At 40.2% G+C, this 72,089-nt stretch overlaps 1 long non-coding RNA gene across 1 annotated transcript; it reads left to right on the forward strand.

The window, feature by feature from the left end:
- Positions 1-24,398: 24,398 nt before the first annotated feature.
- Positions 24,399-45,557, forward strand: LOC138819612 (uncharacterized). Its single transcript, XR_011369519.1, has 4 exons — positions 24,399-24,527; positions 44,081-44,287; positions 44,711-44,817; positions 45,536-45,557. It is a non-coding gene; the product is annotated as an uncharacterized lncRNA (long non-coding RNA).
- Positions 45,558-72,089: the final 26,532 nt, after the last annotated feature.

Below are 72,089 nucleotides of genomic sequence, written 5' to 3' on the forward strand. Positions count from 1 at the left end.
ATCAAACTGGGGTGAGGTGGAATCTCAATTTTGCTTTGATTTGCATTTCTTTTATGGCCAGAAATGTTGCATATTTTTCATGTATCTATTGGCCATTCATATTTCTTCTTCAGAGAGGTCTCTCCTTAAATCTTAAGCCCACTTATATTATGAGGGTTGTTGTTTCTATGAGGATTTGTTTTTTTGGGGGGTTAACTTTTGGAGCTCTAAGAATATTTGAGATTGAGGTCATTGTATGTTGCAGAGCAACTAAAGACCTTCTCCCAATCTGTGTGTTTTTACTTATCTTTCTATCTATATAAGGTCTCTTTTAAGTCAGATTTGGTAAGGGTCTGTCAAGTCTGTTAATTTATTGAAAGGACCAGCTCTGTTTTGTTGATCTTTCTATGTTTTATTTTGTCTTTATTTAGTTATTTCTGACTTAATTTTTTCATTTGTTTCCGCCCACTTAGGTTTGGACATGTTCCTCTCTTCAAAGAGCTTTAGGTACATAACAAAAATACTGATTTGAGATTTCCCCAATTGCTTGATGTAGGCATTCAAATCTATAAATTTTTCTGTAAGTACTGCATTTAATATGTCCCAGAGGAGCTGGTATTTTGTGTGTTCATTTTTGTTAAATTCCAGAAACTTTCAGATTTCTATGCTAATCTCTTCAGTGTCCTACTGGTCATTCAGCAATATGTTGTTCAGTCTTCATGGGTTTGACAATTATTTTTGCTTTAGCTGTTTAATTGTAAGTTTATTCTGCTGTGGTCTGACAAGGTATGGGAATTCAATTAATTTTTCTTTCAATTTGGACAGAATTTCTGTGTGACATAGGATAGGTTGTATTTTGGAGAATCTTCCATGACCTGCTGCAAAGAATGTATATACTGACACTGAGTGTATATTCTGTAGATGTCTCTTAGGGCTAGGTGGTCAATGCAATTATTTAGGTCTTCAGTTTCTTGGTTGAGTTTCTCTTGAATAACCAATCCATGCATGACAATGATGGGTTGAGATGTGTTTAAAGGTTATGTAGTATTTGGTTGATGATGTGGGCTGCTCCAGGATTCAGGGCAATGATATTAAACTTGATATATCCTCCTAATGGAGAGCTGCCTTTATCAATATGTAATGTCTCTTCCTGCTAATTTTAATTTGAATTCTATATTATTTTATGTTAGTAATTCTACTGTGGCCTGTTTATGCTGTCCATTTGCTTGAAAATTTTCCTTCCAGCCTTTCAGTTTGAGTATGTGTTTGTTTTTGTCAATGAAATGTATCTCTAGTGGAAACTGGATGGATGTGTCTTGTTTTTTGAAACTACTATCTAATCTGTGTTTTCTTTTTTTTGGGGGGGGGAGTCCAGTTGTGGGGCCTGAACTCTGGGCCTGGGCGCTGTCCCTCAGCTCTTCAGTTCAAGGCTAGTGCTCTACCACTTGAGCCACAGCACCACTTCTGACTTTTTTTCTTCTGCTTATGTGGTGTTGGGGAATCGAACCCAGGGCCTCAGGCATGCAAGGCAAGCACTCTACCATTGAGCCACCTTCCCAGCCCCTAATCTGTGTTTTCTAATTGGAAATTTATGTCCATTGATATTGAGAGTTGAGGCTGGGAAATATCTAATAATTCCTGCTATTTCATACACCTGCTGTTAGGAGCTGTGCCTCATCTATTCTTATTATATTTACTTTTTTCTCTGGTAGGGAGCATTTTATATAACCAGTTGCTGTTCTTCTTGACCTTCTCTATGTAGGATATATTTGATTAATTTCAATCTTGCCGATTTGGTGGAGATAAATTGTTTCAAGTTCTCTTTGTCATGAAATATTTTTTATATATCCTTTAAATGTAAAGGAGAGATTTGCTTGGGACAATATTCACGGTTGGTAGTTGTTTGCCTTTAACGTTTGCCATATATCATGCCAGGCTCTCCTTTTTATCATATCGGCTAAGAAATCATTATTTATTCTGAATGTATATCCTTTATAAATAATCAGTCTTTTCTCCTGGCAGCTTTAAGAATCCTTTCCTTGATCTCTTATGATCCTCTAATGGATTATGATGTGGTGGTGGGTTGTTCTGTTCTGGTATTCTCTGGTTTTCTAAAGGCTTCTCTTCTCTGAATGAGCCTATCTCTTTGGATGTTTGGCATGTTCTCTGCTTGAATTCTGTAATATGTTTCCCATCCATTTTGTTTCCTGCTCTTCTCCTTCTTGATACCTATCTCCCCCAAGTTTGATCTTCTAACTGAATCTGGAACTTCCAGCAAGACCGTTTCTTGTTTCTTGGATTTGTTCTAAATGATTATCTCCTCTTTTCTATTAGACCTAGTCTGTCTTTGACGCCCAACATTATCTTCTATGTCATCTTTTCGCTGTAGAGACTTTCTATTTTGTTTTGGATTTCTCTGTCTCCTAATTGGTCATTTTTAGGGCTTCTATCTTTATTAAAGCTTTGTTTTAGGTCTTGTGTGGACTTTGTTTACATCTTTTCTTTGGGTAGGGGCACTGTATCTTCTCTCATACCTTTTAACTAGGTATGTATTTTTTTCCTTGGACTCCTTTGCCTTCTCAGAATTTATTTATCTTTCTGTTTGTAGTCTACATGAATTATTTTGCTAATCTTTGGTTGGTCTCATCTTGTTCACAAATTTCCTTGTGGAGGTTTTGTATCTTTTCGTTAATCACATTTTTCAGCATTACTTTTAATGTATTTTGAATACTATCTTCTAGGTCCTTAACTGTCTGTTCTAATGTCTGGTCATTTCCTGTGTGAAGTATACTACCTTGGCATCAGTTTTCTTGTATTTTTCTGATTTATTTTGTCCATTTGGAGGATTTATTGGCTTTCATTTGGGGGATCTATGATCTTAACAGGTGACTCTCTATGTTCTTGGTTGATTTGCCAGGTGTTGGTTTGGTCTTCTGTTGTGATTTGTTTTTCTAGACTTAGGTTTTTGTCTAGACCGTTAAGTATAGGATTAGAGATCATTTGTGGTGAAATGTTGTCATGTTAATACTTGTGGTTCCAAAGACAGTTCGAACTGTACAGTGGTAAGGTGAATTGTGTCTGTGTTTGGATGTGGCTGTCTCTGTTCCTGCTTTTTTCCCATGTGGCCCTTTTATTTCCACAGTGCAGCTGTGCTTTTTTTTCACAGCAGTCACCTGCCTGGCTAGGTAACTTATCATAGATTTCTGTTTCCTTGTGAAAACAGTATAAAAATCTTCTTTTGAATTATATATCTATATATAATTATACCTGACTTGGTTTGACCTGCTAGAAGTGGAGTACCTGCTAGGACTCTAAATCTCTGTTTCATTAGCTAGAGCTAGGGTAATTTTCTGTTGTTATTCTGCCATTGTTTTTCCACTTCCTCAGGTTTATTTTTGATATTGTGGCTTTTTTCACATAATTTAGGATTTGTGATGGTTGTATCCGGTTATTTTTGTGTTTCTGTTTGTATTACTTTGAAATAGTGATTTCAGGCTTCTATGAAGAGACAGTAATATTATGAAATGTATGTTATTACATTGAAAGAAAGAGAGCAGACATTTTAACCTTTTGCTACAAGTAAATTAATATTAAGCAAAACTAAGGAAAATAATTACTTATTTACTCTTTAGAGGATGAGTATAGTACTCTTGGATATCTTGGAGGAAAAGATTTTAGACTCATTACAACTGATTCCTTACATTGAAATTATAGGCTAACCATTCTTTTTCAGAAGACAAAAGCTTCAGTTATTTCATATTAGTATTATAAAATCATAATACCTGCATATTGGTTTGTTTTCATCTGCAATTTTCAATTCCATTCTTAATCGATTAGGTATCTAGGGCTTTCAATGACCAATTCCTTAAAATACATATATTTCTTATATTGTGATGTAAATCTCAGTAATATAAATATGAATTCATCTCTCCGTCGCATCTTGAGCAACATTCATATGTAATTTACGCAGTCTCAAGCATGAAACATATTTTACTCTTTTCTTTTTTTTTTCATTTAATTTTATTTTATTTGAGAACATACTGTACAGAGGGGCTACAATTACACGGGCAGGATAATGTATACATTTCTTACCAAGCATTGCAGCCTCCTCCTTTGTTTACCCTTCACCTCAATTCCCCGCCTCCCCCCTCCCCCCACCCAATTATACCTCCCTCCCCCCCCACACCGACATTGTAAAGCTGGTTTTGACATGACATTTTGTACTTCTCATTGTTGCAACAGGTCCACCTGAATCTTTAAACGACTTGTTTGTCCCCATCTCCTCCACATGTTATAATGACATCAAATATAGTGAAAGCGGGGGTTACACTGTGGGGGAGGGACATACAAAGCAACAAAGAAATAATCTTATAAATGCGTTAGAAACACATGCATGAAAAAAACGAAAACATTAAAATACATATTTAAGGGTTCATTTTCCTAACATCACATTATCTGACCTTTTCCGCTTGACTCATACCTATACTAGATATTGCAAATAAGGGAAACCATGGGACCTATGCTTCTTTGGGTCTGGCTTACTTCACTTAATATAATTTTTGCCAAACCTTTCCATTTCCTAACAAATGGGGCAATGTCATTCTTTGTGATGGAGGCATAGAATTCCATTGTGTATATATACCACATTTTCTTGATCCATTCATCTACTGAGGGGCATCTGGGTTGGTTCCATATCTTAGCTATGGTAAATAATGCTGCAATAAACATAGTTGTGCTGGTAGCTTTAGTGTGGTCTTCTTTGTAAACATTTGGGTAAATGCCCAAAAGTGGGATTGCTGGATCATAGGGGAGATCTATGTGAAGTCTTTTGAGGAACCTCCATACTGCTTTCCAAAGTGGTTGAACAAGTTTACATTCCCACCAACAATGAAGTAAGGTTCCTTTCTGTCCACATCCCCTCCAGCATCTGTTGTTGTTAGAGTTCTTGATTTTTGCTGTTCTAACTGGAGTGAGGTGATATCTCAATGTTGTTTTGATTTGAATTTCTTTTATGGCTAGGGATGTTGAACATTTCTTCATGTGTCTATTGGCCATCCTTCTTTCTTCTTCAGAGAAGCTTCTCTTTAAGTCTTTCGCCCACTTATTTATTGGGCAGTTGTTTCTTTGAGGATTTGTTGTTGGGGGGTTTAATTTTTTGAGTTCCAAGTATATTTTATTTTTTTTCCAAGTATATTTTAGATATGAGACCCTTGTCCGTTGTATGGCTAGTAAAGATCTTCTCCCAGTCTGTGGGCTTTCTATTGATCTTGACAGCTATGTCCTTTGCCCTGCAGAAGCTCTGCAATCTTATGCAATCCCATTTGTCCAACCTTTCTTTGATTTGTTGTGCTTCCGGGTCTCTATTCAGAAAATTTCGGCCTGAGCCAAGGACACCTAGGGTTTCTCCTATTCCATCCTGTAATGTTTTCAGAGTGTCTGCTTTGAGTTCAAGGTCTTTGATCCATTTGGAGTTGATTCTGGTGCAGGGTGATATATAAGGATCTAGCTTTAGTTTTCTACATGTAGTTAACCAATTTTGCCAGCACCATTTACTGAAGAGGCTGTCTTTCTTCCATTTTATTGTTTTGGCTTCCTTATCGAAGATTAGATGGCTATAGGTCTGTAGGTTCATTTCTGGGTTTTCAATTTTATTCCATTGGTCCTGAGGTCTGTTCTTATGCCAATACCAAGCTGTTTTGATTACTATGGCTTTATAGTAGAGTTTGAAATTTGGTATTGATATTCCTCCAGCAGTGTTCTTTCCGTTGAGGAGCGTTTTTGCTATTCGGGGTCTTTTATTGTTCCATATGAATTTTTGGATTGCCTCTTCTATTTCCTTGAAGAATGAGGGTGGAATTTTGATAGGTATCGCGTTGAATTTGTAGATAGCCTTGGGAAGTATTGCCATTTTCACGATGTTAATCTTGCCAATCCAGGAGCATGGGAGGTTTTGCCATTTTTTAAGTTCTGTGTTGATTTCCTTTTTCAAGATCTTAAAGTTTTCATCATAGAGGTCCTTCACTTCTTTGGTTAAGTTAATTCCTAGGTATTTTATTTTTTGTGGGGCTATTACAAATGGAGTTGCTTTCCTAATTTCAGCCACACTTTTCTCATTGTTGGCATATAGAAAAGCCATTGATTTTGGGGGGTTAATTTTATAACCTGCTACTTTGCCAAAGTTTTGAATCAGCTTGAGTAATTTGGGAGTGGAGTCTATGGGATTCTTTAAATACAAGATCATGTCATCTGCAAAGAGGGAGAGTTTTATTTCTTTTTTCCTATTTGGATCCCCTTTATGTCTGCATCTTGTCTTATTGCTGTAGCTAGGCATTCTAATACTAGATTGAAGAGAAGTGGAGAGAGTGGGCATCCTTGTCTTGTTCCTGAGTTAAGAGGAAATGGCTTTAGTTTTTCACCATTGAGTATAATGCTGGCTGTAGGTTTGTCATATACAGCCTTTATTGTATTGAGGAATGTTCCATGGATTCCTAATTTTTCCAGAACCTTCATCATAAAGGGGTGTTGGATATTGTCAAATGCTTTTTCTGCATCTATTGAGATAACCATGTGGTTCTTATTCTTGCTCCTGTTGATGTGATGAATAATATTAATTGATTTGCGTATATTGAACCAGCTTTGCATCCCTGAAATGAATCCTGTTGGCTCATGGTGTATGATTTTTTGGATGAATTGTTGAAGTCGATTGGCCAAAATTTTGTTGAGAAGTTTTGCATCAATGTTCATCAAAGAAATGGGTCTATAGTTCTCTTTCTTTGATGAGTCCCTGCCTGGTTTTGGGATGAGGGTTATGATGGCTTCATAGAATGTATTCGGTAGTGAGCTTTCTCTTTCAATTTCATTGAAGAGTTGGAGGAGTATTGGTGTGAGCTCTGCTTTGAAGGCCTTGTAAAATTCCGCTGTAAAACCATCTGGTCCTGGACTTTTCTTAGCTGGGAGGTCTCTTATTGCTGTTTCTATTTCAATGCTTGATATAGGCCTATTAAGCTGGTTTAACTCATCTTGGTTTAGTTTTGGCATGTCAATATTTGCTAGGAAAAGGTCCATTTCTGTCAAGTTCTCAAACTTATTAGCATAAAGTTTTGAGAAGTATTCCCTTATAATGTTCTGAATCTTGGTTGTTTCCGTGGTGATGTTTCCATTCTCATCTCTGAGTTTATTAATTTGGGTGTGTTCTCTCTTTTTTCTGATAAGGTTTGCTAAGAGTCTGTAAATTTTGTTAAGTTTTTCGAAGAACCAACTCTTTGTTTTGTTGATTCTTTCTATAGTTTTTTTGGATTCTAATTCATTTAATTCTGATTTAATTTTGATTATTTCTTTCCGTCTACTGGATTGGGGTTTATCTTGCTGCTCTTTTTCAAGGAGGTTTAGATGTGTCATTAAATTGTTAGTTTCAGATCTCTCGGATTTGTTGATGTAGGAGCAAAGAGCCATAAACTTGCCTCTGAGTACTGCCTTTGCTGTGTCCCAGAGGAGCTGGTAATTTGTGTGTTCATTTTTGTTGAATAGCATGAACATTTGAGTTTCCTTTCTAATCTCTTCCATGACACACTCATGATTCAGCAGTGTGTTGTTCAGCCTCCTTGTGATACCAGACTTTCTTTGGTGGCTTTTGGTGTTGAGTTCTAATTTTATTCCCTTGTGGTCAGAGAGAATGCAAGGTATAACTTCAATGTTTCTGAATTTAGACAAGTTTGCTTTGTGGCCTAAAATGTGGTCTATTTTAGAAAACGTTCCATGTGCTGCTGAGAATAATGTGTATTCTGATGCTGCTGGGTGAAATGTTCGGTAAATGTCTGTTAAGTCTAGTTGATCTATGCAGCTGTTTAGATCTGCGGTTTCTCTGTTGAGTTTTTGCCCAGTTGATCTGTCTAGTGGGGAGAGTGGTGTGTTAAAATCCCCAACAATTAATGTCTTTGGATCTATATGGGATTTGAGGGAAAGTAGTGTTTCTTTGATAAATTTGGGTGCTCCATTGTTTGGCGAATAGATATTTAGAATTGTAATATCCTCCTGAAGGAGAGATCCTTTAATTGGTATGTAGCGACCATCTTTATCTCTTCTCACGAATTTTAATTTGAAGTCTATTTTATCTGCTATTAGGATTGCAACTCCCGCCTGTTTATGAGGGCCGTTTGCTTGGTAGATTTTGTTCCAGCCTTTAACATTGAAAATGTGTTTCTTTTTAAGGGCAAGATGTGACTCCTGCAGGCAGCAGATAGAAGGGTCTTGTTTTTTAATCCAACTAGCCAGTCTATGTCGCTTAATTGGAGAGTTCAGTTCGTTAACGTTAAGAGATAGGACTGAGAGGTATTTGGGAGTTCCTGCCATGTTATCCACCTTCTTGGGGGCTGCGAAAACTGGGTTCTTCCTATGGTTCTTGGATTCTCAGTTTGGGTGCAGTTTCTTGGCCTTTGTTGCGGTCTTGTTGGTTTTCTATGTGTAGGACATCTTTAAGAACCTTTTGTAGGGCTGGTTTGGTGGAGATGTATTGTTTCCATTTTTCTTTGCTATGGAAGGTTTTTATTTGGCCTTCAGTTATGAAGGAGAGTTTAGCTGGGTACAGTATTCTTGGTTGATAGTTGTTTGTTTTTAGGGCATGGCATACATCATTCCAGGCTCTTCTTGCTTTGATTATCTCTGCTGAGAAATCTGAGGTGATTCTAATTGGTTTCCCTTTATAGGTGATTAACCTTTTCTCCTTGACAGCTTTAAGGATCTTTTCCTTGGTCTGGGTTGATCCTGTGTGGATTATAATGTGACGGTGGGATGTCCTATTCTGGTCTGGTCTATTTGGGGTTCTAAAAGCTTCTTGTATCTGAATAGGCCTATCTTTTTGTATGTTTGGGAAGTTCTCTGCTAGGATCCTGTTAAACAAATTTCCTAGACCATTAACTTCTGTTTCTAGGTGCTCCTCTACACCCATTATCCTTAGATTGGGCCTTCTGATGGTGTCTTCCAGGTGTTGGATAGACCTATCATATTTCTTGGACTTGTCTTGGATGGTTGTATGTTCTTTCTCTATGATATCTAGGCTGTCTTCAATCCCTGAGATTCGATCTTCTGCATGGTCTAACCTGCTGTCAAGACTCTCTACTTTGTTTTTAATCTCTTTTCCTTCTAATTGGTCAGCTTTGATGGCTTCAAGTTCTTTGTTGAAGCTCTGTTTTAGGTCTTGTATGAATTTCTTTACTTCCTTAATTTGGTGTTCAGTGTTTGTTCTCAAATCACTTAGTTGATTGGTTATGGTTTCTTTGGACTCCCATTCCTTCTGTTGGGTTCCATTCAGCATTCCCTTTGTGGTCTCCCTGACTTCCTTCAGCTCTTTGTTAATGGATTCCATGAATGCCTTTAGTGATCTTTGTGTATTCTCTACCTGGTCTCTCAATTCCTGAATTACTCTTTGATTAGCTTCCTCCCGTCTGTGGGATTCCTGCAGTTCTCTTTCTTCCCGTTCGTGGGATTCCTGCAGTTCTCTTTGAGTGTTCTCTGCCTGCTCACGCCATTCCTCCCTTTCTCTTTGAATATTCTCAAGTTGTTCACGCAAATCCTGTATCAGTTTTTGAGTAGCTTCCTCACGCTTATGATATTCCTGTATAAACTTCTGGGATGCCTCCTCTCTCTCCCTATGAAGCTCATACAGAGTCCTTTGTACATCGTCAAACTTCTCATTTATCATGTTTGCTATTAGTGTTTGTAGAGCTATTTGGGAACTCTCCTCTGGATTATTCTTTATCTGTTCTAATCCCTGATTATCAAGATTGGGAATTGAGATACCCGAATTTGCCATCTTTCTTGTGTTTTTCCGGCTTACTCGGCCCATTTGAGATGAAGATTGCACCAGTTTTGTGCTAGAACACTATCTTAAAGCAACCATCAACCAAAGTTTGCATTTGTACAGTCAATAGTCTACAGATACAATCTAGTTCAACAGATACATCTATTCAACATCAAACAACTATATGTTAAAGGATTTCGAACCGCAGAAAAAAATTTGGAAAACCAGAAATTATTAGGATTAGGGAGAGATGTGGGTAAAAAATAGGAATAGATTGGTGTGGGGAGGCACAGGGAGAGTTAACTATGTCCTAATCACAATGCAGGAAATGGGTTGTGTAGGATGCAAGTAGAGAGAGAGAGAAAAAAAAGAGACGGAAAGGGGAATAAAGAGAGACCAGAAAAAAATAGAAACGTAAAAATTAATGTTATTATAGAGGTTAAAAGACCGTCTATTTAGAGAAGAATGTGAATATGTTCAGAGAAGGGGAGGGACATAGAGGAGATGTGAAAAACTTTAAGGATGGGAAAGGGAGAAGAAAAAATCAGAAGTTCAGTAGAGCTAGATAAAAAACAAAAAGATAATTAAGAAAGAAAGAAAAAGAGAAAGAAGACAAGAAAAGAAAGGAAAACGCTCATTCACTTATTCCTAAAATAAAAATTATAAGATGAGGAAAAAAAAAAGTTACTGGAAAACGATTATTTTTTCAGAAGAGGAAAAAATTAAAGATTAATAAAAGTTTTAGAAGGGAAAAATTTACATATATATATATATATATATATATATGGTAACAAAAAACAAAAAACAAGCAAAAAAAAGAAAAGAAGAAGAAAGAAAAAAGAAAAAAAAGTCTTTTGATTTTTTTGGGGGGGGGGGAGGAGTGGGAAGAATCCTGTATCTCCCTTTTGTCTGTAACCAGTCTCTTGTTGGAGTCTCTGGTCAGCTTGAGGTCCTGTGGCTTGATTGGTTTCTTAAGTGGGTTGGTTGGAAGAGGCAGAAAAATGCTCTGCTTTACCCAAGATTTTGAGATCCCCCTCCCAGGTTAGTTTTCTGGGAGGGTGATCTGCTTTGAGAATCACAAAAGAGGGGGATGTGGTGGTGAGGCTAGGTTCTGGGTAGAGTTGAGGCCTTTCAACAAACAGTAGCTTTTCCCTGGGTCTGTTTTGTGATAAAGCTCACAGAGCCCAGCCTGGAGCCATTCTCAGGGTTTCTGTTTTTCAATTGATTGTGGTGGCTGCTAGAGGGAGGGGCAGCCTCTGGCTCTGGTTACCCAGTGAGGGAAGCCACTCCAATGGCTGGCGCCTGAGCTGGGTGACTTTTCCCTGGATGGAGCTGAGTCTGGCAGGTCACTTCGCTGTTAAGTTCTTGTGACCTGGTAAATGACTCGTTTTATTCCAAGGCCTGAGCTGGAGCTCGCAGCTCCTCCGAGCTTTGTCGGTATCCAAGATGGAGATCACCAGTGCTGGGGGGGGAGGGGTGGCCTTCCCTCTTCTGCTCCCTGAGGAGTGAGGACATCGGGCTTGTACTCACGCCGAGTCTTGGATCCTGGGTCGTCTGGTCTGCAAACTGCAGGATGAAGATGTCTGCTCCTTGTCGGTTCTTGTTGGTGTTGAGTAGAATCTGCTCGTCCGCTGCGTCTGGCTCCTTCGTCACCGACTCTCTGTGTCTCAGGTATGACCCCGCGGCGGTGGTCGCCGCCGCGACCCTGCCGCCGCAGCGGCAGCTGTTGCGTTTCCTTGGCTTCCCCTCTCTTGTCTAACTCTCTGTCCTGTGATGGCACACTTGGTGTGATTCTCTGGCTTAGGACTGTTCACTGGAAGTCTAAAACTGCTTTCTTGGCGAGAGCTTGTTCAGATTCCAGCTTCTCCTCCGCCATCTTCCCGGAACTCCTCCTATTTTACTCTTTTCTATGTTTTAATCAATATATCCCTTCTCTTTAGAAATATGTTCTCATATTTTTCTAGAAATATGTCTCTCATCTTTCTCATGTTTCTCATCATATTGCTCCAGTGAACATCATGTGTTTTCAGTACTTTAATTGAAATAAATATAAAGTTTTGAACATGAAGACACCCTCCCATTATCACTTTAAAGTAAAACTTTGGGGACTATTATATATATAAAAATTAAAAAGTACAATGCAAATGTTTGCACATGAATGATCCAATGATTAAGTCAATTAGAACCAAGAGGTACCAGAACATCGTCTCAATTTATTTAAAGGCACCAAAATATTAGTGCTCATGAATATCACTCATTGTTAGAAAATGGCTAGTCATAACAAAGTTTATATTATATTTGAAATTTAAAAAATGAAAATTACACCCAGATTTGCTGTCAGTATCCTGTTTCCAGGGATACATTTTTTTCAGCAAACAGGGAAGCAAAAAATAAGGAAAGATATAAAATCAGACTGTCTTTCCTTAAGATGATAAGTACACGCAAATTGTGTGATTTATTCAAAGATATGATAAACATTCATAAGAGGATATGTGATCAGAAGTGATATGTAAGCAAAATAACTGGAAAATTGTATATGTAAATTTTGCTTCCAATATAAGATTACAAGTTTTCAATTCATGAGCCTATTGAACAAGATTTTGTATCTGTAATACAGATCCTGTATTCTACATTTTAGACGTAGTCCAATTTCTCTTACCTCAGGTCCTTATCAATATTCTTCTACTTGCATGATGTCAATTGCTACTAAAGTAACAAGTTATGTCTTTTTTTCATTTCTAGATCCAATAAATTTTAGTATTTTGGAATAGTAGTATAAATTCATGGAATTTGCTTTGATGTCAAGTTTGAGGATCCTGTATTCAGGGTATTGTGATTTGGCCTGAAGCAGCCAGGAACATATTATGAATATACAGACAGAGTATACTAAGATCTAGGTACTTGATCTCAGAGAAAGATAAAGGTCCAGGCAAGATTTTGAAGCCAAGATAAAGCAATGGAGCAAACATCAATCAACTATTATTACAAATGAATGGAACTGATCTCTGATGTGTCTGGTGGCAGTTCTGTGTGTGTGTGTGTTTGTGTGTGTGTGTGTGTGTAGAGAGAGAGAGAATTTTAGTGTATCTTCCATATTTACAGTCCATAGAGCATTACTTGCTATGGAGAAGGTGCTCATATCAGGCTCTGATACCACTGTCATCACTTTTAACTGCTAAAAGCACTTGCTTAATCTCTAATTAAAAAGAAAAAAATAAACTAACATCTTACAGGATTGTTTTGGTAATTAATTGGTATATTGAAGGCCAAAGGGAGGTATTGGAGATTATTATAATCTTTTTCCTCTCTTCTGATTATTACACAGCAATAGTTGTGATTTTCAGGACTCTCTTTCAATGTACTCACAGCTGAATTACTAATATGCTTAATAATATGAAAGATATGATACAGAAATAGATCAGCCAGCAAGCACAAAGAACTAGTGAAAAGATCAAACTTTTGAGCAGGGTTGCCACATCATTTAGGAATGCAATTCCTTCATATGAACTTCAGATTTTGTGGCTTTCCTTATGTGATTAAAAGGTAAGAAAGTAGAAGCAAGAATTCCTTTTCAGCCAAGTAGAAAATGCTCATGATTCCATTCTCATGTTGCAAATTTCCATTCCATAAAGACTCTTCATTAGAGTGCTTTCATTTAATATACTTCAGCACATCATCCTTCCCTGTTGGAAACAGGCAAAAAGATAATTTTGTTTGAATATTATCTTATGTAAAATAGTGTGTATAGGCATGATTTGTATAATTACAGATGTTTGTAATAAATGTAAGTAGGAATCATGTCACAACTAAAAATATACATAAAATCACATAACAAGACTAGAAGTCACAGCATTTTGTGCATAAATACATACATTAGATTAGTGCAAAATTTCTATTTTGAGAAAAACTTCATATTAAAGTATAATGCACTTTACTAAGGGTTGAAACATTTTATTGAAAAATATATTTCTTAGAGATATTTTTGCTTCATAATTTTAAGAAGAAAAATGATCCCAAAGTAATTATTTTTTTACTGTTTTCCTGTTTCCATGTGTTTAAACTTCAAATTAGAAATCCAGGTATATGATTTAATTTAACCAAAAATATTTATTGAGTATAAAGTCCTTCTACTCTCTTCATTTTTCACACTAAGATCACCAAATATGATGAGTCTGAAATAATTAGTGTATTTTTACCTATGTTAATATTATTTACAATGTGAGTGAAATGTTTGAAAAGTAGTATTTATTTTAGCTTAATTGCTCTGAAGAGACAATAAATGATATAATCAAAGGCTTAAAATGATTAGATTTAAAATTTAGAATTCAGGAAATGGTTTTGACCACTCTGGTTACTGGAGCCTTCACTACAACCTCATGAAACAATTTATATTGATGAAGCAAAAATCTGAGTTTAGCCATTTATGAATAAAAAGTCATGTAGTTCTGAATATGTAGAGTTACATATCAAACATAGAAAATTTAGCTTTTAAATACTTGAATATGCTAGTATATTTAATTGCAGGGTAAGTACTTGTTCTGAAAGGAGATAAAATTGCATTTATTTTGAAATGTAAACCTAAGTATTCATTTGAATAAAAGACAATGTTTAAAATATCACTCATTCAAGAAAGAAGATGTACAGTTAGTTGTTTTTCATGCCAATTATGTTCTCTAAATTTACTATAAATACTAGATTAGTAAACCTAATTCATTACTTTCTGGGAAATAGAAATTCAATTTCCTAAAACTCATGACTATAACTTTTTCTCAAACAATTGCTAAGTAATTGTTTTATATTTTTTGTCATGGGATATTATTTGATATATTTTTATTCATTAAGTTAAATAATTGGCCAATAACAATATAAATTATGCATGAACAAAGTTTATCTAACACAAGTATTTCTTTCACAAGACATATCATGGCTCTCTTAAGGAACACGAGAAAGCAGTGTGCTCTTTATTAATTTTTAGTTATTTTCTTAATAGTTATTAATTGTCAGAAGTGGCAATTCTATAATATATTTAAAGCATTTGATTATATTTCCTTTTCATTGCTCCTTTCTCCAAAGATCTTCTGCTTTTCACATAAAATTACATCTTCATATACGTGCATATAAACTAATTTGGAATATTTAAGCTAAACTGCAACTTAATTCAAGATCTACAGTGGATTAATAGGATGAATAAAAACTTCAATATTTTTTGTTAACTTCTGACTTGAGTTATCAATATTATTATGGTTAGGGTTAGGATCCCAGACAGAATTAGAATTAGAATTAGAGAAATAGAAAATTTAGGTTCAACACAGGATGACCCATTGCAACAATGATATGCACAAGACACTATGTTGAAAATGAACTTTACACCCTGGGGAGGGAGGAGTAAGGGAAGTGGGGAGGGATGGGATAGTGGGAGAACAAGACAGAAGGGGGTAACAATGCTCAACAAGAAATGTACTCCTTATGTTACAAGTGTACTTAATCCCTCTTTAAAGCATCTTTACAACAAAATAAATTTTTTAAAAGAATAATGAAAAATAAAACCTGCCAGTACATAGGAAAACACTTAAAAATTTTAGGTTCAAAATGCAATTAAAATTTAGACCTACATGCTGAGCAAGAGTTAGAATAAATGTGAAAAGGCTTCTTCTTAACATGATGATTCAGATATGTGTAGGCTTAGAATTAGGCAAGGTGTTCCAGTTAGAGTTGGGTTAGGATGAGAAAAAAGATATAAGATATTGTGTAAAACTGCCACATATTTTAAGAAGAATGAAGGGCATCAAAGTTAGAATGAATGAAAACCAGTGTTACTTTAAACATTCAGATATAATTTGGTTTAAAGTGTGAGATACTTTGTTTGTTCTAGCTAGGGATAGGGAAGGATAAGCTTTACTGTCAATTTTACTTTTACACTAAGAAGTAGAAGCAAAAAATGTGTGATTAAATAGAATCTAGACAATTTTCCTTACATTAACCATTTGGTGTTAAATCAGACGGTGATTAAGATTAGGTTTCTGGTTAACCGGGGTTGAGGATAGAGTAAAGAAATGGGGTAAATTAGTGGCTTGCACCTATTATCCTAGCTACTCAGGAAGCTGATTTCTGAGGATCACAGTTCAAAGCTAGCCCGGGCAGGAAAGTACGTGTACTTATCTCCAATTAACCACCAGAAAACCCAAAAGTGGTGCTGTGGCTCAAGTGGTAAAGCACACACCTTGAGCTAAACAACTCAGGGATTGTGCCCCGGCCCAGAGTTCAAGCCCTACGACCGACAAAAAAAAAAAAAAAAGAAATGTGTTAAATGATGAGTAAAGCTGAACTTATTTTAGGTTCTAGGAATTCAGGAAATACTGGGATAATGGAAGTACAATTTATTTCATAATATCAGGAATTGAGATCAATGGGTATAATGATTCCTGTTATGGAACAAGATATATTCCGAATTAAGAGTGAGAAAATCTGTAGGGTTTACAGAAAACCTGAAATTTATTTCAAGAATTATAAGTGGAATTTCAGTTAGGATTGCAGAAAACGAGCATTTTTCATAAATTTTAGAATTGGGATACTATTAGTATCAAGGTTATGGTTAGGATTCGAGCCATGGTTAGCGTTAGAGTGAAGGAGAAGAAAATGAGGCTCAAACTGAAGGTAAATTTTAGAATAAGCCTGGTAATTAGAATGAATGTGAACTAGAGTATTGCTATTAATATTAGAATCTACTTACAATTAGGCTTATGGTTATTGTCAATGTTCCAGTTAAGATTAAGTTAGGGTTAGAAAATGACTAAGATATTCGAAAAAATGAAATCCATTTTTGGAAGGCTTATTTGAATCAAGTTAGGATGAGTGAAAACTAGTGTACTTGTGTTAGTGTTAGTATTGTCATACAATTAGGATTAAGATTAAGGTCAGTATTTTGGTCTGATTATGATGACTGTTATGAATAAGAAAGTTTTTAGTATAAAATTCAGTCCTCACTAACAAGTAGAAGCAAAAATATGAGACTGAATAGTAACTAGAGCATTATCATTATATTTATTTCTCAGTGATCATTCTTGTAATGATTAATGAGAGTTTTCCAGCCAGGTTTAGGTTGAGAGTTAGCATTAAGTAATGGACTAGAGGGTAAGTAAATCTGAAACTGTTTTAGGGTACAGGGTTTGTGGAAAAGGTAGGATGAATGGAAACTACAAAATTTTTCCTGATAAGACCTGTTGCAACAATGAGAAGTACAAAATGTCATGTCAAAACCAGCTTTACAATGTCGGTGTGGGGGGGGGTATAATTGGGTGGGGGGAGGGGGGAGGCTGGGAAGGGAGGTGAAGGGTAAACAAAGGAGGAGGCTGCAATGCTTGGTAAGAAATGTATGCATTAAGAAATGGATGCATTTTTAGAGAAATACAAGTTGCCCAAACTGAGCAAAGAAGAAGTTAACCAATTAAATAAGCCAATATCCTATAATGAGATACAGGAAGCTATCAAAAGTCTTCCAACAAAAAAAAGCCCAGGACCAGATGGATTCACAGCAGAATTCTATAAGACCTTCAAACAAGAACTAATACCCATACTCCTCAAGCTCTTCAGAGAAACAGAGAAGGAAGGAGCTATCCCAAACACATTCTACGAAGCCAATATCACACTCATCCCCAAACCAGGCAAAGACCCAACCAAAAAGGAGAATTACAGGCCAATCTCCTTGATGAACACAGATGCAAAGATCCTTAACAAGATTCTAGCTAACAGAATCCAGAAACACATAAAAAAAATAATTCACTATGACCAGGTAGGCTTCATCCCAGAGACACAGGGATGGTTTAACATACGTAAGTCAATAAATGTAATCCAACATATCAACAGAGCCAAGGTCAAGAATCACATGATTATCGCTACAGATGCAGAAAAGGCCTTTGACAAAATTCAACATTCATTCATGCTAAAAGCTCTGGAGAAAATAGGAATAGAAGGAACATTTCTAAAAACAATAAAAGCCATTTATGACAGACCAATAGCCAATATTATACTTAATGGGGAAAAGCTACAACCAATTCTCCTAAAATCAGGAACAAGGCAAGGATGCCCACTGTCTCCACTCCTCTTCAATATAGTCCTAGAACCCTTAGCCAGGGCAATAAGGCAAGAAAAAGACATTAAAGGGATCCGCATAGGAAAAGAAGAAGTTAAACTATCCCTTTTTGCAGACGACATGATACTATACCTCCAAGATCCCAAAAACTCCATCCCCAAACTCTTAGAAATCATAAATCACTTTGGCAAAATAGCAGGATACAAAATAAACCCACAAAAATCAGTTGCCTTCCTATACACTGATAATGTACAGGAAGAGAGGGAAATAAAGGGAGCAACCCCATTCACAATAACCTCCCGAAAAATAAAATATTTAGGAATTAACCTAACCAAAGATGTAAAAGAACTATTTAATGAGAACTATAAAAAGTTAAAGAAAGAAATTGCAGAAGACACTAGGAAATGGAAAGACCTCCCATGCTCCTGGATAGGCCGACTTAATATAGTAAAGATGGTAATACTTCCAAAACTAATATACAAATTCAACGCAATTCCTATTAAAATCCCAATGACGTACATCTCTGAAATACAGAAAACAGTCCAAAAATTCATATGGAACAACAAAAGACCTAGAATAGCCAAAACAATTCTAGGGGATAAAGACAATATGGGAGGGCTATCCATGCCGAACTTCAAACTCTACTACAGAGCTATAATAACAAAGACAGCATGGTACTGGCACAAAAACAGACCCGAAGACCAATGGAACAGAATAGAAGATCCAGAAATAAATCCACAGGCCTACAGCCAGCTGATATTCGACAAAGGAGCCAAAGACATACAATGGAAGAAACACAGCCTCTTCAACCGCTGGTGCTGGGAAAACTGGGCAGCCACATGCAGAAAACTAAAAGTGGACCCCAGCCTATCACCATGCACCAACATCAACTCAAAATGGATTAAAGACCTTAACATTAAACCTGAATCTCTGAAACTACTGCAGGACAGAGTAGGAGAGACACTTGAACTAATAGGCACAGGAAGGAACTTCCTGAACAGAGTCCCAGGGTCACAACAAATTGGAGAGAGACTCGACAAATGGGACTACCTTAAAATAAAAAGCTTCTGCACAGATAAAGCTATCGCAACCAAGCTAGAAAGACAACCAACTAATTGGGAAAAAATATTTACCAGCAATATATCAGACAAGGGGTTAACATCCTGTATATACAGGGAACTCAAGAAACTAATCCCTCCCAAACCTAACAAACCAATTACTAAATGGGCAAGGGAACTAAAGAGGGACTTCTCAAATGAAGAAATAAAAATGGCAAAGAAACACATGAGGAAATGTTCATCATCCCTGGTGGTGAAGGAAATGCAAATAAAGACAACCCTGAGATACCACCTTACCCCAGTCAGAATGTCCCACATCCACAAATCAGCCAACGACAAATGCTGGAGGGGATGTGGAGAACGAGGAACGCTATTACACTGCTGGTGGGAATGTACACTCATACAACCACTTTGGAAAGCAGTCTGGAGGGTCCTTAGAAAGCTAAAGATTGACCTCCCTTACGACCCAGTCATACCACTTCTAGGCATCTACCCTGAACAACAGGAACCAATATACAAGGACACGTGCACCTCCATGTTTATTGCAGCACTGTTCACAATAGCTAGGATATGGAAACAACCTAGATGCCCCACCACAGATGAATGGATCCAAAAATTGTGGTATCTATACACAATGGAATATTATGCCGCCATTAGAAATGACAAAATAATGGCATTTGCAGGGAAATGGATGGAGCTAGAAGGAATCATGTTGAGCGAGGTAAGCCAAGAACGAAGAGACAAACAGTACATGGTCTCCCTGATAAGCGGATGATAAATCCAAAATGTTAGGTGATATGACAAAACTAACAGGACTTAAGAAACAAAGAACTCCCACTCATCTGGTTGAACCACTACTAAATATCCCCATGCTGCTGATCACATATATGGTATATAACATATGAGCACCGTTATATATTACAGACTGTGATAGACAATTTGCTCCAGGAAAGTTAGAATGAACCTGTGACTTTAAATGAGCATCATTATTCCACAATACTGTGAATTTCCGGAAATTAAGTAATCACTTAATCACAATCAAAAAAAAAAAAAAAAAAAAAAAAGAACCTTGGGGAAGGGAGGGAGGGAGGGGATGGTAGGGAGAAAACAATGGAGGGGGTAACAATGTTCAAGAGGAAGTGTACTCATTACCCCACTCATGTAACTGTAACCCTCTGTATAGAATCTTTACAATAAAAAAATTAAAAAAAAAAAAAAAAGAATGTTCTTATTACAAATAAAACACAATGCTGATGGGAAATAGTCAATGCAGAAAAATGCAAAATAAATATTTATCCATTTAAAAAAAAAAAAGAAATGTATGCATTATCCTGCCCATGTAATTGTAGCCCCTCTGTACAGTATGTTCTCAAATAAAATAAAATAAAATTTAAAAAAAAAGCCTGGGACTTAACTGTCCAACGTGAAATAGTTATTGTGGAACAATCTAAGTTAAGAGTATCAAGATTTAAACTAGGTACAGTGGCTCAAATCTGACAGGAAAATTTTCAACTGGTTTTGCAATGAAATAAAAAAGTTTAAGAATAGGTTTAACCCTAAACTTCACATTTGGATTTTGACTCAATAATCTCTGAATTACCATCATCTATGAAGAAGACACAAAACGCTGATTTTTACCAAAATGTTTATAATTTTGATATCATACTTTATAGTAATGTGAAAAATAAGATCTTATGTTTTCTTTAAAGATATTTATATAGTTTTTGTTTCTGAAGCAAAACTTTATGAACAGGGCAATAAATATTAAATATTCTAACATAAAAAAATTTTTCCTGATAAGAGAATTTGAGGACAAGTAATATAATCGTTCATGATAGAGAACAAGATAACTTCAGAGGTAGAGTCAGAAAATTTGTAGGAATTAGGGCATACTGAAACTAATTTCCAGAGTGCAAACTGGAGTATTCATTAGTATGATTAAAAACTAGTCTTTTTCTTAAACATTAGAATTCGACTATCATTAGGGTGAAAGTTAGGTTTCAGTTCCAGCTGGCTTAGTGTAAGCATTAGGGAAATGGAAAGTTAGGGTACAACTGTAAGTAAATCTTCGAATAAGTCGAGTTATAATTAGGATGAATGTGAAATAGGAAACGGCTAATAATATTAAGATTAGGGTATGATTAGTGTGAGGGTTAACCTGAATATTCCAGTTAGAGTTAGGGTTACAATAATGGAAAGATAATGAGCAAAACTACAAACTATTTTAAGAAAGATAAGTTGAATCAAAGTTAGGATGAATAAAAACTAATGTATTTGTGTGGCTTTTAAAATCCAAAGCACATTAGTTCCAGTGTTAGGGTTACTTTTCTAATTCAGGTTAGGCTTAGGGTTAGGGAAGGGTAAGCTTTAAATAAAATTGAATTTTTTGTTAACATTTTCAAGTAAAATATGTTTGAAATTTAACAAAAACTACAGAGTTTCTCTAAGTTTCCTATGCAGGGTTCAATGGGGTTAAATTTAGAGTTAGGTTTCTAGTAAGGTTTAGATATATAGTAAGGGTTAGGAACTAGAGTAGATTTTATGCAAACCTGCGACTTCTTTTTGGAGATATAGGAGTTCTGTACAAGTTAAGATTAGTGGAAACTATGGTATTTTTCATGATATGAGGATTTGAGGTTAATGATTCGTAATAGGGAACAAGATAGATATCAGAGTCCAAGTCTAGGAATCTGTAGTCTTTGGAGCAAACTGCAAATCATTTCAAAGACAGTGCGTATCTGTAAGGATGTATCTAAACTCGAGTATTTTCCATTAATTTTAGGATTGGGTTACTATTATCATGAAGATTACTCTTAGGGTTCTGACCAGGATTACAGTTAGGATTAGGGAAATTGAAGGTTGAGAACTTGAGTGACTTACTTCCCTTGTGTATGTATATGCACTATTCTAAGGCTTGAACTCAAGGCTTGGGTTCTGTTCCTGAGCTTTTTGCTGTAGGCTACGAGCCACGAATACACTTCCAGCTTTCTTTGGCAGTAAATTGGAGATGAGAATCTCACAGACTTTCCTATCTGAGCTGACACTGAAGTGAGATGTCCAGATCCCTGCCTTCTCATTGAAGTTAGGATCAAAACCATAGGTCCCGTCTGTAGTTTCCCTTACTTGCAGTAACTAGTACATGGTATCATATGACCATATAAGATGATGTTAAGTAAAATGAACCCTAAGATATGGACACAAATGAGTTTTTATTCCATGAGATTCTTATCTCTATATAATCCCCCAAATAAAGTTGGAAGGGGAGCTGTGGTTCAAGTATAGAACACCATCCTTTAGGGAAAAAGCTTAAGTGAGAAGGTAAGGTCCTGAGTTTAAACCAAAATATTAGCACTCAAAAAAGTTGATTTCTTTTCCTTGAAGTTTTTATTAAATTGCTCAGAAAATAATAAACATTGAATTTATGTTTAGCATTACTATGAAAATCATGTTATATTTATTGATGCTATTCTTTATTTTCCTAAATTTTATTTACACATTAATATCCAGTAATGGAAAGAGACAATTAGTGCTTCACAATTTTTTATGGCAGTTGAACATATGGATGAGAGATGCTTACAAGGAATTTGGACTGAAATAGATATGTGCAAGCTCTTCATATAAATAAATGATAGTTGAAGAACCTGTGGCCCTGTATGAAATAAAATAAAGAAATCAGCAAGGAAAGATAAGGTATGATTCTGGAAACCACACAATTTTGGAAGATAAAAAAACAAGGAAAATATGTAGCTTTTTGTAAGTTCTTTGTAACCCACAGACACAATTTATTCCTTATTTCTACTGTAAGGCATTTCAGTTAACTTTATTTTACAAAGTTAAACATGACTGGCATTGAATACTAACTGGCGTCTGTCAAAGGTGAGCAATTATTCTAGCCAGGTGCTAGGGGTTCATGCCTATAATCCTAGCTACTCTGAGGGCTGAGATGTCTAGAGCCTAGTTCAAAGCCAGGTTGGAGAGGAAAGTTGGTGAGACTTTTCTGTTCAATTAACCACAAAAAAAACTGGAAGTGGCACTGTGGCTCAAAGTGGCAGCACTAGCCTCGAGTAATAAATTTCAGATACAGAACCCAAGTCCAGAGTTCAAGTTCTCTGAAATAATTATTAAAATACTTGTTCTCACGATTTCTTTAACTTGTCTAGAAGAATGTTTTAAACTTAAGGATTTTTTATTTCATGTGTCAGCATTGATTTTTAAGATGTGCAGAGAAAAATAATTTAAAGTCAGAACTGGTTTGTATTACTTTGTATTACACATTGCCTCTACACCCAGAGATCAGCTGGAAAGCAGATGGCCAAATCCTGGCTGTTAGCAATGAATATGGATATATGTTTCTTTGAGCAGATACACAAACTTTTGTAATGGTAGCCTTTATATATAACACCTTAATTGTAATAATAAAATTAATATTATTACTATTATTATTTTTTGTCTGTTGTGGGGCTTGAATTCTGGGTCTAGGCATTGTCCTTCAGCTCTTCAGCTCAAGGCTAGCAATCTACCACTTGAGCAACAGTGCCACTTCACATTTTCTGAACCTTTAGTTGGAGATAAGGGTCTCACAGACTTTCCTGCTTGTGATGGCTTTGAACAGAGACCCTCAGTTTTCAGCCTCCTTAGTAGCAAGAATTACAGGTGTGAGCCACTGGCAGCCAGCAGTAAAATTATTTTGAAAAAGAAAAACCCATTATTCTATCTTTAAAAATTTACAATCTGACAAGTGTATCTGTAACATTAGTTGTATCAAGTAACCATAGGCAGCAATCATTTTTAGATCTCACTATGTCCTGTCCAATGCCAGACAATATATCATTAATTGACTTTTTCCTAACCAAGTTCATGATGAATTCTCAGCACCACAATTTTCTAGTGAGTAAAAAGAATTCTTCAACATATTTATTTCAACAAACAGCATTTTGCATTTGGTTTTTTTTTTAATTTTGTCAGCCCTGGGGTTTGAAATCAAGGCCTGGGCACTCTCCCTGAGTTTCTTTTGCTCAAGGTTAGCACATTACCAATTGAGCCACAGCACCACTTCCAATTTTTCTGCTTATGTCATACTGAGGAATCAAATCAAGTGCGTCATGCATGCGAGGCCAGCACTCTACCACTAATCACATTCCCAGTCATTGGGTCTTTTGTTGTTGTTGTTGTTGTTTTAAAATAGCATTTTACTATGTGTCCTTCTGTTGGCCTAAAACTTGGGCTGGTCTCAAGCTAACTTCTAAATCAGCCTCCCAAGTTCAGAGATTACAAACATTGACCACCATAGTCGGCACAAGATTCTTTGTGAGAGAATACTCTTTTCAGATATAGAAAGAGTTATTCTGTCTTCCTTGGACTGGATGTTTTTTGCATTCTGCACTGTTAATCACATTCCTTGTCCTGTTATGTTTCCCCTTCTAGATTAATTGAAATATTTCAGGTTCTGAACTTGAAGCTGCCCCTGCCATCCAACACCACCACATTCTTGTGGATAGCACTAGCTGGCCTCATGAGCATAGCAGCCAGCTGGAGCTCAGCTATCTGATGGCCTTGAACTTCAACAATGCAATCATTTCTGGGCACAGACTGAAAACTGTCATAGGTAAGTTTGATTTATTCCAGCCTATTCTCAGCTACTTGCCATTCTCAGCTTTGTATGCTTTAAATTCTGTTAAACATTCATTACTATTTCCCAGCATTCTCAAATGTAACATATATGTCTTACTTTAAAATTTATCCAAACATGCAAAAAATGTTAACGTAGTTACTGTCCGCCAGTGGCTCATGTTTGAAAACCTAGCTACTTTAGAGGTCAAAAACTGAGCATCTTGGGTTAAAGCAGCCCAAAATCCAGAAGTGGAGATGTGGCTCAAGTGGTAGAGTGTCAGCTTTGAGCAAAAAGACTAACCAAGTATAATTAGTCTACTTTGGACTCACTCACGGAAAACACACACACACACACACACACACACACACACACACACACACACACACACACACATACACACAATGTACATTCCCCTAGACTCCCTTTCTTGAGCAGTATTCAATGTCAATAACTTAATGCACGTTTTCCAAATTATTATGGTAGGGATTAAACTACATTTGTATTTATGACAATGCATTTTTTGTACTTTTTCTTTTTCATTTTTTGGTACTTATGTGAGAAAACAGTGTTTTGTGAAGACTAAACAGAAATCAATGTGTCAGTAAATAGATAGGTGACAGACTGAAAGATGCAGATAATACCACTTGAAATTTTATTTCTCCAAATTAAAATATATATACATATGTATGTATTTAAAATTTCTGCCAAGATTTTATTTCCATTAACAAAGATCTATTTGTTCCATTATATAAATTTAACATATTGTATGTTTCATAGTAGATTTATATTTATAGAATTTCTTAACTTTGGAAACAAGGTTCTGCAGTGTAGACCAGGCTTTCTTCAACTCGTAATTCTCCTGTGTCAGGTTCCTGAGTATTGGCTGGCATTACCATGTGGTAGCATAGTACCATGTCCAGCTATATTATTTATATTTTGTACAGTAGAATACTAATGTGAACAGCTTTAAGCCACATATCTTCATGAGCATGAATGAATTTCTTGCAGAAAATGTTATAAATAGAGTTACTGAGTAAAGCCAATAATGGTAGACATGCCTGTAATCCCAGCACCAAGGAGGATTGTAAGCTTTAGAGCAGCCTAAGCTACACAGTAAGTCCCTACCATAGCTAAGATATGGAACCAATGCAAATGTCCCTCAGTAGATGAATGGATCAAGAAAATGTGGTATATATACACAATGGAATTCTAGGCCTCCATCAGAAAGAATGACGTTGCCCCATTTGTTAGGAAATGGAAAGACTTGGAAAAAATTATATGAAGTGAAGTAAGCCAGGCCCAAAGAAACATAGGTCCCATGGTTTCCCTTATTTGTAATATCTAGTATATGTATGAGTCAAGCAGAAAAGGTCAGATAATGTCATGTCAGGAAAATGAACCCTTAGATGTGTAATGTTTTTTTTCTTTCATGCATGTGTTTCTAACGCATTTATAAGATTATCTCTTTGTTGCTTTCTATGTCCCTCCCCCACAGTATAACCCCTGCTTTCACTATATTTGATGTCAGTATAACTTGTGGAGGAGATGGGGAAAAACCAGTTGTTTAAGGATACAGGTGGACCTGTTGCAACAATGAGAAGTACAAGTTGTCATGTCCAAAACGAGCTTTACAACGGCGGTGCGGGGGGGGGGGGAGGGAAGGGAGGGAAGGAGAAGGATTAGGATTGGGGGGAGGGGGGAGACTGGGAAGGGATGTGAAGGGTAAACAAAGGAGGAGGCTGCAATGCTTGGTAAGAAATGTACGCATTATCCTGCTCAGGTAATTGTAACTCCTCTGTACAGTATGTTCACAAATTAAATTAAATTAAATTAAAAAAAAACAACACTAGTGCACATGGAAAGCTGTGCAAACTGCCTCAGTTTAGTTATGAAGAATAACTCATGAGACAAAGAGTATGGTCATTTAATGTTATTTAAATAATAGTTATAATATTAAAGATGAACTATTGGTAAGTCTTCATATTTCCTGTTTGTATCCTTCTTTTTTCATGCATATATTTTTCTTTTTCTTTTTGTTATTGTGAAAATAACATACAGAGGGGTTACAATTACATGAGCAAGGTAATGAGTACATTTCTTTTTTTTCTTTTTCTTTTTTATACAATGAGCAAAGAGTGGAAGTTTCTAGGTATTGTGAGCAAAGCATGATTGAGTAGGGATCTTTCTTTATTCCTTTCTGATCCAGGAAAATGTGTTTCATGTGTAAGCAATAGTTCTGACTTAATATAATAAGGAATTAAACATTTCATTCTTTTTTTTTTTTTTGGTTGGTCATGGGGCCTGAACTGTGGGCCTGGGTGCTGTCGCTCAGCTATTCAGCTCAAGGCTAGTACCCTACGACTTGAGCCACAGTGCAACTTCCGTCTTTATTTCTTCTTATGTGGTGCTGAGGAACCCAACCCAGGGCCTCATGCATGCAAGGCAAGCGAACTAACACTGAGTCACCTTTCCAGCCCCTAAAAATTTAATTCTTTCTTTTAATTTTAATTTTAATTTTTATTTTTTGTGAACATACAGAGGGGTTACAATTATATGGGCAAGATAATGAGTACATTACTTATCAAGAATTGCAGCCTCCTCCTTTGTTTACCCTTCACATCTCGTCCAAGCCTCCCCCGGCTCCCCAACTCAATCCTCCCCTCCCCCTCGCACCAAAGTTGTAAAGTTCGTTTTCGACATGACAACATGTACTTCTCATTGTTGCAACGGGTCCACCTGTATCCTTAAACGACTTGTTTTTCCCCATCTCCTCCACAAATTATACCGACATCAAATATAGTGAAAGCAGGGGTTATACTGTGGGAGAGGGACAAATAAAGCAACAAAAAAATAATCTTATAAATGCGTTAGAAACAAATGCATGAAAGAAAAAACACATTTAAAAACACAAGTCATTTAAGGATTCAGGTGGACCTGTTGCAACAATGACAAGTACAAAATGTCATGTCAAAACCAGCTTTACAATGTCGGTGTGGGGGGGTGGGGGGTATAATTGGGTGGGGGGAGGGGGGAGGCTGGGAAGGGAGGTGAAGGATAAACAAAGGAGGAGGCTGCAATGCTTGGTAAGAAATGTATGCATTATCCTGCCCATGTAATTGTAGCCCCTCTGTACAGTATGTTCTCAAATAAAATTAAATTAAATTTAAAAAAATGTCATGTCAAAACCAGCTTTACAATGTCGGTGTGGGGGAGGAGAGGGGTATGATTGGGTGGGGGGGGAGGAGGGAGGCTGGGAAGGGAGGTGAAAGGTAAACAAAGGAGGAGGCTGCAATGCTTGGTAAGAAATATATGCATTATCCTGCCCATGTAATTGTAACCCCTCTGTACAGTATGTTCTCAAATAAAATAAAATAAAATAAACAAAAAAAATACATAATGAAGGGCTCATTTTCCTAACATCATGTTATCTGACCTTTTCCGCTTGACTTATACATATACTAGATATTGCAAATAAGGAAAACCATGGGACCAATGTTTCTTTGGGCCTGGCTTACTTCACTTAATATAATTTTGTCCAAGCCTTTCCATTTCCTAACAAATTGGGCAAACTCACCCTTTCTGATGGAGGCATAGAATTCCATTGTGTATATATACCACATTTCCTTGATCCATTCATCTACTGAGGGGCATCTGGGTCGTTTCCATATCTTAGCTATGGTAAATAGTGCTGCAATAAACATAGTTGTGCTGGTAGCTTTAGTGTGGTCTTGTTTGTAAACATTTGGGTAAATGCCCAAAAGTGGGATTGCTGGGTCATACGGAAGATCTGTGTGAAGTCTTTTGAGGAACCTCCATACTGCTTTCCAAAGTGGTTGAACAAGTTCAACACTCCTACCAACAATGAAGCAAGGTTCCCTTCTGTCCACGTTCCCTCCAGCATCTGTTGTTGTTAGAGTTCTTGATTTTTGCCATTCTAACTGGAGTGGGGTGGTACCTTAATGTTGTTTTGATTTGCATTTATTTTATGGCTAGGGAGGTTGAACATTTCTTCATGTGACTATTGGCTATCCTTCTTTCCTCTTCAGAGAAGTTTCTCTTTAAGTCTTTAGCCCACTTATTTATTGGGCAGTTATTTCTTTGAGGATTTGTTGTTGGGGGATTTAATTTTTTGAGTTCCAAGTATATTTTAGATATGAGACCCTTGTGCGTTGTATGGCTAGTGAAGATCTTCTCCCAATCCGTGGGTTTTCTATTCATCTTGCAAGCTATGTCCTTTGCCATGCAGAAGCTCTGCAACTTCATGCCATCCCATTTGTCCAACCTTTCTTAATTTCTTGTATTTCCGAGTCTCTATTAAGAAAATATTGGCTTGAGGCAAGAAACCTAGGGTTTCTCCAATTCCATCCTGTAATGTTTTCAGAGTGTCTGTTTTGACTCTGACGTCTTTGATCCATTTGGAGTTCATTCTGGTGCAGGGTGATATATAAAGATCTAGATTTGGTTTTCTACAAGTAGTTAATCAATTTTGCCAGCAACGTTTACTGAAGAGGCTGTCTTTATTCCATTCTATTATTTTAACTCCCTTATCAAAGATTAGTTGGCTATAGGTCTGTAGGTTCATTTCTGGGTTTTCAATTCTATTCCATTGGTCCTGAAGTCTGTTCTTATGTCAGTACCAAGCTGTTTTTATTCCTATGGCTTTATACTAGAGTTTGAAATTTGGTATTGATATTCCTCCAGCAGTGTTCTTTCCGTTGAGGAGCGTTTTTGCTATTCTGGGTCTTTTATTGTTCCATATGAATTTTTGGATTGGAATTTTGATAGGTATCACGTTGAATTTGTAGATAGCCATGGGAAGTATTGCCATTTTCACAAAGTTGATCATTCCAATCCAGGAGCATGGAAGGTTTTGACATTTGCTATTTTCTGTTTTGATTTCCTTTTTTCAAGATTTTTAAGTTTTCATCATAAAGGTCCTTCACTTCTTGGGTTCAGTTAATTCCTAGGTATTTTATTTTTTGAGGGGCTATTACAAATGGAGTTGTTTTCCTAATTTCAGCCACCCTGTTCTGATTGTTGGCATACAGAAAAGCCATTGATTTTGGGGGGTTAATTTTATACCCTGCTACTTTGCCAAAGTTTTGAATCAGCTTGAATAATTAGGGAGTGGAGTCTATGGGATTCTTTAAATACAAGATCATGTCATCTGCAAAGAGGGAGAGTTTTATTTCTTCTTTCCCTATTTGAATCCCCTTCATGTCTGCATCTTGTCTTATTGCTGTAGCTAGGCATTCTAATACTAGATTGAAGAGAAGTGGAGAGAGTGGGCATCCTTGTCTTGTTCCTGAGTTAAGAGGAAATGGCTTTAGTTTTTCACAATTGAGTATAATGCTGGCTGTAGGTTTGTCATATACAGCCTTTATTGTATTGAGGAATGTTCCCTGGATTCCTAATTTTTCCAAAATCTTCATCACAAAAGGATGTTGAATCTTGTCGCATGCTTTTTTTGCATCTATTGAGATAACCATGTGGTTCTTGTTCTTGCTGCTGTTGATGTGATGAATATTATTAATTGATTTGCGTATATTGAACCAGATTTCCATCCCTGAAATGAATCCTTTTTGCTCGTGGTGTATGATTTTTTGGATGAATTATTGAAGTTGATTGGACAAAATTTGTTGAGAAATTTTGCATCAATGTTCATCAAAGAAATGGGTCTATAGTTCTCTTTCTTTGATGAGTCCCTGCCTGGTTTGGGGATCTTTTGAAATCTTTTTCAATTTCATTGACGAGTTGAAGGAGTATTCGTGTGAGCTCTGCTTTGAAAGCCTTGTTGAATTCCGTTGTAAAACCATCTGGTCCTGGACTTTTCTTAGCTGGAAGGTCTCTTATTGCTGTTTCTATTTCAATGCTTCATATGGGCCTGTTAAGCTGGTTTAACTCATGTTGGTTTAGTTTTGGCATGTCAATATTTGCTAAAGAAAAGGTCCATTTCTGTCAAGTTCTCAAACTTATTAGCATAAAGTTTTGAGAAGTATTCCCTTATAATGTTCTGAATCTTGGTTGTTCTCATGGTGATGTTTCCATACTCATCTCTGAGTTTATTTATTTGGGTGTGTGCTCGTCTTTTTCTTATAAGATTTGCTAAGGGTCTGTCAATTTTGTTAAGTTTTTCGAAGAACCAACTCTTTGTTTTGTTGATACTTTCTATAGTTTTTGTGGATTCTAATTCATTTAATTCTGATTTAATTTTAATTATTTCTTTCTGTCTACTGGATTTGAGTTTACCTTGCTGCTCTTTTTCAAGGAGGTTTAGATGTGTCATTAAATTGTTGGTTTCAGATCTCTCCAATTTTTGATGTAGGAGCTCAGAGCTATAAACTTGCCTATGAGTACTGCCTTTGCTGTGTCCCAGAGGAGCTGGTAGTTTGTATGTTCATTTTTGTTGAATATCATGAACATTTGAATTTCCTTTCTAATCTCTTCCATGACCCACTCGTGGTTCAGCATTGTGTTGTTCAGCCTCCATGTGATACCGGACTTTCTTTGGTGGCTTTTGGTGTTGAGTTCTAATTTTATTCCCTTGTGGTCAGAGAGAATGCAAGGTATAACTTCAATGTTTCTGAATTTAGACAGGTTTGCTTTGTGGCCTAAAATGTGGTCTATTTTGGAAAATATTCCATGTGCTGCTGAGAAAAACGTGTATTCTGATGCTGCTGGGTGAAATGTTCGGTAAATGTCTGTTAAGTCTAGTTGATCTATGCAGCTGTTTAGATCTGCGGTTTCTCTGTTGAGTTTTTGCCCAGTTGATCTGTCTAGTGGGGAGAGTGGTGTGTTAAAATCCCCAACAATTAATGTCTTTGGATCTATATGGCATTTGAGGGAAAGTAGTGTTTCTTTGGTAAATTTGGGTGCTCCATTGTTTGTCGAATAGATATTAGAATTGTAATATCCTCCTGAAGGAGAGATCCTTTAATTTGTATGTAGCGACCTTCTTTATCTCTTCTCACGAATTTTAATTTGAAGTCTATTTTATCTGATATTAGGATTGCAACTCCGGCCTGTTTATGGGGTCCATTTGCTTGGTAGATTTTATTCCAGCCTTTAACATTGAAAATGTGTTTGTTTTTATGGGCAAGATGTGACTCCGGAAGGTAGCAGATAGAAGGGTCTTGTTTTTTAATCCAATTAGTTGGTCTATGTCGTTTAATTGGAGAGTTCAGTCCGTTAATGATGATAGAAAGTACTGAGAGGTATTTGGGGGTTCCTGCCATGTTATCCACCTTCTTGGCGCCTGCAAAAACTCGGTTCTTCCTATCGTTCTTGTATTCTCAGTTTGGGTGCAGTTTCTTGGCCTTTATTGTGGTCTTGTTGGTTTTCTATGTATAGGACATCTTTAAGAATCTTTTGTAGGGCTGGTTTGGTGGAGATGTATTGTTTCCATTTTTCTTTGCTATGGAAGGTTTTTATTTGGCCTTCAGTTATGAAGGAGATTTTAGCTGGGTACAGTATTCTTGGTTGATAGTTGTTTGTTTTTAGGGCATGGCATACATCATTCCAGGCTCTTCTTGCTTTGATTGTCTCTGCTGAGAAATCTGAGGTGATTCTAATTGGTTTCCCTTTATAGGTGATTAATGTTTTCTCCTTGACAGCTTTAAGGATCTTTTCCATGGTCTGAGTTGTTCCTGTGTGGATTATAATGTGACGGTGGGATGTCCTATTCTATTTGGAGTTCAAAAAGCTTCTTGTATCTGAATAGGCCTATCTTTTTGCATGTTTGGGAAGTTCTCTGCTAGGATCCTGTTAAACAAATTTCCTAGACCATTAACTTCTGTTTCTAGGTGCTCCTCTACACCCATTATCCTTAGATTAGGCCTTCTGATGGTGTCTTCCAAGTGTTGGATAGATCTGTCATATTTGTTGGACTTGTCTTGGATGGTTGTATGTTCTTTCTCTATAATATCTAGGCTGTTTTCAATCCCCGAGATTCGATCTTCTGCATGGTCTAACCTGCTGTCAAAGCTTTCTACTTTGTTTTTTATCTCTTTTCCTTCTAATTGGTCAGCTTTGATGGCTTCAAATTCTTTGTTGAAGCTTTGTTTTAGATCTTGTATGAAGTTCTTTACTTCCTTAATTTGGTGTTCAGTGTTTATTCTCAAATCACTTAGTTGATTGCTTATGATTTCCTTGTACTCCCATTCCTTCTGTTGGGCTCCATTCAGCATTCCCTTTGTGGTCTCCCTGACTTCCTTCAGCTCTTTGTTAATGGATTCCATGAATGCCTTTAGTGATCTTTGTGTATTCTCTTCCTGCTCTCTCAATTCCTGGATTACACTTTGATTAGCTTCCTCCCGTTCGTGGGAGTCCTGTAGTTCTCTTTGAGTGTTCTCAGCCTGCTCACACCATTCCTGCCTTTCTCTTTGAGTATTCTCAAGCTGCTCACGCAAATCCTTTATCAATTTTTGAGTAGCTTCCTCATGCTTGTGATATTCCTGTATAAACTTTTGGATTGCCTCCTCTGTCTCCCTATCACGCTCATACAGAGTCCTTTTTATGTTTTCAATCTTTTCCTTTATTATGTTTTCAATCTTTTCCTTTATCATGTTTGCCAGCAGTGTTTGTAGAGCTATTTAGAAATTGTCCTCTGGATTATTCATTATCTGTTCTGTCCCCTGATTATCAAGATTGGGAATTGAGATACCCGGATTTGCCATTTTTTTGTGTTTTTCCGGCTTACTCTGCCCATTTGAGATGAAAATAGCACCAGTTTTGTGCTAGAACACTATCTTAAGGCAAGCATCAACCAAAGTCTGAATTTGTACACTCAATAGTCTACAGATACAATCTAGTTCAACAGATACATCTATTCAACATCAAACAACTATACATTAATGGGCTACGAACCGCAAAGAAGAATTTGGAAGACCAGAAATTATTAGGGTTAGGGAGAGATATGGATAAAAATTAGGAATAGATTGATGTGGGGAGGCTCAGAGAGAGTTTACTAAGTCCTAATCTCAAAGCAGGAAATAGGTAGGGTAGGATGAAAATAGAGAGGGAGAAAAAAAGAAGAAAGGGAAAGAGAAAAGAAAAGAGACCAGAAGAAATAGAAAAGTAAAAATTAATAAAATTATGTAGACCCGATAACTATCTATTTAGAGAAGAAGGTGAATATATTGAGAGAAGGGGAGGGACATAAAGGAGATGTGAAAAACCTAAAAATAAAAATGCTTAAAATATTATATAGGTATAAAGAGGTAGTACTGCTATTAAGGAATTTAAGTCTTAGAGGTTTTGAATTGAGTGATAAATTTCTGGATTAAGTGTGTACACAATGGGGGATAGGGTCTAATAGTCAACTAAGGGTTTATCTGAGGATGTGCAGGACAAGAATTAAGTCACATAAAGAAGAACGAAAGAGAAGAGAACGTGAAAAGGATAAGAAAATAAGAAAAAAGATGAGAAGTTCAGTGGAGGTAAACAAAAAAGAAAGAGATAATTAAAATAGAAAAAAGAGAGAAAGAAAACAAAAAAAAGAAAGAAAAACGCACACTCACGTATCCCTAAAATAAAAATTATAAGAGGAAAAAAAATTTCTGGAAAACAATTTTTTTTCAAAAAAGGCAAAAATTAAGGATTAAAAAAAGTTTTGGAAAAGAAAAAAAAAATTTTATATAAGGTACCAAAAAAAAATTTTTTTAAAGAAGAAGAAGAAGAAGAAGAAGAAGAAGAAGAAGAAGAAGAAGAAGAAGAAGAAGAAGAAGAAGAAGAAGAAGAAGAAGAAGAAGAAGAAGAAGAAGAAGAAAAGTTCTTTGATTTTTTTTGGGAGGGGTGGGAAAAATCCTGTATCTCCCTTGTGTCTGTAGCCAGCCTTTTGTTGGAGTCTCTGGTCTGCTTGTGGTCCTGTGGCTTGGTTGGTTTCTTAAGTCAGTTTGTTCGAACAGGCAGACAAATGCTCTGCTTTACCCAGGATTTGGCGATCCTCCTCCCAGGTTAGTTCATTTGGAGGCAGATCTACTTCGAGTATCACAAAAGAGGGGGATGCAGTGATGAGGCTAGGTTCTGGGTAGAGTTGAGGCCTTTCAACAGACAGTAGCTTTTCCCGGGGGCTAGTTTTTGAAAAACTCACAGAGCCCAGCCTGGAGCCATTCTCAGGGTTTCTGTTTACTGAATTTCAATTGATTGTTGAGGCTGCTAGAGGAAGGGGCAGCCTCTGGCTCTGATTACCCAGTGAAGAAAGTCACTCCTAGGGCTGGTGCCCGAGCTGTGTGACTTTTCCCTGGGTGGAGCTGAGTCTGGCAGTTCAAGTTAGGTTCTTGTGACCTGCTAAATGACTCTAGATTTCTTCCAATGCCTGAGTTGGAGCTAGCAGCTCCACTGAGCTTTGTCGGTATCCAAGATGGAGATCTCTGGTGCTGGGGGTAGGGGTGGCCTTCCCTCCTCTGCTCCCTGAGAAGGAGTGAAGATGTCAGGCTTCTACTCATGCCGAGTCTTGGTTCCTGGGTTGTCTCTGGTCTGCAAACTGCAGGATGAAGATGTCCACTCCTTGTCAGTTCTTGCTGGTGTTGAGTAGAATCCACTCGCCTGCTGCGTCTGGCTTCTTCATCCCAGACTCTCTGTGGCTCAGGTATGGCTCCTGTGCTCACCCGCCGCCACCTCCACAGCTGCCGCTGCCGCGGCAGCTGCTGGCAAGAGCTCAGAAGTGTCTCCTTGCCTGGGTTTCCCCTCTCTGGCCTAACTCTCTGTCCTGTGATGGCACACTTGGTGTAATTCTCTGGCTTAAGACTGTTCACTGGAACTCTAAAACTGCTTTCTATGGGAGAGCTTGCTTAGATTCCAGCTTCTCCTCCGCCATCTTCCTGGAACACCCCCCCCAAGTTAGGGTGTTTCTAATGAGTGGCTGCTTCCAAGTTCTTTCAAAAGGAGAACAGATATTATCTAAAGAATATCCATAAAAGGATATTTTGCCAAGCTAGGGTGTACTAAAGGCTCTTGACCAATCATGCACATCTCTAGAGACACAGGTTCCATTCCTACTCACCAGCTCTAAGGCATGTAAACAAGGACTTCTCCCTCTTTTTCTTGGTCTCATGGGTCATGCATTCCTCCATCTGAATTTGTAAGCTCCAGAAGAATATATAAGCAGAAGAGCAAGTCTGAAGAGGGCATGTTTAGCTTGACATACTGTGTAAGTTCTTTCAGGGTTTCTTGGTTCTTGTGGTCATAGAAATCATCAGGGCAGAAGAGCATCCTCATAGGGAAGATGGAACAAATCATGCTGTGGGCATATTGGTGATAAGGAAAATGAGAGCCCGCCCTCCCCATCCTGAGCCTTGTACTAAAGCATTTTTCTGGCAGGACGTGCATTTTGGGAAGTGGGAAGAGACTCCTGCAAGCAGGATGTTCCTCACAACCCACTTCTAGGAATTTCTCAAATACAATCCTCTATAATTCTGCATGTGCTAGGAAGAGAAAGTTGTTTCCCCACTGAATCTGACTTGTTATACACAGTCCTCCTTGTCATCCATGAGAGTCCAAAACCACAAACACATCCACAACTGTGTAATCTGCTATCCACTGAAGTGGCAAGCCTCAACCCCCTGGTAAAAATCACAACTGGTGTGCAAAGAAGAAAGTTGACTTTGATTCAGAAACCTCAAAGATACCCAGTTTTCAAGGACTGAACTTATCTTTGTGCCAACATCCACTTACTTCTTCATCTTTTTCATCTTCCTCCCAGTTACAGTAGAAGGATCTATACCAATGGAAGGGGAGGAGGATGCTAACTCTATGCTTCTCCTTTTCTGAACTAACAGGACACACATGGGACTGGCTAAGTCCCAAATGGCAATGTAAACATGACAGACAAAAAGTGGAGGTATGTCTATACAATTTCAAGGAAATTCTGTGAGGATGTTTATATGCATCTGTCCAAATAAGTGCACAATGGCTCATGCCTCTAATCCTACTAATCAGGAGGGTGAGATCTGAGGATCACAGTTTGAACCCAGTCTAGTTTGTAAAATTCTAAAGACACTTATCTTCAAGTAACCAGTCCAAGGCCAGACCTGGAACTGGGGCTCAAATGGTAGAGTGCTAGGAATGGGACAGCACTCAGGCCCCAAATTCAAGTTGCATCCTTGCTTCTTTCTATATTCCCTCAAAGGCCTACAAGATAGTGATTTCCTAGGTGAGGGTGGACTTTGGGTGGGGCTGACTCATTTCTTTAATCCTAGTCTCTCAGCAAGCAAACTGCTAAGGCTCCACTAGCTCCTGAGGCAAATGAAATATTCTGGCAGCCCAGTCCTAAAGAATTAACTTGGAGTGCACTTCTTTGTCTCAAGCCAATTTCCTGTGATAAGACCTCAGTGAAACAGTTTCAGAGAAGTATCAAGTATTCCAATAATCTGCCGGGGGGGGGGGTATCATCAGCCCTGGGTTTGAAAGAAGAACACTCATTTTTTAAACAGAATATCCAGCAACTGCTCCATTGTTCCCAATTCTCTATAGTGGTGGAGGAAGTTTCCAACACAGAAGAAATCACCTTTCTGGTAGGCAGGGAACAGGTCCATTGCCAACATTTACAACAAGCCTGAATCCAAGCTGCATATATTATAAGGCACATTCAGGTTTTGGGCTGACTCATTGTCACACTGAGGTGGTAAAAAGAGTGGATCTTTGAAACATGGAAAATGGAGTACACTTCAAAGTGAGTAACAGAGTGGATTGAAAAGTGCATAGTAAATTTTTCTCAGTATACACATATAAAAGCACACAAGAAGAAGGTTGTACTGTAGGCTAGGATGAGATTAAATAGGTTTCCTGTCATACTTACACCTGGCCTGAGTTGCCTTGTGATTCCCTTGGTTTATTTTATAAAAAGGCCTGAGACATTGGATTCATGGTTTGGCACTGATCCAATGTCTGTATCATCGAGTGCAGCACTCATACCACTCATGCCTGAGACCTGAGTCTCTTGAACTTTGAAAACAACACAGGAACATCTTTCTTGTTCCCGAGCTACAGGCCACGTGAGCTGGCTTGAGCTGACTGTCGGTTACAGTTGCCTGTCTCTCAGAGTTCCATATTCTATTCCATTGTAAGGGAGGCAGTGTCATCTCTCAGAGCCCAATGATCAGAGTTGCTTGCTCACATAAGAACATTCCAAAGACAACCTGGAGGCTGAAATCTCCCCTCCAACATCACTCTGTACACATGTGGACATGATCAAATCCAAACATCCTCAGCTAGGCCTACAAGCCAGCATGATCTCAGCCACAAGGAACCCTTCCTAGGTCAGACCCATGCCTTATTTGTCACTATTCCTTTCATCCTTCACAAATCATTTTGCCTCTCAGGGCCTTCTCAGCCTGCCATTTGATTCTTGGATGTATTTTTGACATCTACTTCTTAGGACATTGTTAGGTTTTTATTTCCTAATCTTCTGTTTGCTCTTGAAGCCCGTGTGTGCTGTCATGTGGAAAATCGTACAAGTATTGAAAAACAAACCTTACACCTATAGTCAGACATTTTTATGGGTGTTCATTCTTGTAAGATAAAAGACTATTCTTGATAATTTTCTCATATCTTATGACAGAGGTGAGGGGGAGAAGGGAAGAGGTGCTGCATTGTCTTCTCATAATTCAAAATACAATAGTTGAAGGAATGTAAGATTTAAAGATAAAAGCTATTTTCCTGTCCTTTTTATAAGCTAGTCGTTTATAAAGTATTCCTCACTAAAGTCTTGTCATCTGTGTCCCACGAACTATCCTCCTCATTCAAAATAATCAGGAAAAACTTTCACAAATAAGTGGGCTGTTGTCTAATCTCCGGATAAGAATTTAAGATATAACATTGCCTGCGAATCTGTGTGTGTACATGTGTGTGGGAGGGTGTGTGAATGTATGTGAATGTGTGTTTGTGCATATGTGTGTTTTAGGACTTGAACTCAAGGGCTATATGACATTCCCGAGCATCATTCCCTTGAGTGTAGTGCTCTAACAATTGTGCCACAGTTCCACTGCAAGTTTTCTGTAGTGAACTGGAGAGGAGAGACTCATAAAATTTCCTGCTCAGGCTGTCTGAACTAAATCTCAGGTCTCAACCTCCTGATTAGCTAGAGTTCTAATTATGAGCCTCCAGAACCTGGTGATAAAACTGTTACTGGCGGCAGTGGGGTTGCAAGTTTCAGTCCAGCTTCATAACATTCTATATCATAAAACAGCAACAGTAAAAACCTATATCAAAATACAATAATAAGATATACTTAGAATACAATTTAGTGATATAGTCTGCTAGCATAACTTTCAGGAATCTGTGTTCTTAATGATTTAGCATCACAAAACCAGACAAAATGAGATAATTTCAGTAGACTCTCCAAATTTTTTAATCCATCATATAATAATTTCAAAACATTATAATAAACTGGAAAACATTCATACTTATTAGGAGAATGTAAAAAAGATAAACGATGGCAGATTATGAAATGGAACATTCTACACTGCAGGAAAATTATTGTCATGATGGATATGTGGTGGTATTGTCATCGTGAATATATGATAATGTTCTTCAGAGCAGCAATAGATAAATATATATTTACTAAATATAGTCTAATTTGTCTCGATCTCTATCAACTTCCAATCTTCTACTGCACATTATCAGTTTATTCATGTTTATGGTATATTCCAAAATAACTAGCAGAGTCAGGTTACCAAATTCATTAGCTTCAATGTTTTAGGAGATAAACCTGCTAATTATATTGACTATTTAATATATTAAACATGTAGTGTGCTATCATTGTACTCTCTAAGTATGTACCTACAATTCTTCAAAGTGAAACGGAATACAAGGTTTTGCCTGTAAAGCTAGCTATTTGGGACATCAGTTTCAGACCAGTGTAGTTTTACCTTCAATGCTCCCAAAACCTAGCTATGCGTAATGGAATACATCTATCATCTCATGTCCATGGGGAGCTGAGAGCAGGAGGACTTCAATTTCATGCCATACTAGGCAAGAACTTCCATATGGCTCCATCTCAACCAAAGAAGGTTCAACACTGGCAGCACCTATAACCCCCACCTAGGTGAAAATAAAAATAAGAGCAATGTAGTATAAGAAACAAACAGTATTAAAACATGCTAATACAAACCATCATAAACAACACACGTAGTTCTTGTTTCTTATACCTGTAATCCTACCTATAGCTAGGATTATATATGTGAGCCAGAGGCACCAAGCAGTTCATCATTTTAAAAATGACTATTTGAAGCCAGGAGCCAGTGTCTCATGCCTGTAATCCCAGCTACTCATGATTCTGAGATATGAGGATCACAGTTTAAAGACAGCCCAGGAAGAAAAGTCCCCATAAGACTCTAATCTCCAATTAATTACTGAAAAAGCAAATGTGGCTTTGTGGCTCAATTGATAGAGTGCTAACTAACTTGAGCTCAGAATCTCAGAGACAGTGTCCAGGTCCTGAGTTCAAGCCCCACAACTGACAAAAAAAAGCATTTTAATGTCTGAATTTTTTTATTGTGAAAATACAGTACAGAGGGGTTACAACTACATGGGCAAGATAATGAGAACATTTCGTATCAAGCATTGTAGCCTCCTCTGTTTCCCCTTACCATCCCTTCCCATCCTCCCTCAATCCTCCCACCTAATCCTCCCCCCAACCAAAGTTATAAAGTTCATTTTCGACATAACAACTTGTATATATCATTGTTGCAATGGGTCCACCTGTATCCCTATTTAAACGATTTGTTTTTGCCCTTCCCCTATACAAATTTTACCAACATCAAATACAGTGAAAGCAGGGGTAAAGCCGTGGGGGAGGGACATGCAAAGCAACAAAGAAATAATCTTATAAATAAATGTGTTAGAAAAAATCGCATGAAAGAAAAAAAACATTTGAATACATATCTTAGGGTTCATTTCCCTAACATCAAATTATCTGACCTTTTCTGCTTGACTCAAACATATACTAGTTACTGCAAAAAAGGGAAAACATGGGACCTATATTTCTTTGGGCCTGGCTTACTTCACTTAATATAATTTTTTTCTAAGTCTTTCCATTTCCTAACAAATGGGGCAATGTCATTCTTTCTGATGGAGGCAAAGAATTCCATTGTGTATATATACCACACTTTCTTGATCCATTCATCTATTGAGGGGCATCTGGGTTGGTTCCATATCTTAACCATGGTAAATAATGCTGCAATAAATTGTCGTACTGGTAGCTTTAGTGTGATCTTGTTTGTAAACATTTGGGTAAATGCCCAAAAGTGGGATTGCTGGGTCATAGGGGAGCTCTATGTGGAGTCTTTTGAGGAACCTCCATACTACTTTCCAAAGTGGTTGAACAAGTTTACACTCCCACCAACAATGCAGTAAGGTTCCCTTCTCTCCACATTCCCTCCAGCATCTGTTGTTATTTAGAGTTCTTGATTTTTGCCATTCTAACTGGGGTGAGGTGGTGTCTCAATGTTGTTTGAATTTGCATTTCTTTTTTGGCTAGGGAGGTTGAGCATTTCTTCATGTGTCTATTGGCCATGCTTCTTTCCTCTTCAGAGAAGTTTCTCTTTAAGTCTTTAGCCCACTTATTTATGAGGCAGTTGTTTCTTTGAGGATCTGTTGTTGGGGGATTTAATTTTTTGAGTTCCAGGTATATTTTAGATATGAGACCCTTGTTTGTTGTATGGCTAGTGAAGATCTCCCAACCCGTGGGCTTTCTATTGATCTTACTAGCTAAATCCTTTGCCATGCAGAAGCTCTCCAATTTCATGCAATCCCAATTGTCCAACCTTTCTTTGATTTGTTGTGTTTCCAGGTCTCTATTAAGAAAATTTTGGCCTGTGCCAAGGAGACCTAGAGTTTCTCCTATTCCATCCTGTAATGTTTTCAGAGTGTTTGCTTTGACTCTGACGTCTTTGATCCATTTGGAATTGATTCTGGTGCAGGGTGATATATAAGGATCTAGCTTTAGTTTTCTACAAGTAGTTAATCAATTTTGCCAGCATCTAATGTCTGAATTTCTTGTGAACTAAAATGAAAGCTGTGGTATACAATTCTACAGACTACTGCAGATTTAATTATATTTGTAGTTAGAAAAAGTAGCAGCACTTGAACAAAAGACATTTTTTTCATAAACTAGGGCAGACTGGTCTCTAATTGGAGGACATTGCTACACTCATACGTAGTACTTTTTGGTTGTTTTTTGTTTTGTTTTTAGAACAGGACGAGTGAACTTCTTTCTGCCAGTGGCCATTTGGGTATGTCTGACTTCATTCACAGGCCATGAAGAATTAACAGTAAAGACAGGACAAAGTCAACTGGCAGTAAACTTACTTGTCTTTATGCCATGTTCCAAATAATTTGATTAGCGTATATGTCCCTATAGCCTATAGTTTCCTATTCCTGCCTTCCTCAAAATACAAGCATTTCCACCAGTTCAGATTTGAGCCAGGCAATATTCAGTATTAGTGCAAGAGTCGAGGAAAATTGTAACACAACCAGGGAAGCATGCAACCAACACTTCAGTAGCTGGACACTGGGAATTCAGGCCTATAATCCGAGCTACTCAGGAGGCTGATGATCACAGTTCAAAGCCAGCTCCAGTGAGAAAATCTGTAAGACCCTTCTCTCCAATTAACAATCAAAAATCCATAAAGGGAACCGGGGCTCCAGAGGTAGAGTAGCCTTGATTACAAAACCTCAAGGGCAGCACCCAATTCTGAGTTCAAGCTGCAAGTCAGGCACAAAAACAAAAACAATCAAAAACAACAACAACAAAAAAACAGAAACTGGGAGAAAGCTAAGGAAAGGATAGCATTGCCTACAAGAAAAATGTACACATTACATGTTTTGTGAAATGGTAAACTCACTGTACACACCTGAGTAACAATTACATTTAAAAAAGAATGTGGGAAATTCCAAAGCCATAGGGCCTTATGATGTGCATCTGCTTTCCAGAATTTCAAAGTCCCATCATCTGAGCAGGTATCACATAGCCCAGGGTGATTAGAAAGTATGAAGGCAGAGATCTTTTCAGATTGGCCCAGCAAATCTTTGATTACTTTAAGCAAAAAAAGAAAAGAAAGCAAACCAAACAAAATAAACTTTAAGGTTAATTATGCTGCTATTAAAGATTCAGATGTTGGTACACTTTGTAGAGGGAAAGGGAAAATACAAATTCTTCATATAAGGATACAGGTGGACTCATTGCAACAATGAGATGTACAACACATTATGTCAAAAAACGAACTTTACAATTTTGGCGTGGGAGGTGGGAGATGGGAAGGGATGGGAAGGGGAAACAAAGGAGGAGGCAACAATGTTTCATAAGAAATGTACTCATTATCTTGCTCATGTAATTGTAACTTCTCTGTACGTTATTTTCACAATTTAAAAAATTGAAAAAAAAAAGATTTCAGGCAGATTTATACTGGTAAATGATGAGTTAGTACATATGTTTTGTAGATACTGAACTCAAATGTGTCAGAAAAATATCCTTGGATTCATAACTAGAAACTGTGAAGTGTAAGGTATATTAATTAGGTAAGTTTCATTAGGTAGCCAATGAAGAAAACAACACATGGTATTCAGTCAGGTAAATTAGTTTATTTTTATGTATTGATTTATTTTTGGTCCAGTTGTGGGGCCTGAACTCTGGGCCTGGGCGCTGTCCCTCAGCTCTTCAGCTCAAGGTTAGCTCTACCACTTGAGCCACAGTGCCACTTCCAGCTTTTTTCTTTTTGCTTATTTGGTGCTGAGGAATCGAACCCAGGGCCCCATGCATGCAAGGCAAGTGCTCTAGCACTGAGCCACTTTCCCAGCCCCTAAAGTAGTTTATTTACTGAACTGCTGCCCATGCCATACATGGTGGAGAGGCATGTAGAAAAGGGGGGGGGGGTGTTGGTGACCCAACCTAGGGCCAAGTCGTATCTAAGCCAAAGACCAGATGAGGTATGCCCAGGTTGGGGAAAAGTCTGACCACATTGGATCTGGATGTGACCTCGGGGCCTGGGACTCTCCTCTGGTCAGATGGAAAGTGTGACCAGTAGCTGACCAGGTTGTGACTTAATGGGGGGGAGGGGGGAGGTGGCTGCCTTCAGGAGTCCCAGATAACTAGGTAACACATAAAGGGTGGAAACTTAGCAAAGAAGTGGGGAGGTGTCTGCATAGGGTCTGCATGGCCTGGGGCAGACCTAATACCAAATACAAGTAGTACCTCTGCCATGTAATTCCTGACTCCAAACCATTCATTCTCAATCATTTCTTCCTTCCTTCCTTCCTTTCTTCCTTCCTTCCTTCCTTCCTTCCTTCTTTCTTTCTTTCTTTCCTTCCTTCTTTGTTCCTTTGTTCGTTTGTTCATTCCTTCCTTCCTTTCTTTTCTCTCCCCATCTCTCCTCTCTCCCTCTCTCTACCAATCTCTCCTCTCCTTCACTAAACCTCCCTCTCTCCCCTACCCCAGTATTCTCAACTCTCAAATAATGAACACTTGCTGAATTGAACTCACAAGCTGGGAAGAGTAGCTCAATGGGCAAATATGAAATTTAGTTTAATGTTTCCTTACATCTCTACCACAGATCACTGGAATCAAATAATGTACACTCAGCAGCATGCCATCTCAAGCTATTTGGAGGAGGAAAGCAAGCATGTTTTCACTGCATTCTGTGAGGTCCACTCTGGGAAGGTGGGGCAGACTCCTCCCTCCTTTTGGCTAAATCTTAGCCCAGTTTCTGCATCAGAAGAGGTGACTGCCTCGAAGTGAACCAGTTACCTAAGTGACTCAGGTACTGGGCAGAAACCTAGCCTCTTGTGATACTGAGATTAATGGCATGATTCAACATGATTCACTAGTTTGTTGAGGCTGGGACTTCCTAAATTTTTGGTTAGGCTATGTTCAAATTGTGATCTATTTATTTCTGATTGCTAACCATGATTATAGATGTGAGCCAGTACATCAGATCATTCAAAGTCCTTTATCATGCATGGAAGACATGAGGTTTCCCAAATGACATACCAGTTGACAGACAGCAAAATAAGTCATTAATTCTGGTTAAGATGTGTTTTTAATGTGAAACAAAATTTACTTAGCAAAATATGACTACTGTGATTATACTTTTAAACTTACCCTACATTTTAATATCAAATCACCTATATTAGCCAATGATTAACTCAAATTACCGGTAATCATTTATTTCTGTCTTCTACAGATAGGCAGAACTGGATCACACACTATTAACTAAAGTGGTAGAATTTGAGAAGATCACACTTCTGAGACATTCTAGGAAGGAAAGTATCACCCATATCCACCTACTAGGTAGGGATATTGGAATGCAATTATGATCCCTGCTTTTTAGGCTAGGTGCAAAAATTGCTAATCTATGAGTAAAGTAACTTAAACAAAAAGGATTGGTGTAGTGACTCCAGTGGTGGAGTACCTGTCTGGCAAACACAACATCAAAACTCAAATCAACTTCCTAAAATTAAAATATGAAAAAGAAAGAACGAACAACTCATGTTGAACATGTGTTCAATGTAAAGATTTACAATAAATTATTGTAGTTATAATACCATCATTTATTTCTAGGGACAAACACATTTTGTGTCAAGCCTAAATGAAAAAATAACACACTATATATGCTTTGTATATGCTTTGGTAAAACACAGGTCTGGCTTACAATGGTGAACCCTTAAGTTTGCATGTGCAGTGGTGTTGCAGGGTTGTTAAAGTTTATGGAAGTCCATCTTTTAGATGAACTTAACATGAAATTACCTAACCAAACAGTTCACTGGACGGATACTGCTGATACACACACACACACACACACACACACACACACACACACACACATGTATGTGTTTATATATTAAGTGATACATGAATAAAATTAATGATGAATAAACTCAGTGAACAGATACCTTTCCCAAATAATTATTTTACCTGAATAAATTCATGTCTTAAACTCTCCAATCACACTTACATAGCTGCTAATTCCCATCAGCTTTTTTATGATACTTTTTTCTTTGTTTTTCAGATGAAAAAACCTGCCAATAAATATACCTGTATGACATTCCTTTCTTTAAAAAATGAAAATGATGTTGTGTAATCTGGTTGTTTATGTGTCATCAAAATAATTTTTTATAATTTCAAGTACATATTGTCTTAGACTTGGATCTCACTCATTTTCTTCCAATAATACCTATAGGAAGGGGAAAATGAAGGATCATTCTGTTACTTTGTGAGCTTCTGTTATTAATCATTGCAATAAGTATTATGAAAATGAAACTCTGAAATTATTTGGAGATTATTTGTAAGTTACCTTTCTACACACTCATGCTACTCCCTCAACTAAATCACAGAACTTAAAATAAGTAACATTTTAGCTGGGAGCCAGTAGCTGATGTCTGTAATCCTAGCTACTCAGGAGCTAAGATCTGAGTATGGTAGTTCAAAGCTAGCCTTAGCAGGAAATCTGTGACACTCTTACCTCCAATTAACAGCCAGAAAAACTGAAGTGGCCCTGTGGCTCAAGTGGTAAAGTGCTAGCCTTGATCTTAAGAGCTTAGGGACAGTGCCCAGGCCCATGACCATGAAAAAGAAAAACAAAAAAGGAAAAACAGGGGGGAAGCAACATTTTAAAGCTTATGTATAAGGGGGGACCAAGATGGCGACGGGCAGTAGGGAAACGCCACAGCTCTCTCCAACCAAAAAGAGAGTTCGAGTTCCAACGCTTAATCTCCCCAAGAGACAGAAAACAACAAAAAGATGAACACTCAGAGAAAAACCAGAGGTGGAAAATAACAAAAAAGAAAGAGAGGAAAAGAAGAATTTCAGAACAGAAAAAAGCGAAGACCCCTCCCCCAACCTTTACTGGCCGCGCTCCAGGCTGGGGCCGGAACCAGGCCCGGGGATCCAGCGCCTGAACAACACTACCAACTCCTCCCAACTGAAGTAAAAAGCTGAGCATACGCCTCAACAGAGGGGAGAAAACCAGGAAACAACACTCCCCGGGAAGCACGCCTGTGACAACAAAAGACCTGGAGGCCCAGGACAAGAGAAGCACAAACACCACCAAAACTCCACCCATATACACTAGACTGGGAATTGGGCAACACAGGCTGCCAGCACCTGATAGTAAGCAGGAGCTCAGACTGTTAAGGTGGCTCAGAAATAGAGTGATAGTCTTGGAGTATGAGGCTCTGGAACTGATTCCTCAGCATCACAAAAGCAAAAAGGGTCAGAAGTGGTGCTGTGGCTCAAATGGTAGGGTGCCAGCCTTGAGCTGAAGAGCTGAGGGACAGCACCCAAACCTAGAGTTCAAGCCCACAACCAGCCCAAAACAAACAAACAAAAACGCATCAGGAGTCCATAGCAGACTCCAGTATTTGGGAGAGTGCATCCAGAGCATCTGTTCTTCAAAAGAGCACCCGTAGGAGCAAACACAAGCGGTCTAGACTGCTCAACCCTTCCAAAGGCGGGAACTGCCAGCAATCTACAGCAGAGAGCTGAGAATCCTAAGTAGGTCAGAATAGCAGCTGGAAATAGGCTCCCAACAGAACCCAGATCAGGCACAGACTCTCTCTACCAATATAGAATCAGCAACCAAGCAAAGACAGACACACCAAAACAAAATTGAAGAGCAGTCTCCTGAACCCCCATGCGAAAATCACAGAGAAAAATCACAAGGTTTACCACCATGTAGGACAGCAAGCTCACCTCAAAAGCCAGCAGCCACGCAGGGGAGAGCCCCAGTGGGAGCAAAGCAGGAATGGAAGACAAAAGCTACATCCAAGGGTTGCTGGAGGCAATGACTTAAAAAATAAAGCGAGAAATTGATCAGAAATTGAAAGAGCACAAGGATGATCTATCAAAAGAGATACAGGGTATCAAACAAGAGATGCATGCAAAAATAGAAGCTGCACAAACCTCAGTAAGAAGTGAGATAAACCCCAAATTAGAGGTAATGCATACCTCATTGAGAGGGGAGATCAGTACTCTGAGAACCAACATTGAATCCATAAAGGGATCCATTTCCTCCATGCAAACCACAATATAAGCCACGATCAACAGAGTGAATGAAAGGGAAGGTAGAGTGTCAGATACAGAAGACAGAATACACCAACTGGACCAAAAAGTGACAGATATGGAAAAATCACTCAAATTAAACCAAAGGGAAATTCAAGAGCCAGCAGATAATGCTAAAAAATTTAACCTTCGCATAATCGGAGTGGACGAAGGTGAGGAATTCCGGAACAAGGGAATGCAACACCTATTTAACAAGATAATCAATGAAAATTTTCCCCACCTCAAAAACGACCATCTTAACTACATCAAAAAAGCTTATCGAACACCCAACAAGCAAGACACCAGGAGAAACACTTCTAGACACATTATAGTAAAAATGATAGATCTGAATAATAAGGAAACAATCCTTCATGCAGCAGAAATGAAGAAGGACCTGTACTACAATGGGAAAAAAAAGTAGAATCACTGCAGATCTCTCCACACAAACAATGAATGCAAGAAAAGCCTGGGAAAGCACCATACGAGCCCTGAGAGCCAATAACTGCCAACCCAGACTAATATACCCGGCAAAGCTAGCATTCACATTTGATGGAGAACTGAAAACTTTTAATAGCAAAGAAAAACTAAATGAATACATAAACATTAAGCCAGCATTACAAAGAATTCTAAGAGGGGGGACACAACCTGAAGAAAGCAACCAGGAACTGGGGCCTGCCCCAAACAGGCGTTACTCAAAGTCTAACTGAGCAAGCACAGGAGGAAAGGAAAAAAGAAAAACTTAGGAAAACGGAATGGCAGGGACAACAATGCATCTCTCTATACTGTCTCTTACTATAAATGGGCTGAATTCGCCAATTCAAAGAAAACGAACTGAGGACTGGATCAGAAAACAAGAACCATCCATCTGTTGCCTTCAGGAGACCCACCTCTCAGCCAAACATACAAACAAACACAGAGTGAAGGGGTGGAAAAGGATCTACCAATCAAACGCCCCCAGTAAGAAAGCAGGTGTAGCCGTCCTGATATCTGACAAAATAAACTTTTCATTAAAATCAGTACAGAAAGACAAGGACGGACACTACATATTAATAAAGGGAACAATCCAAGAGGAGGATATAACCATCATCAACTTATATGCCACAAATATTGGTGCACCCAGAGATGTTAAACAAATGCTCTCAAACTTACAGAATAAAATAGATCCCAATACGATAATACTAGGAGACTTTAACACACCACTCTCACCAAAGGACAGGTCTACCAACCAGAGGATTGGCAAAGAAGCTACCGAATTAAGAGAGGCCATACTGCAAGCGGAATTAACTGACATCTACCGAGTATTTCACCCTAAAACAACACAGTACACATTCTTCTCAGCAGCTCACGGAACTTTCTCCAAAATAGACCATATCATAGCTCATGCAAGGAACTTAAGTAAATACAAAGGGATCGACATAATCCCCTGTATCCTATTTGACCACAATGGAATCAAGCTAGGTCTCAATAACAAAGCATACCACAGAAATTTCTCTAATACATGGAAATTGAACAGCACACTCCTTAACAATGCCTGGATAACAGAAGAGATCAGAGAAGAAATAAAGCATTTCCTACAACTCAATGAAAATGAAAACACCTCACAAAGAAACTTGTGGGACACAGCAAAAGCAGTCCTGAGGGGCAAATTTATTGCCCTCAGTGCCCACATCAAGAGAATGGAGACAGACCAAGTAAATAATCTCATGTTGCAATTAAAACAGCTAGAAAAACAAGAAAAAATGGGACCTAAAGCTACTAGACGAAGCCAGATAACCAAATTAAAAGCAGAGATTAACCAATTAGAAAATCAGAAAACCATAACAAAAATAAACCACACAAAAAGGTGATTCTTTAAAAAATTTACTAAATTGATTGCCCATTGGCTAGATTAATTAAAAAAAGAAGAGAGGAAACCCATATTAATAGGATTAGGGATGCCACGGGAAACATCACCACACGTACCCAAGATATCCAAACAATTCTAACAGACTACTTTCAAAAGCTATACTCTCTAAAGGAAGAAAATCGGGCAGAAATGGATGCATTTTTAGAGAAATACAAGTTGCCCAAACTGAGCAAAGAAGAAGTTAACCAATTAAATAAGCCAATATCCTACAATGAGATACAGGAAGCTATCAAAAGTCTTCCAACAAAAAAAAGCCCAGGACCAGATGGATTCACAGCAGAATTCTATAAGACCTTTAAACAAGAACTAATACCCATACTCCTCAAGCTCTTCAGAGAAACAGAGAAGGAGGGAGCTATCCCAAACTCATTCTATGAAGCCAATATCACACTCATTCCCAAACCAGGCAAAGACCCAACCAAAAAGGAGAATTACAGGCCAATCTCCTTAATGAACACAGATGCAAAGATCCTTAACAAGATTCTAGGTAACAGAATCCAGAAACACATAAAAAACATAATTCATTATGACCAGGTAGGCTTCATCCCAGAGACACAGGGATGGTTTAACATACGTAAGTCAATAAATGTAATCCAACATATCAACAGAGCCAAGGTCAAGAATCACATGATTATTGCTACAGATGCAGAAAAAGCCTTTGACAAAATTCAACATTCATTCATGCTAAAAGCTCTGGAGAAAATAGGAATAGAAGGAACATTTCTAAAAACAATAAAAGCCATTTATGACAGACCAATAGCCAATATTATACTTAATGGGGAAAAGCTACAACCAATTCTCATAAAATCAGGAACAAGGCAAGGATGCCCACTGTCTCCACTCCTCTTCAATATAGTCCTAGAACCCTTAGCCCGGACAATAAGGCAAGAAAAAGACATTAAAGGGATCCGCATAGGGAAAGAATATGTTAAACTATCCCTTTTTGCATACGACATGATACTATACCTCCACGATCCCTAAACGTCCTTCCCGAATCTCTTAGAAATCATAACTCTCTTCGTCAAAATAGCAGGATACAAAATAAACCCACAAAAATCAGTTGCCTTCCTATACACTGATAATGTACAGGAAGAGAGGGAAATAAAGGGAGCAACCCCATTCACAATAACCTCCCGAAAAATAAAATATTTAGGAATTAACCTAACCAAAGATGTAAAAGAACTATTTATTGAGAACTATAAACAGTTAAAGAAAGAAATTGCAGAAGACACTAGGAAATGGAAAGACCTCCCATGCTCCTGGATAGGCCAACTTAATATAGTAAAGATGGTAATACTTCCAAAACTAATATACAAATTCAATGCAATTCCTATTAAAATCCCAATGACGTACATCACTGAAATACAGAAAACAGTCCAAAATTTCATATGGAACAACAAAAGACCTAGAATAGCCAAAACAAAGAAACACATGAGGAAATGTTCATCATCTCTGGTGGTGAAGGAAATGCAAATAAAGACAACCCTGAGACACCACCTTACCCCAGTCAGAATATCCCACATCCACAAATCAGCCAACCACAAATGCTTGAGGGGATGTGGAGAACGAGGAACGCTATTACACTGCTGGTGGGAATGTACACTTATACAACCACTTTGGAAAGCAGTCTGGAGGGTCCTTAGAAAGCTAAAGATTGACCTCCCTTACGACCCAGTCATACCACTTCTAGGCATCTACCCTGAACAACAGGAACCAATATACAAGGACACGTGCACCTCCATGTTTATTGCAGCACTGTTCGCAATAGCTAGGATATGGAAACAACCTAGATGCCCCACCACAGATGAATGGATCCAAAAATTGTGGTATCTATACACAATGGAATATTATGCAGCCATTAGAAATGACAGAATAATGGCATTTGCAGGGAAATGGATGGAGCTAGAAGGAATCATGTTGAGCGAGGTAAGCCAAGAATGAAGAGATGGTCTCCCTGATAAGTGGATGCTAAATCCAAAATGTTAGGTGATATGACAAAACTAATAGGACTTAAGAAACAAAGAACTCCCACTCATCTGGTTGAACCACTACCAAATATCCCCATGCTGCTGATCACATATATGGTATATAACATGTGAGCACCGTTATATATTACAGACTGTGATAGACAATTTGCTCCAGGAAAATTAGAATGAACTTGTGACTTTAAATGAGCATCATTATTCCACAATACTCTGAATTTCCGGAAATTATGTAATCACTTAATCACAATCAAAAAAAAAAAAAGAACCTCAGGGAAGGGAGGGAGGGAGGGGATGGTAGGGGGAAAACAATGGAGGGGGTAACAATGTTCAAGAGGAAGTGTACTCATTACCTCACTCATGTAACTGTAACCCTCTGTATAGTATCTTTACAATAAAAAAATTTTAAAAAACATCTCATACTGACCATGACCTCATCAAGGACTCAAGATCTCTCCCTGTCCTGCCTCAACACTGGGCAGTCAGTTGAGGTCTAGTTATCCAACCAAGGATATGGGAATGAATAGATTTCTCAGCCATGGGATGCAGACTGGAGGGCTCTAGGTCCCTCTCTCTCGAGAAGGAGAAATGGGCTGATCCATCCCAGGAATGATCTTGGGTTGTGAGTATCCTCAAAGAAACAACCCTGCTCAGAACCCAGTGCCTCTGGTTTTCCAACCAGCCTCGACCTTCAGTCGGCCCTCTCTGAATCCTACATCTGTCTTCTAGAATAAAGGCTGAGCCAGCAAAGAGACCCACCTCTACCTCAGAGAGTGGCAGTCACGGGGCCCTAGAGTTCCCTAGAGGAATTCTCAGAGCAACACGGGTCTGACTCCCGCCCTCATTTCCTGGCTGTCCTGTGCCAGTGGCATGTCTACCTCTGTCTCTTGTCCAGGAATGAACACTGCAGGTGTCATTTTCAGATTGAGCCAGCAAAATTCCCATTCCCCAAGGATGTACTGCACAGGCATCCTGTAGCCAACGACAACCAGGTCATCAATGGTGAACCCAGAGTGCCAGGATTTTAAGTGCCATGTGGCTGTGTCGAAGGCTCTATCACTGATGGTCTAGGTTGTCATTTGAGGTCATGGCTACAATGGCCTGACATGCCTGATCTGGGATCGTCCTCCCTCTTCATCTTCATGCTTTGCCATGCCACATACACTTGGTTGAAACTTTTGGAATGAAAGGTTCTGGACAGAAGTGGAGCTTGGCATAGACTCAAGCCCCAGGCATCCCCCAGGAGATGGTGGAGAACTGGATTCCCTAAAAAAGACAATCTGGTCAGACTTAACCCGTTGTTGTCTGAGAAAGAGACATTCCAGTGTGACTGCTGCTCACCACAGTGTCCCAGGGCCCAGTGGCAGGATGCCTGCCCTGTGCCCTGACAAGTCCCACCTGGGAGAGCGTCTGTCCTGCCTCCAGGCCAATTCAGACCTGCCATTGTATACAACAACTCTTGTTTCCTCCTCTAACAAGCAGCTCAGTATCCAACCACCATGGGAACCCAGTCCGAGAGGCACAATGGAGAGAAAGCTGCCGAAGCAAGCGTTTGGAAAGGAGCAGAGATCACAGCAGGCAAAGCAGCCATGAAGATGTGTCTGCAATGAGTCCTTAGCTGGGTTCAGCAAAGAGAGGCCGGCGCAGGTGGGCAGAGCACTTCCATAAAGCTGCCTGTGGTGGATAAATGGCTTCTGATTTGACATGGACAACAGAATAAGGGACTGCAAGTTCAATGAATAATCTCTGGCCAGAGAAACAAGGTCAAACGCTTAAGTTTCTTCACTTCCAGTGGTTCCTGGTATTTCCAGCTGAGTGGACATCTTTCTGTGACCAGTGGGTGCCACCCCACCTTCTGCGGAGTCTGCGTGAGAGATTGTGTTGGACAAAGAGCTTCAAGGAAGCATGCCCCCAGGAAAGGAGTGTTGGTTCAAGGCTTCCCATACACTTGGCTGCACCTTTATAGCCTCTACCCTTATTCTTACTATATTCTTCTTGGCTGTACATTCGTTGCCTTTATTCTCATTTTGGCTATTTTTCTATTGATCCGTGAACAGAGCATGTTGTATTTTTCCAGTCCAATAGAGATGGCTTCTCTAAGTAATAAAGACTAAGGCCAAAGATTAAATGTGGGCAATCCCCCAATCAATCTATCATCTGATGTGACGTTGCCTCCAGAAACTCCTACAACTTCACAAGCGGTTTTGCAGCTCACAAATAGTAAATATAGAGACTTAAAATTTCTAGATATGTCCAACAGACAAAATCAATAAACTAAACTAAGTTAGAAAGAGTTATCCCAGTAGTTTAGAGAGTTCTAAAAAAGAAGGGACCTCTGATTATATAAGAAAAAGAAAGATTCTCCCAACAGTTATGATTAAGTTTAGTCCAACTTACGTTATAGGGAATAGATGGTGTTTTCACACAAAATATAAAGTTAGTGACATATTTCCTGAACCAACCAAGAACCATTTCCTTATACAGGAGCTTATAAAGATGAAATTAATTGGATAAAATTAAAAAGAGTATAATGTAAGTACAGCCCTGTCTTAGGTTTGTTAATTATTAAACATAAAAAAGGCTGAATAGATGACGTATTCTATTAAACAATATGCTAGACTTGTTTTGCACCACTTAGCTTAAACAGTTGGTGGAATAGTCATTAATTTTCATGTAATTCATCAATGCTTTGCCTTTAAAAATTTGATTACGTGCTTAAATAAACAAAAAATCTATGTCACGATCACACACTGTATAAAAATGTTAATTCTCCTCAATAAAGATACACTCAGATGCAACTCTTTTGAGTCTATGTCTGTTTGTCACTTCGCCAACTCCTTTGCCCACCTATCCCGAGATCCCTGTCCCATCGGTCCCAGTGCTCCGGCCGAGCTGGTCCGTTGCAATGCTTATCCCTTGACAACCCCTCTTGACACTCTTTCACTCTATACCTCTCTAGCCATTGGACACTTTCTTATCTGACAGGAAAATAAACTCGGTGAGACAGGGGAGATTGAAACTCTGTGACCCACCCTGAACCCTATGGTCTACCCGAGACTGTTTCCCTCTGCAGTCAGCGACCATACAGATTCTAGATGTCATGAAGTGACTGAGGGGTCTGTGGCTTGGTCCTACATACTGGATTTTGGCTCTTAAACTGACCCCACAGAGATTGTGAATGGTTGGCTCCCTTGATCCAGGGACTCCAAACCAAAGCTTGCATGCTCCCTTCTTCCTTCCTTTCCTCCTTTTCTCCCTCCCTTGTTTCCTCCTCTCTTTCTCTTTCCTCTCTTTGTGTCACTCCTAAGCCTTGAACTCAGAGCATGGGTGTTGTCCCTGAGCCTTTTTACTCAAAGCCAACAGTCTATGGCTTGAGCCACTCATCCACTTCTGGCGTTTTCTTTTTGGTAGTTACTAGGCGATAAGAGTCTTACAAGCTTTCCTGCCTGGGCCTTAAGCCTCAATCCTCCCATCTCAGCCTCCTAAGTAGCTAGGATGACAGGTGTGAAGCACCGGCATCCAACTCAAACCAAGATTTCTTCATGTGCTGTGGAACCAGCACTGGAACCTTTCATTGTCTATGCCGCCCCCTTCCCTTCCGGCCCTGGCACACACTGTAACCGTTTGTTGTATAAATAAATGAGCATTTGCCTACAACAATACTACAGAAAAGTCCCATTCAATTCAGGTAAGCATCCTTGGTGGGGGCAAAGCCTGATGTAGCTTTCTCACTGTTCTCTCTCCTTTCCTACCCTCCTGGTGCCACCCACTTAACTGTTTTGTTTCCAAGGATGTGAGCCATGATGTACTCACTGGATTCCGGGGTCTCTGGGATGCCTATCTTCTCAAAGATCTCTATCCAGCCACTGACCTGCTCTGTGGAACTCAATTCCCTACTCTGGTGTGAACAAGGTTGCTGGGAAGTGAATGCCCGGCTCAAGAGCCCTCTTCTCCACTCCCTGGGGCCAGAAAGGATGGTTCACCATATCCGGCCCCCAAATTTCATGTTGCAGAGAAAGGATCCTTGAGGCATCCCGGGTCTCTGAATCTCCCAGAGTCCAGTACAGGTTTGGGGAATTGTCTCTGTTCACAGCTGGCAGGTTGCTGCGGATGGTGAGGTCACAGTCTGTGCTCCCCATGACATCCTCAACTGTAGTGGTCACCCTAGAGAGAGCCGGAGGAGAATCAGCAGCTGCCGGAGAAAGGCAGTCAAGGCATGACCTTCATAGCAGGAGACCATCTGGCTTGGGAACTCTGCTTGTGCCACTTTGAACGTCATTGTTTGGTGGCTGAAATGGTACATCTAATTTGACCAATCCAGAATCCCAGGCATTAGTAGAAATTGCCAGCTTCAAGAAAAAAAAACCCTGGAAAATCTGGTATTTCACTTGTCCCAATCAAACTTAAAGGGTTCCAAAGTCAGTGGTCCCCTTTTCCTTGCAGACAGCCTACAGCAGGTTACAGAAAATGGCATTCAGAGAGCCCTAGCTAACTGCCATGTCCTGATCCCAAGCAGGCTCCAGCATGGGGAACACACTTGCTTATCATTGCCCAGCTGGAAACAGCCCAGGAGGGCACAGATTGGAGTCTGCAGAACTCCAGGGAGGACTGCCCACCAGTGCACTGCCCCGGGAGGGTATCCACACCACCATTGGGTGCCCGGAGCCCCCTTCCCTGATGCCCACAGACACTGCCAATGCCTGGGTAAGATTCCCCTCTCATTCTCGGTCACGGTGAACCATCTGCCATGTCACACCGTTTGACACTTCCCAACCCTCCTAGCTTCACAGCCACTGCCCTACTCCCCCCCATCTCATTCCCTATTTATGTTTGGCAGACACATTCCCAACTTTGAATTAGCTCCAATTATACACACCAGAGCATATTGTCTGGCTGGAAGAGTGCAGCTGTTGTCACAGTAGCCTCATGAGCCTTCTGGCTGAAGACAGAAGGGCAGGTGTCCACTCTGGTCTGCAGTTCACACAGGCCTCCTAAGGGAGACCAACACAGGTCCAGCAGCTACTGTGGGCTGCAGGAAAGGGGAAGAAAGAGGTGGAAAGGAACATCTACTGAAACCTTCCCTAAAGGAGCCATGAAACGGTGAAAGAGAATACAAAAATTGTGGCTGGGCTCATACTGGACATTAGTGATTAAAGAACAACAAATAAAATGCTCTTGCTCTTTTTAGACACAGTGACAAATATATTTTCATTGTTCTCATCTCCCTGCTATCCCAACACACACACAGAGAGAGAGAGAGAGAGAGAGAGAGAGAGAGAGAGAGAGAGAGAGAGAGAGAGAGAGAGAGAGAGAGAGAGAAACACAAACACACAAAAATCCAAACCAGTGACAGAAGACTTATCCATGAATTTGACAACTGATTATTCACCTGAGCACAGACAGGCTGTACCTTGAGAAAGATGATCTCTCTCTCTCTCTCTCTCTCTCTCTCTCTCTCTCTCTCTCTCTCTCTCTCTCTCTCTCTCTCTCTCTCTCTCTCTCTCTCTCTCTCTCTCTCTCTCTCTCTCTGTCTCTCTCTGTGTCTTTCTCTTTCTCTCTGTCTCTCTGTCTTTCTCTCTTTCACTCACACACATAAGCATACAGACTCAGAGCAGTGCCTCTCCTGAGTTTGTTGGTTTCTCATCTGGGCATGTACCAGCTCGAGCACGGGGGTTCCCTTGTCAGAACCAGGGGCTCCCACCCAAGGGGAACAATGCTCTAATAATGCAGAACCACCCTGCCTCCCCCTTTTTCTAGGGCCAGACCCTTCCCCTTGGCAACAACCAGCCTTGAATCCCCATTCACCAAAACCCTAGGACGCTGGGTGAAGGAGTCTGGAGACAGGTGGCTCCTCAGAGCCTGGACAGAAAACAAAGTAGGAGGTCATGGTGCCTCCAGAGACGTGTCTGACCTGGGGTGGGGTCGTTGTTGGGGACTTTGTTGGGGTCCTAAAGGCTATATATATGGATGGACTCCCTACTTCCAGCCTAGATACTTCTGGGTGACTTGGCAGATTCTTGGGTAGGACAAGGAGACCAGATGGCCTGGGAACACTAGCAGAGGTTGGCAGAGCTGGGAAATGTGATCACCCAGTCAGAACTGTTGAAAACTGGGGTTGTCAGCCCCCCCCCAGGTTTGGGGGTACAAGCCAGGTGTATGTTTGTCAGAGGGGGTGTGTTTCTCTGCCAAATACCCACCTTCTATCTGACCCCAGTGCCCTCACCTCTCTAGTGAGCTCTTCTGGGAATGTCCTCAGGTGAAAGGGTGACTGAGCACAGAAGACAAAGGTTCACACATCAAGGGGGCCTATGTTCTGCATCTAACACCCCCTCCCAGTGAAAAGGAAAAGACCTTAGAAGGCAGGTGTGGAGGTGCTGCTTCCCACCTCTGACTAAAGCCACCAGGTTCCCAGCAGGGAAGGGTGCAGATGCGTGGCTATGTGGCTCCCACTGCTCCAGGCCAGGGGTTCTGTGGTGCCCCCTCCCCACCCATCCCTGCAGCTCCCCTTTTCCTGGAACACTGGCCACTAAGGATGAGGGTGGGATCCCTGGGTAGACACCCACATCCACCCCCCACCCCTGGAGTGCATTTGTGGCAGAGCCAGGGTGGACTGTGGGGCGCAGGGGATGTTCAGGGGGGGATGGAGAGGGGAGGTGAGAGGAACGGTTCCTGGTCCTCACGGGTAGGGGAAGGGTAGAGTAGGGGGGTTGCAGGGTGCAGGGGTCGTGGGGTGCAGGCATGCAGGGCGGCCATTCACATGTGCTGCTGGGAGAAGCTGCAACTCCGGGTGTGTGCCCCGAGTCTGAGGACCACAGGCCTGGACCAAGTCAAGGCCACAAGCCATCCAGGGGCACACCATCTCCCCTAGGTGCCTGCAAGAGGCTCCAAGTTTTGGTGCTGTCAGCTCCATGTTTGAAACACGGTGCTGCTGGGTGGAGGAGGAGGCATCTGCAGGCACGTGGTGGGGCTGTGTGCAGCCTCTGCTCCTTCTCCTCAGCCACCACCGCCGCCTCAGTGGCCTCCTGCCCTGTGAAGGCGGCTTCCGCCACCGTCTATGCCTCCACCTCAGTAGCCTCTGCTCTGCTGTGCTCCCTGCCGCCATGGCTGCCGCGACTCTGAGGGGCTGCGTCCAGCGAAGTGCCTGCCATGCAGGCTCAGCATCCCACGCTATGATCTGGGCGGCCACCACCACTGAAGCCGTTTCCACTGGTGCTTGTGTTCATGCTAACTCTTTTTTCTGCTCTCTCTTGGCCCCACAGTCCTCTCCTGGGCCACCCCATCCCTGTTGCACACATGACCCTGAACCCTTGGGTCCCTGGCCATTGCTGCCACCAAAGTGGGCACCTGGGCTCGGCCCCCTCCTCCCCTGGGCCCAGTCCCCCACCCACAGTCACAGCCCTGACTGGGCCCTGAGGCTTTCTCCTCCACTCCACTCACCAAGCAGTTGCATGGTGACACTCATGCATGTATGTGTGTTTGTGTTTGTGTGTGTGTGATTGTTGGGGATAACTACGTCTCAAGGACTCAGAACATAGCACCCTCTGGGATGACTCAGCACACAACGCACTTCCAAAAACAGCTCAAAGCACCCTGTGTAAAGGACTCAGCACACAGCTCCCTTTGAAGGACTCAACATGCAGTACGCTGGGTAGAGTACTCAGCACACAGCACCTTTTGAAGGAGGGAGTCCATAGCCCGCAGTGTAAAGGACTCAGTGCATGGCATACTTTGAAAAACTCAGCACGTAGCACTGTTTCCCAGGGACATCATGTTAAGACTCCACACATCACACCATGTTAATACTCCACACAGCAACCTTTGAAGGGCTGAGTATGAAGCACCCTGTGTAAAACACCCAGTGCACAGCACCCTTCAAAAACTCAGCACATGGACTGGGAAGGTGGATCAGTGGTAGAGCACTTGCCTTGCATGCAGGTGGCACTGGGTTCGGTTCCCCAGCACCACATAAGCAAAAAGGAAAAAAGCCAGAAGTGGCACTGTGGCTCAAGTGGTAGAGTGCTAGCCTTGAGCTGAAGAGCTGAGGGAGAGCGCCCAGGCCCAGAGTTCAGGCCCAATGACCGGACCCCAAAAAGACAAACAAACAAAAAAACAAAAAAAAACTCAGCACATAGAACAATTTTGAGGGCCTCAACACATACCACACTGTGGAAGAACTCAGCACACAGCAACATTTGAAAGACAGTACAGAGTACCCTGTGTAAAGGACTCAGCACACTGCACTCAAAAAGCTCAACTCATCCCTCTCTTCTCAAGGGCTCAGCACATAGCACGACCCTTTGGAATGAATTAGCATACCACACATTTTGAAGGACTAAGCTTACAGTATGTTGTGTGATGGACTCAGCACACAGCACCCTTTGAAAAACCCAGGACAGCCCACTCTTCTCAGGGACTCAGCACATAGCACCCTTTGGGATGATTCAGCAAACAGCACCATTTTGGGGACTCAGCACAAAACCCCCATGCAGGAAGGACCCAGAAATTGTGCCTTTTGAAGGACTCACCACAAAGCTGTATGTCACAAGTTCAGCTGTCATTAGAATTAGGGTGCTTTCTTCAGTATCACCATTCTTAAACACTTCACAAATCCTACTAGTTCACATTTAGCTAACCTGTGTTTTATGGGGAAAGTTCAGCTGGGAGGCTTGAACTCAAAGCTTGGGGGCCCTGTCCCTGAGCTCTCTGGTTCAATGCTAGAGCTCTACCACTTGGAGGCACAGCTCCCATTTTGTTTTGTGGGGTTGTTCTTTGACAGGTCGTATGGTGATAAGTAAGGCCAAGTTGGGGTATCCGTAAGCAAAGGTTCTTAGCTCAGCCTGGAGCTGACCTCTCCCTTCCTTGTGTCCCTGGTAAGCAGGGCCTCCTGGAGCTCTCTTGGCCTAGGGTGGAACAGACCTGCTCTGGCATCAACAATCAGGGTGAGCAAAAGTCAGCTTGGCCCTGGTCACTTCCCCAAATTGAACTCTTGAGGATGATGGCATGGGGCCGCATGTTCTGCGTCTGGCCACCAGGGAGCAGGAGTCGCCCACCATAGAGATTGTACCTGCGAGTTGTGTTTACTCTTGCTTCCCTGGGGCCCCCATCATGCTTCAACCACCCTGGACAGGAAAGTCCTTGAGACTCTTACCTACAGTTAACCATCGAAAAGCAAATGGGGCTGTGGCTCAAGGGGCTGAGCACTAGCCTTGAGCAAGAAAACTCAGGGATAGAGCCTAGGCCCTGAGTTCACACACACACACACACACTCACACACACACACATACACACACACACACACACACACACACACACACACACACACACACACACACACACACACCCCACATGCATACAAAATCAGAAATTCCTACACTACAATCTTTGGGTATTCTCTACTTTTTCCCCACTAAGCCTGGTGGCTGCTGGCCTAGGTCTTTGATGCATATACCACCTGACATCTTTAATTTTTGGGAAACAGAATTGCTAGGAGGTCAGCCTTCCCCCATCCCAGCTCCTTGAGTGGGTCATGTTCTATCCAGGCCCTTTGGGGCTCATTTACAGACTTGCCAAGATGCCTCAAAAGGCATCATATACTGGGCACTGGTGGCTCATGCCTGGCATCATTGCTATTCAGGAAGCTGAGATCTGGTGGATCATGGTGCCAAGCGAGTCTGGGCAGGACAATGTATGAGACTCTTATCCTTGATGAACAGTCAGAAAACAAAAGTGGTCCTGTGGCTCAAGTGGTAGAGTGCCAGCCTTGAGAAAAAGAGCTCAGGGACAGCGCTCACGGCCAACAACAACAAGGAGAGGCATTGCATGTTGGCTTTGGGATTGGCATGGGCCAAATATAATTGGAATTTTCAAGTGCTCCAAGACAAAACAGTACCTGCTTTAGTCCCGTGCTCCTCCATCTCGTCTCACCCCTTGGCCTTGTCCATGCTTTGTGTCAGCATGGCTGTGGCTTGATAGGAGGGCTCCAAGGAAGGTCCCACAGCAATCATCCCTCCTCCTTCTGCCCTCCTCACCCTGCTGCTTCTGCTCTTTGCCATAGACTGTCTTCCTGTAATCCATGCATGAGGTCATCACCGCCAACATAGTGGTGAGTGGTGGGTCTGGCCTAACTCGTGGCAGTCAGAGGTGGAAGTGGGTCTGGGACTAGGAGCTTCCACCCTGGGTGTGGGCTGAGGCCAGGGCTGACATTTAGCTCATCCTGAGCCTTGCAGTGGTGGGGAGACAGTGTAGACTCCACATTGAATCAGGTAAGATCAGAATCTGGAGGACCACGTGTGGGAGAGGATGTAGGACTCAGGGGGCCATTGTTGTTGGTACTCTCTCAGGACTCCCTTCTCCCTTTCTCATCCCTCAATGTTAGAAGAGAAACTTCAACTAAGGGTTTGGGAAGAGGGGGCGGGGGAGTATTTTGTTGTGAACCAGACTTGTGCTTCATATTCATCCTAGCCCTATTTATCTGAGGAATGGCCATATGGGTTTGGGGGGGGAATCATCTTAGCTGAACATGTGGCTCAGTGGTAGAGTGGTCGCCGATCATGCCTGAAGCCCTGGGTTCGATTCCACACAGAAAATGTTGGAAGGAGAGGTGGGGCTCAACTGATAGAAGGCCAGCATTGATCAAAAAAGAGCTCAGGGACAGTGGCCAGGCCCTGAGTTCAAGCCCCAGGACTAGAAGAACAAATCTTTGTTGGACAGGTTTTTTTTGCTTTGTAAATAATTTATTATTTGTGATAAGCATAACATGGGCCTCTTTCCTGGCCACCAATGGGCCATTAGATGTCCCTTGAGTTTGGGCCAAGTCCCAGCAGCCTATGCCCTACCCGACCCCCAGTTTAACTTCCTGTCACCTGGCAGATGGAGTCCTGAGAGAAGGGCACCTGGCCACTTACTTCTGGTGGCTGCCAAGGCTTTTGAGAGTCAGTATGTCACATAGAGAGTCATCATCTGCATCAGTCTACAGAAGAAAGTGAGGGAGCACTCCTCCCCTGAGCCTGGGAGCTGTGGGTGGATCTGGATGTGGGGCATCTTTGGCAGGATATGCTTCTTGGGGGAGTCCACTATGGGTTCGGGAACCCTGACCTCTCCTCTGGCAGTTTCCATGCTGTCTTCAAGTTGCAATTCTTCAAAACCTTTCTGCTCCTCCCTCATTTCACCCACCACAGGCCCTGAGGCATCTGAAGCGGTGTTGGTGGTTGGGGGCTCAGCCTGTGCTGGCATCTGGAGACTGCTGTCTGTGCCTTCCCCTGCTGGGAGCAACTGCAGCTCCTGCAGCACTCTCCTCTTCTCCATCTTCTCCTGGGACAGCCAGTGCAAGCACTCAGCTTTCTCCCAGCACAGCTCATGCAGGACCAACATCTGCTCTTTACACACCAAAGGGGACTCTTCGATGGTTCAGATGTGTGCTGATAGCTGGCTGTATCCATGGTGGAGCTCACTTGCTGGACTCTGGAAGTCCACCTCATCAGGCAGGTCATGGATGAAGCAGATTTTCTTCTTAGATACCCATATGTCCTGCTTCCCATCCCCACACATATTGTGGTGACAGCTCATGGGGGAGAGGGCCTGTGGCTCCAGCTTAGTCTGGCACTGAGCTGCCTGGTGGCCCGGGTGCCTACAGCGGGCCTGCTGCTCCTGTGGAAGGATTTTCCCCCTGTGGATCTCAGCCTCCAAGTGTGCTAACAGAACCTAGTCCATCTATAAGACAGCATGGAATGTGGGCGTGGCAATAATTCTTGTATCCCATTGGTCAGAAAGAACCATGAAATAATGGGGGTGTGGCTGAATCCTGTGATGCACCCAGAATGGGCGGAGTCAAGATGACAGTGGCCCTCTAGCCCCTTTCCCAGGGAACTCTGTCCAATTGAGTTGGGGACAAAAGGGTGACCTGTATAGCTGGATGGCTGCACAGATTGTTGTGTATGTCTGTTTCTTGCCAGTCCCGGACCTTGAACTCAGGATCTGGGCACAGTCCATGAGCTGCTTTTGCTCAAGGCTAGCCCTCTGCCACTGGAGCCATACGGCTCTACTTCTGGCTTTGTTGGCACTGAAGTTAGACAGGGGTCTCAAGGACTTTTCTGCTTAGGGTGACTTTGACCATGATCCTCCTATCACAGCCTTGTAAGTATCAAGGAGGACTGCTGAGAGCCACTGGTACCTGCCTAATCACTGGTCTTGCTGATGTTCTTGGACAGACCGGTGAGTTCCCTATCCTCAGGTTGAAGTGGTGGGAGCTGGAGCCCACAGTTTGAATCCTGGTCCTGCCACCTCCAAATGGCAGGTGGGAGATCCTAAGAAACTCATTCCTATCCATATGAATACCAATGGAATGTGATGTATGTCATGATTGAATGGGCAGTTCTTGAATGATTCTAGGATAAAATTATACACAATTATTTTATAGGACACTGATTGATTTTAATTAATACTTGAAGAAGATTTAAACAATCACATTCATTAAATGGGGGCATAATGAATTACCTAAGTATTGGGTGTCACATAGTATAGAGATGCCATTTTTTCTGCCCGGACTTTCTTTACTTAATTGCTATATAGAATTTTCTGAATGTACTTTGGAATATGCAACAAGGATATATTATAGCTGACCTGAAAATCAATTATTCAAACAGTTTTTTAAATCAAAAATGACTATAGCAAAATAAAGAGGTAAATCCAAATTATGTGCATTTAAAGATAATGCTAGGTTAGTCCTCTTCTCACATTCCTCATTCCCTTGAGAATAATACACATTGTAAGGAAATGCTTAGAAAGTTTTGGAGAAATAGGTTGACTTTAAACTAGTGAGTTACTCTATGCTGAATCTTGTTTACTTTATATCTATAAAGATAAATTCTCACCTTATCATTTTTCTTAGGTTTATACTCAGGTTTAATCTCCAATGGGTGACAAATAAAGATATAAACATTTTTTAACAGTGGCTAAATTTAGGCTGAGGAATCTAGGCACAACTATACTCATGCAGGTAAGCCTCATCAGTCATGAGACCACGATATCAAAATGTTAACCAATGCTTACTGGTGTCAGGCTTATGAGATTTTGTGTATTATAAACAGTGGTGGGATGGGAAGGTGGCTCAGTGGTAGAGCGCTTGCCTTGCATGCAAGAGGCCCTGGGTTTGATTCCTCAGCACCACATAAGCAAAAGGAAAAAAAGCCGGGAGTGGTGCTGTGGCTCAAGTGGTAGAGCCTTAGCCTTGAGCTGAAGAGCTGAGAGATAGCACCCAGGCCCAGAGTTCAGGCCCCACGACTGGACCCCCCCAAAAAATAAATAAATAAAACAGTGGTAATTAGATTTGTTTTGTAATCAACATCATTTCTTGGGTTAGGAACTGAAGTTAGACATTATACTCAGAACTAAATTGAAGGAGGAATCCAAAATTAGTCACCAAGATATACATAATTAACACAGTATTTTAAAAATGCAAGCTAAAGGAAATAATTTATGAAAAAATCAACATTTACAATAAATACAGAATCAGCATAACTGGTATTTCTTTTATCCCAGTTGCAATATGGCTTGCATGATGACTTTTCTGATTATATCTTTAGTTAGGTCTTGATATTTATTTGAAATTCTGTTCTTTCATATAATCATTTGTCAGATCAAAGAGGAAATTAATTCCATGCCAGAGTCAACATTTATAGTAATGTTACAGTTGTATCCTGCTATTTTGCCAAAGTTTCAAATCACTTTGAGTATCTTGGATCTTTTTTGGATCTAACTAAATAGGCATGCAATTTTGTCTGTACTAGAAAGATTTTGACCACCACTACTTCTCTCTTTTCATGAGATTTTTTTAATGTCATTTATATCATGGGTTGATCTTTTCCTTTAATTAACCCGCATTCAGTCTTCTACAAAGTGTAATTTGGAGTAGTTTAAAATTATGTACACTCAGGTACACGGCTCAGATTCTATTATTTGCATATTTTGTTCTTGTTAAATCAGTAGGATTTAGGTCTCAATATGGATACTATTGGACTTATTGGTTGCATTTCTGAATTTTTTAAGTATGTGATGATTTTTATTTTATTCTTTTAAATATGTGCAGCTCTCACTCCACATACAGTCACATTTGTTTTAAACAATTTGATCCATGCACATGATTTGCTATATTAGGTTCATCTAGATGAATTTAATTACAAATTAACACAACTGTACTTCTGAGACAGTTATCTTTATGGAGCTACTCAAGGATAACATGTATTTGAGGATTTTGTGATTCAAAATAACCGGACACAACATGTTTTTGTTCCTGGGGGAGTTCTACTTTGTTGGTTGTTTTTCCAGGTGTGGTGACTTCAACATATGTGTGCATTTTATTTCAATTGTTATATGTCTATATTTTGTTTCATATAACAGATAGTACATAAATAATCAGTGATTTAGAACTTTTCCAAATAGATTTCTAAGAGAGATACTTGAAGTTTTGTGACATCTGGTACCGGGTAGGTCTTGTTAGTGGAAGGGGTAGCAGAATAACAGAGACATTCTTTGACATGATTGGAATTCTTCCTCCTCTTGCCTCACTATTTCCAATAGTATTCCTTCAAACCTTTAGTGGAAAGAAAATAATTTTGTCTGTATGAACTCATGAATTTTGCATTAATTAGGACACACTACACTTTTATACTTTCCTTCTTTTAAAATCACAGATGCGGAGAACAGCAGATCACCAGGAACAGAGAAACCTACCAGCCGGGAGTCTCCACGAGGATCCCACCCCCACCCCTCACTCTCCACCCGAGCAGAGAGGCTCCATCCCGCCAAAGTCGCTCGGCATCAGCAGAGTGACAAAAGGACCTGCGGCAGACCACCCGGCCCGCCGGATCGCGATCGCAACGATCCAGCACTCTCCACCCGAGCAGAGAGGTTCCATCCCGCCAAAGCGGCTCGGCGCGACAAAGGGTCCTGTCTGCAGACCACCCGCCCGCCCGATCACGATCGCAACAACCCGGCGGGGTCACTTGGGCCCCAGAGGTACCGAGAAGAAGCTGCCTGAGCGTGGACACTCTTGACCCAACAGCTTCGACAGAGGCAGAGACAGAAAAGAATCACACAGAGCCACCACCGCCCAACCCAGCCCGGATTGCAACAACAACTGACGACCTACACCACACAGAAACAACCAGCTCCAGGGTGAGTACCCCACAGGGGAAGTGTATCCCTCAAGGGAGACCAGAGCTGGAGGGAATCCCCAGACCCTGACCTAGACTCCCTACCCCAGCACCCGGACCACAGGACCCACTAAAACTGGGAACTGTTTGAGAGCTCCACCAGCCCGTGGAGCACACTCAGCTGGCCAGGCTAGAGCAAGAGCACCCCTGGAAGGGAGCTTAAATGCCCAAGCCAGGAACAGCGCCCCTGGGTCAAGACTACCAACAGTAGAAGAAATTTGAACTGTGTCCCCCAGGCTGTATAACCTAGGGGGTATACACATCAGCACAGGCCTAACAAGCGCGCTCCAGGCTGGGGCCGGAACCAAGCCCGGGGATCCGGCACCTGAACAACACAACCAACTCCTCCCAATTGAAGTAAAAAGCTGAGCATACGCCTCAACAGAGGGGAGAAAACCAGGAAACAACACTCCCCCGGGAAGCACGCCTGTGACAACAAAAGACCTGGAGGCCCAGGACAAGAGAAGCCCAAACCCCACCAAAACTCCACCCATATACCCTAGACTGGGAATTGGGCAACACAGGCTGCCAGCACCTGATAGTAAGCAGGAGCTCAGACTGTTAAGGCGGCTCAGCAATAGAGTGATAGTCTTGGATGTATGAGGCCCTGGATCTGATTCCTCAGCATCACAAAAGCAAAAAGGGTCAGAAGTGGTGCTGTGGCTCAAACGGTAGGGTGCCAGCCTTGAGCTGAAAAGCTGAGGGACAGCACCCAAACCTAGAGTTCAAGCCCACAACCAGCCCAAAACAAATAAACAAAAACACATCAGGAGCCCATAGCAGACTCCAGCATTTGGGAGAGTGCATCCAGAGCATCTGTTCTTCACAAGAGCACCCGTAGGAGCAAACACAAGCAGTCTAGGCTGCTCAACCCTTCCAAAGGCGGGAACTGTCAGCAATCTACAGCAGAGAGCTGAGAATCCTAAGTAAGTCAGAATAGCAGCTGGAAATAGGCTCCCAACAGAACCCAGATCAGGCACAGACTCTCTCTACCAATACAGAATCAGCAACCAAGCAAAGACAGACACACCAAAACAAAATTGAAGAGCAGTCTCCTGAACCTCCATGCGAAAATCACAGAGAAAAATCACAAGGTTTACTACCACCCAGGACAGCAAGCTCACCTCAAAAGCCAGCAGCCACACAGGGGAGAGCCCCAGTGGGAGCAAAGCAGGAATGGAAGACAAAGGCTACTTCCAAGGGTTGCTGGAGGCAATGACTCAAGAAATAAAGCGAGAAATTTATCAGAAATTGAAAGAGCACAAGGATGAACTATCCAAAGAGATACAGGGTATCAAACAAGAGATGCATGCAAAAATAGAAGCTGCACAAACCTCAATAAGAAGTGAGATAAACGCCAAATTAGAGGTAATGCATACCTCATTGAGAGGTGAGATCAGTACTCTGAGAACCAACATTGAATCCATAAAGGGATCCATTTCCTCCATGCAAACCACAATAGAAGCCACTGTCAACAGAGTGAATGAAATGGAAGGTCGAGTGTCAGATACAGAAGACAGAATACACCAACTGGACCAAAAAGTGACAGATATGGAAAAATTACTCAAATTAAACCAAAGGGATATTCAAGAGCAAGCAGATAATGCTAAAAAATTTAACCTTCGCATAATTGGAGTGGACGAAGGTGAGGAATTCCAGAGCAAGGGAATGCAACACCTATTTAACAAGATAATCAATGAAAATTTTCCCCACCTCAAAAACGACCATCTTAACTACATCACAAAAGCTTATCGAACACCCAACAAGCAAGACCCCAGGAGAAACACTTCTAGACATATTATAGTAAAAATGATAGATCTGAATAATAAGGAAACAATCCTGCATGCAGCAAAAATGAAGAAGGAGCTATACTACAATGGGAAAAAAATAAGAATTACTGCAGATCTCTCCACACAAACAATGAATGCAAGAAAAGCCTGGGAAAGCACCATACGAGCCCTGAGAGCCAATAACTGCCAACCCAGACTGATCTACCCGGCAAAGCTAGCATTCACATTTGATGGAGAACTGAAAACTTTTAATAGCAAAGAAAAACTAAATGAATACATAAACATTAAGCCAGCATTACAAAGAATTCTAAGAGGGGGGACACAACCTGAAGAAAGCAGCCAGGAACTGGGGCCTGCCCCAAACAGGCGTTACTCAAAGTCTAACTGAGCAAGCACAGGAGGAAAGGAAAAAAGAAAAACTTAGGAAAACGGAATGGCAGGGACAACAATGCATCTCTCTATACTTTCTCTTAATATAAATGGGCTGAATTCGCCAATTAAAAGAAAACGAACTGAGGACTGGATAAGAAAACAAGACCCATCCATCTGTTGCCTTCAGGAGACCCACCTCTCAGCCAAACATACAAACAAACTCAGAGTGAAGGGGTGGAAAAGGATCTACCAATCAAACGCCCCCAGTAAGAAAGCAGGTGTAGCTATCCTGATATCTGACAAAATAAACTTTTCATTAAAATCAGTACAGAAAGACAAGGACGGACACTACATATTAATAAAGGGAACAATCCAAGAGGAGGATATAACCATCATCAACTTATATGCCCCAAATATTGGTGCACCCAGATATGTCAAACAAATGCTCTCAAACTTACAGAATAAAATAGATCCCAATACGATAATACTAGGAGACTTTAACACACCACTCTCACCAAAGGACAGGTCTACCAACCAGAGGATTGGCAAAGAAGCTACCGAATTAAGAGAGGCCATACTTCAAGCGGAATTAACTGACATCTACCGAGTATTTCACCCTAAAACAACACAGTACACATTCTTCTCAGCAGCTCACGGAACTTTCTCCAAAATAGACCATATCATAGTTCATGCAAGGAACTTAAGCAAATACAAAGGGATCGATATAATCCCCTGTATCCTATCTGACCACAGTGGAATCAAGCTAGCTCTCAATAACAAAGCATACCGCAGAAATTTCTCCAATACATGGAAATTGAACAGCACACTCCTTAACAATGCCTGGATAACAGAAGAGATCAGAGAAGAAATAAAGCACTTCCTACAACTCAATGAAAATGAAAACACCTCACAAAGAAACTTGTGGGACACAGCAAAAGCAGTCCTGAGGGGCAAATTTATTGCCCTCAGTGCCCACATCAAGAGAATGGAGACAGACCAAGTAAATAACCTCATGTTGCAATTAAAACAGCTAGAAAAACAGGAAAAAATGGAACCTAAAGCTACTAGAAGAAGCCAGATAACCAAATTAAAAGCAGAGATTAACCAATTAGAAAATCAGAAAACCATAACCAAAATAAACCAAACAAAAAGCTGGTTCTTTGAAAAAATAAACAAAATTGATGGCCCATTGGCTAGATTAATTAAAAAAAGAAGAGAGGAAACCCATATTAATAGGATTATGGATGCCACGGGAAACATCACCACACGTACCCAAGATATCCAAACAATTCTAACAGACTACTTTCAAAAGCTATACTCTCTAAAGGAAGAAAATCGGGCAGAAATGGATGCATTTTTAGAGAAATACAAGTTGCCCAAACTGAGCAAAGAAGAAGTTAACCAATTAAATAAGCCAATATCCTATAATGAGATACAGGAAGCTATCAAAAGTCTTCCAACAAAAAAAAGCCCAGGACCAGATGGATTCACAGCAGAATTCTATAAGACCTTTAAACAAGAACTAATACCCATACTCCTCAAGCTCTTCAGAGAAACAGAGAAGGAAGGAGCTATCCCAAACTCATTCTACGAAGCCAATATCACACTCATCCCCAAACCAGGCAAAGACCCAACCAAAAAGGAGAATTACAGGCCAATCTCCTTGATGAACACAGATGCAAAGATCCTTAACAAGATTCTAGCTAACAGAATCCAGAAACACATAAAAAAAATAATTCACTATGACCAGGTAGGCTTCATCCCAGAGACACAGGGATGGTTTAACATACGTAAGTCAATAAATGTAATCCAACATATCAACAGAGCCAAGGTCAAGAATCACATGATTATCGCTACAGATGCAGAAAAGGCCTTTGACAAAATTCAACATTCATTCATGCTAAAAGCTCTGGAGAAAATAGGAATAGAAGGAACATTTCTAAAAACAATAAAAGCCATTTATGACAGACCAATAGCCAATATTATACTTAATGGGGAAAAGCTACAACCAATTCTCCTAAAATCAGGAACAAGGCAAGGATGCCCACTGTCTCCACTCCTCTTCAATATAGTCCTAGAACCCTTAGCCAGGGCAATAAGGCAAGAAAAAGATATTAAAGGGATCCTCATAGGAAAAGAAGAAGTTAAACTATCCCTTTTTGCAGACGACATGATACTATACCTCCACGATCCCAAAAACTCCATCCCCAAACTCTTAGAAATCATAAATCACTTTGGCAAAATAGCAGGATACAAAATAAACCCACAAAAATCAGTTGCCTTCCTATACACTGATAATGTACAGGAAGAGAGGGAAATAAAGGGAGCAACCCCATTCACAATAACCTCCCGAAAAATAAAATATTTAGGAATTAACCTAACCAAAGATGTAAAAGAACTATTTAATGAGAACTATAAAAAGTTAAAGAAAGAAATTGCAGAAGACACTAGGAAATGGAAAGACCTCCCATGCTCCTGGATAGGCCGACTTAATATAGTAAAGATGGTAATACTTCCAAAACTAATATACAAATTCAACGCAATTCCTATTAAAATCCCAATGACGTACATCACTGAAATACAGAAAACAGTCCAAAAATTCATATGGAACAACAAAAGACCTAGAATAGCCAAAACAATTCTAGGGGATAAAGACAATATGGGAGCGCTATCCATGCCGAACTTCAAACTCTACTACAGAGCTATAATAACAAAGACAGCATGGTACTGGCACAAAAACAGACCCGAAGACCAATGGAACAGAATAGAAGATCCAGAAATAAATCCACAGGCCTACAGCCAGCTGATATTCGACAAAGGAGCCAAAGACATACAATGGAAGAAACACAGCCTCTTCAACCGCTGGTGCTGGGAAAACTGGGCAGCCACATGCAGAAAACTAAAAGTGGACCCCAGCCTATCACCATGCACCAACATCAACTCAAAATGGATTAAAGACCTTAACATTAAACCTGAATCTCTGAAACTACTGCAGGACAGAGTAGGAGAGACACTTGAACTAATAGGCACAGGAAGGAACTTCCTGAACAGAGTCCCAGGGTCACAACAAATTGGAGAGAGACTCGACAAATGGGACTACCTTAAAATAAAAAGCTTCTGCACAGATAAAGCTATCGCAACCAAGCTAGAAAGACAACCAACTAATTGGGAAAAAATATTTACCAGCAATATATCAGACAAGGGGTTAACATCCTGTATATACAGGGAACTCAAGAAACTAATCCCTCCCAAACCCAACACACCA

Source organism: Dipodomys merriami, unplaced genomic scaffold (genome assembly GCF_024711535.1).
Source record: "Dipodomys merriami isolate MVZ:Mamm:240054 unplaced genomic scaffold, mDipMer1.0.p SCAF_80, whole genome shotgun sequence".
In the NCBI taxonomy this organism is placed as follows: domain Eukaryota; kingdom Metazoa; phylum Chordata; class Mammalia; order Rodentia; family Heteromyidae; genus Dipodomys; species Dipodomys merriami.